The sequence below is a fragment of the Ochotona princeps genome, chromosome 13 (assembly GCF_030435755.1).
Source record: "Ochotona princeps isolate mOchPri1 chromosome 13, mOchPri1.hap1, whole genome shotgun sequence".
Taxonomy (NCBI): Eukaryota; Metazoa; Chordata; class Mammalia; order Lagomorpha; family Ochotonidae; genus Ochotona; species Ochotona princeps.
In genome coordinates, this window is record NC_080844.1 from 13,246,543 (window position 1) to 13,317,728 (window position 71,186).

General features: G+C 51.7%; 1 protein-coding gene across 1 annotated transcript; it reads right to left on the minus strand.

Moving 5' to 3' along the window:
* Positions 1-491: 491 nt before the first annotated feature.
* On the minus strand, positions 492-56,511 carry TSPAN14 (tetraspanin 14). The gene is made up of 9 exons (XM_058672046.1): positions 56,369-56,511; positions 25,860-25,957; positions 9,959-10,009; positions 8,350-8,496; positions 6,805-6,975; positions 4,946-5,071; positions 3,988-4,032; positions 3,284-3,403; positions 492-2,025 (listed from the first exon to the last, which is right to left on the minus strand). The coding sequence occupies exons 2-9, from the start codon at positions 25,938-25,940 to the stop codon at positions 1,954-1,956; spliced, it is 813 nt and encodes a 270-aa protein (XP_058528029.1). The 5' UTR covers positions 25,941-25,957; positions 56,369-56,511; the 3' UTR covers positions 492-1,953.
* Between the last annotated feature and the right edge of the window lie 14,675 nt (positions 56,512-71,186).

Consider the following 71,186-nt stretch of genomic DNA (forward strand, 5'->3'; position numbering starts at 1 on the left):
AACAACTCAGCGTCAAAGGAGGTGGCTGAAAATGGCCATCAAGTTTTGTGAAGTCGCTAAAACACCAATCCAGCTCTGAAAATGTCGTGACCAGCCTTCATCATGGGTTGGGCTGTGTGACCTGGTGGCGTACTCAAAAGGGGACCGGCCCCCAGTCTGGCCTACATGAACAGTTGGGGCAGCAGGAGCTGCCCAGGAGCTCATGATGCCAGCGCATTGGCAGGAAGGGTCAGTGGGCACCAGTTGCTCTGGGGCAACCACGGTCAATGGCACGGGTGGAGGCAGACACTGGCTACTGAACCCGTCACAGTCGGGCCAGCAAGTCTAGAACATCGCTTGGCGAGGCCACAGCGCCCAGACTCCAATCCCTCATCCCTTGGCTATTCTACTTGCATCAGTAGAACTGGCCAGAGCTGGACACAGACAGAAGCTAAAACCATGTCTACTCCAGACAAAAAAAATAGTAATAATACAACAAAAACAACCCAAACGGCAGCATTAATACAAAGATATAATTCCATAAAAGAATTTGGCAGTCAAGGAGAAGCATCACACTTCCTAAAACCACAAGCACTGTTCTTCCCCCCAGTCTACAGAGAAATGTAAAAAACAAAAACAACAAATCAAAAAACCTACACCACTGGCATCCTCTGCAGACACCCCCCAGCACTCCTGGCAAAGAACGTTCACTCCAGCAAGGGCTGAGGGTAGCACACGATCCCTGAACAACGAGGACAGAACCAGCACCTGCCACTCCGGCATGTCGACGAGCAGCCTAGGAGTGGATGCATGCCTAGGGTGCCATTCTCTGCGTAAGACAAACTTCATGTCCAAGGTCAAGCTTCAGAAGGGTCCCGGCAGTGACCACCAACATCCCAGTGGGTGGAGTCATCACCCAAGGGGAGAAAGCAAATATCCACTACCAGGCAGCCACAGCGTGGGCTCTCGGGCTTGGCCTGGGCCTGTTGGCTGGCCCTTGGTGCGTGGCCAGGATAGGAGCCCCAGCCTCAAAGCTTCAGACTGGCTCTGCTCTCAGGCCAGGACTCCCTGGCTGCTCAGTGTCAGAGTCAGGATTCAAGTTCTGGGCAAAGAGTTTCAGTAGCACCAAGACCAGAAGAGAGTGGGGCCACGCGGGTGCAGTGGGGTGCCCTGGACACTGCCCGGGAGATGGGGACAGTGTGTGGGCAGGAAGGACAAAAGGGCCCCAGACTGGCTCTTGGGACACTCAGGGGAACTGAAAGGGACAGTGTGTAAGGCTGTTGAGAGGGGAAGATGAGAGGGAAGAAGGAAACGGTGTGAGAACATCCTTACCCCTATAAATAAACTATTTACACATCTAAGAAAAGGAGAGCCAGCTCTCAGCGCAGGCCAGGCTCCCATCAGGCAGTCTGTGCTGAGGCCAGAGACATGCTCCGCCCCGGAACCTGGCTATGAGGCCCTCAGGGATGGCCGATGAGGCATCCCGGGGCACAGTCCCCAAATGTCCGAGCACACTGTGCTGGGACCTGGCTGAGAACTTGGCAAACGACCCTGACGAGTGTGTGCCTCCACAGCACCCCCCAGGGGCCAGAGTCCACGCTGGTCCCCAGTTGCAGAAAAGCCCCTGAGCTGCTGTTGCCCAAGCCTGGCCAGTGCCAGTGACCCAAAGCCTGCGGCAGAGAGGCAAGGGGTCCGGCGGAAGGACTTGGTTTGGAGGGGGCCTGAGCCCAGTCCCCTTCACGGCCAGCAGAAGCCCCGCCTGTCCCTCAGAGCTGCTACCCCCACATCCAGTCTCTGTCTCTGGGTAATCCCCCAGGGAGGCGGCAGTCCTGGCTGTGAGCAGGTAAGAAGGCACGCCAGTCTGGAGCAGCAGCAAGCAGCGATGAGGGTCACACGGTACTGCTGAAGACGGAGCTGGATGTTGGCTTTCACTCCTCTGCAGTGCAGGTGGCCTCCACGATGTGACTCAGCTCCTCAGAAGTGATGCCCTGCCTTCACCGCCTCAATGTCTGAGATCAGGGTCCTCGCCAGGAAGATGCCAAATATCTGCAAGCAGAGCCAGGGAGTCAGCGGCTGTGAGCAACAGGGCCGAGGGCTCTACTGCACTGGGCTCCCTCTGTGTCCTGCCAGGGCTCCAGACACAGAGATTGCGATGCTGGGCCAAGGCAGGGCATGGGAAACCAACAGATACAAACCTGGATCTGGGAGTCTAGTCTGCTGCATCCTTAGGACCCTGAGGCAGCCAACAGCAGGGACAACAGACACCTGCCAAGCCTCCACCACAACCGGGCCTTCTCCTCCCACAGGTGGGACCCACTCAGACCCTGGGTCATCCTGGCTGGCTCTGATTCCCACAACACATTCTGAATACTTTCTGTAAGCCTGGACTCCATAAGAAAATGGAGGTTGACCCTGAAGCTGGCCAGCCTGAACTCTGAAGTCACAATCTTGGCAAACAGGAAACCCACGAAACAAATGGACACTTTCCTGGCATAAGCAGACACACAAGAGCTTCACAACCCTTGGCCACATGCTCTTTCCCCTCTCAGTTCCTGTGGTGTGCCACGGGCAGGGCAGCCCTGTTCTGACACTGGCCCCCTTGCCCTCTGTCAGTCCCTCTGCTCAGTCTTCCTCTGTCATCACTCAGCACACACCCACTATGTGAGGGAGGGCGATGTGGGCAGATGGATGCAGCTCCAGGCCCCTCGAGTGACCCTCCTCGAGGTCAGGTCAGAGTCACACGCTTCCTGAACAAACAAGTGCTCACCACATAACAGCAGCACCTGCTGGACCCAAGGCTGCTCAGGACCACAGGCCTTGGGTAGTACTGGAAAACCTCCTAGTTCTACAGGATCACTGGGTCCCTGCCTTGCCCACCTGTTCTCCTGGCAGCCGTGCGCCAACCCATTCACCCTGGCTTCACCGTCCACTGGCCTTGATGTCCTCCCCCTGGTGAGAGCCAGCTCCGGGGAATGAGGAAATCCTTGATGGGGAAAGCACCTGGGCAGAGGGCCATGGGGCTGGAGACAGGAGCCTGAGGGGCCCAGTCTGGGTGCTAGGGGCAGGAGGACCCCACAGAGCCAAGTTCCAGGCCTTCTCCCAGCGCTGGCAGGCTATCCAGGGCCAAGGCCCAACATTTAACAATTATGGCCAGACCACATCCAGCTGTAGACATCCTACTGAATGCCCTTCTCCTGCTGGCTTCTTAGCACTGCACCTAGGCAGGCCAAGCCTATGTCAAGGGCCCAACTCCTTCGGAAGGACCATGGCCACCCTCCCAGTCTTCTGCGTTCCCAGAACACACCTGTAACAGGGAAATGGCAATGAAGACGCCAGCCACGATGTAAATATTCCGCGGGAGCCAGCCCTCCAGCGCCTGGATGCAGCCCTTCGTGAAAATGGACTCGTCCCACTTGCTCTTCAGCTGCAGGGAGACAGCAGAGTGGCCTGGGCTGCACCCAGACCGTGTCCCCACCCGGGTTCCCTAGAGAGCTCCAACAGGGACAAGACATCACACAGAGGCCTGGGGGCTGGTGCAGAGGGCCAACACACAGAACCTACAGGCTGCCTGCTTGGACCTGAGACTCATGTCTTTTGGGGCCTCCACAGGGTCAACTCGCTCAATACACACCCAGAGTCCACAGAGGGGAGTGAAGGAGGAGCTGCAAGGCTTGCAGGCTTCTCAGTCTCCCAGGTAAGCCCAGCCCCAGGGGCTTCGGCCAAGAGACCAAGCACTGGAATGGATATGAGGGAGCGGGATCCAGCCTACTCTCCCAGCCAAACCCAGATCCCCAACGCCTGAGTAGGTCGAGCCCAGCCTCAGGCCCATCTCCCTCCAGTCACCAACTGGACCAGGCTTCACCCTCCAGCAGCCTCATTCTAACACACTGGAGCTTTATCCGTCCCCCTTGGAACTTGTGCACAATCTGAGAGTCAGACCATTGGGAATGGAACCTAAAGGGTTCTTAACGTGAGTGCCTTTCCAACTGTCCACACTGGGGCTCTCACCTGAATCCTGACATCATAGCCACACTGCGTGTTCACAACTTTTTGCTGCAAGGAAAGCAGAGGAATTAGTCATGATGATTTTCCTGGCAGGTACCTCTAGAAATGTCACAGCTCAATCCCAGCTCTCGTCCCTCAGCCACGCTACCAGCCACCCTTCCAGGCTGGGCTGGGGCTCGGCAGACTATTTCTGAGAAGAGTTGGGTGACAGATCCCCTGCCCGCAGTCCTAGTGCAAGCACTGAAATCTGACAACATGCCACAGTAAACAGGTACGGCTGCATTTCAGAATGTCACATGGACAGGGCATCTGAATCTCATGGCACTTTCACCATCACAAATCATATTCCTTGTTCGGGTTTTTTCAGCTAAGGGTGCTCTTGGCTCATGGGTCACATTGACATGGCAAACCATATTAGGCCCCTGTGCCATCAGCCCGAGTACCAGGAGAGAAACAGCTATATTTGCTGGAAGCAACTCTTGCAGAACCTGCATACATCTTGGTCCCAGAGGGGCTTCGATACCAGCTGTGCAGCTTTAGCAAGCCTGAGCTCTGGATGGTCTGGGACACTCCCAGGCACAGAGCATGACATAGCCGCACCGAGCGCCTGCCTAGGGCTTGGTTCTGTTCATGGTCCCTTTTCAGGCCCCCCACAAAGAGCTCAGTTTCTGGCACCCAGCAATGAAAGCAGGTGAAGAGCAGACGGTAATCCCCACTCCTGAGATGGTGTCTCCCAGAGAGCAAGGAGCACACACACCGCCCCAGCAGTCGAGTAGCAAGGGCATGGAGCGGGAAAAGCAGGGCTCACTACATCTTCTGATGGCTCTGGTGACAGCGCCTGAGATAGCCAGAACACGAATGCTAGTGTGGGCCACGCAGAACAGGGCTCCCAGGAGGAGGGGGCAGCCCTGCAGCCCGGGGCTGGGGCACACCATCGCTGCACATGGCTCTGGCGACTCACCGCAGGATCTGGCACGCAGCAGGAGAAGGGCACACCGCACTTCTCCCGGCTGTAGCTGGCGCCACTGCAGTTGAAGTAGACGTTGAGGTCCCAGTCTTCAGGGCCATATGCCCCGCAGCACTGATTCTGTAGTCACAAAAGTCAAGAACAGTCAGGGGTGGTGAGCCCGGCTGGGCCACTGGGCTTGGTGACATAAAGGTGAGACCTGCTGATCCACATTAGGAAATCAAAGCCCACTGCCACCTGCAACATGCTCACACACTCTGAGTAAGGCCACCCAGGCAGCCCAGGGCAGCTGCTCTAGGCAACACACAGGGTATCTCTGCCCTGGCCTTGCCTTCCCTCCATCTCCAGGGCCAGCTTATCCTCTCTGAGGGTCCCTTGCCCCTGCCGGGTGGTCCTCTCATCCAGCAAACTTTCTCTTTACAAACCCAGCTGTGCAGTGGCTACTCTGAAGAATGAGGGAAGGCTGGGGGGATGGGTGACCCCCTCACTAAGCTCTGCCCTGCGCCTGGAGCCTCCACCCTCCTCTTTCCCCCTAAGCTGTGTTGTTGCAAAGAAAATCCTCATATATCTGATCTTTGTTGCTGTGAAGTGACTGTCCCCACCCCGAGAGCGGTCAAGGCTGCTGCACTTGCCCTCTGCGCTAGGATGGGCTGGAGCTTCCACCAGTCTAAGGTGAAACCCTGCCCTTCCCACCCGCATCCCGGACCTGCTCCGGTTGCTTCCATAACGACCTAACGTTACAGCCCAAGGAAGCTCTGTGCACATGTTTATTTTGGAAAGGCAATGGAGAAAATGACATCTTTAAGGCAATACAGGGAGGAAGTGTGCTGAGACCAGCAAGCAATGACAAAGAGGAGACACCTGTGACACTGAACGGGAAGGGACACGGAGAGGTGTCAGGAAAGGCTAGGACAAAGCCAGAACCATGGTACAACATGCTAAACCACCACTGGCTTAGGTGGGCACTAGCTCAAATCCTGGCTGTTCCACTTCCAATCCAGCTCCCTGCTTGTGGCCTGGGAGAGCAGTGGAGGATAGCCCAAGTCCTTAGACCCCTGCACCCAGTGGGATACCTGGAAACTTCTGATTTCTGGCTTCAGTCGGTCCAGCCCTGGCTGTTGTGGCCATGTGGGAAATGAGCCAGCAAATGAAAGATACCCTCCCCACCACATCAGGTACTCTGCCTTTCAAACAAATACATGTTTTCAGGGCTTTCTAACATATTTGCTTTTCAGAACCCAAGAGTTCCAGGTAGAAGTTCTCAAGGAGTTGGGTGTTCCGGCCAAGCATGGATCAAACAGGGTCCTTGCACAATGGGAGCCGGCCAGGACACAGGTTCCTCACAGGGCCTCAGCTCCAAGCCCCAGGTGCAGCTGCACAGGAAGGGGCTACGAGGGCCAGAAGCAATAAAGCCAGAGCCTGGCAGTGTCTGGCACCCCCAGGGCCAGATCCCAGGAGGCTGACCCTGCCCACCCACTGAGCCTGCTTCCTCCAGGCAGCTCTGCCCTTCTCAGACAGGAAGGGGAAAAGCTCCCAAGGAGGAAGGGACAGGAATAGCCTCTGGCAGTGTGAGTCACACACCCTGCACGGAAGCACCTCTCAGTACCTACAGCTCTGCGCTGCGGCCACAAAGGGCAGAGCTGGTGACCTGGTGCCCACAAGGGGTGGGAGGGCGGCCACAGTGGCCAAGGGACCACCAGGTAGCCCAACACTAGAAGCTGAGCTGAGCAAAGCAGAGGCAGAGCGGTGAGCTCACTAGCCTGCCTGCTGAGGCCTGAGCCCCACACCCGCCTCAGCCAGGGGGCAGCACAGACGGAACACAAGCAGGGACGCCCACTGGCCACGGTGCTTACGGCTTTCTGGAGGGAGTCAATGAGGTTCTGCAGGTCGATGTCGTCCCGGTAGGACCTGATGTTGCTCTCGAAGAACTCCCGGAAGCGGTCCCTCACCCAGTCCTGGAACAGGAAGGCCAGCACGGCCACGGCCAGCTCCAGGAAGAAGATGAGCACAATGGCACCGCAGAACTGCAGGGGTGCAGACGGCAGCAGAATCACCCACCACTTCACCACCTGGCCACACGCATGCCCTCCACACCCCGAGCTGCTGCCTGCAGTGGAGGGCACAGACCCTGCACCCCGGGGACCCAGGGCAAGCTCTGGGAACCCCCCCAGTCTGCGCCAAGAGACGGCATTCCATAATATGCACCACAGGGCTGCTCACCCCTTCCCTCAGCACTCCCCGCACGACTGGTAACAGAACATGAAAAGTTCCAAGAGGGGCCCAGGTCAACGCGCCAGTCATTTCCCACACAGCAGCCCTTCTCCCTGGACAGGAAGTGAACCTTGTCAAGGCTATCAGCTCCCAGAGGAGGGGCCGGCAGCTCAATACCATCTCACAGCTCCCCACACGCACCCTGCCTTCACTCCACTACAGGCTTTGTCTGCGGCCACGCTGCTAACGCAGGGCACTCAAGTTCCCGGGTGAGGAGGCGTCACGGCGACCGGTGAATGCCCCTTCCATGTGGGCACACGGGACAGTCAGCTGCATGCAGACCTCTGCAACACCATGGCCGCCCCGACCACAAACAGTGGCAGCATTGGCGAGGGTCTGCAGCGGGCACAGGGCCACAGCCCCCGCTGATCCCAAGACTGGCCCAGGCCTCACAGCCTTTATCAATACGAGACCAGTTTGACCAAAACCCCACCAGCAGACAGGGGGAAATCACATGCAGACACACAAACAAGGCAGTCTCGGTCCACACAGAAACAAGATGCCAAACATATCCGAAGACAAAGAGAAATCTGGAAAGAAAGAAAATAATGTGTGTGTGTGTGTGTGCGCGTGCGTGCCTTGATATTCTAATTAAGTCCAGGGAAAGAGAAAGCGGGATCTAACACATCCAATAAATAATACATTGCAAGAAATGAGAATCTGTTTTCTTCATCAGGTGCTATTTAAATTTTTAACTGGATGCATTTAAAAATGAATTTGTATCTAAATATAGAACCGATCCTGGAGCAACATGGCAGTTGTGCTAGGAAGTTAAGGATTCCATGTTGCAAATCCCACAGGTCCGCAGGCCCCGGAGGAACGAGATGATTTCTTAATGCTACCGCACAGGCACTGCTTGATCTCAGCCAGGAAGAGCAAAGGTAAGGAGCGGATGAACAACTCCCGAAGAGCTACTGGGGGAAGGTAAGGGCCTAGGAGGGGAGTGCAGCCACCCTGCAATACCACGGAAACCCAGAGAGGCTTCTCCAAGGCAGCAAGGCAGCGAGGAGCAGCTCAAAGTGTGTGTGTGTGTGCGTGTGTGTGTGTGTGTGTGTCGGGGGGTCTTTCCTCCACAGGGCTCCCCTGATCCCGTACAGTGGATCCCACCCCCACCCCAGGTCACTCACAAACTTCAGCAGGCAGATGTTCTCCCGCAGGGCCCCCACGCAGCCGGCGAAGCCCAGCGTGAACATCACCACGCCCACCATCAGCACCAGCACCACCGGGTCGATTCCATGCAGCCGGGTCACCTTGGTGAGGTCGGACAGCACACCCTGTGAGAGGCGGAGGAGACAAACAAATCAAGGGTGCCCTGGGGTGCGGCCACGTGCCCATGGTTTCCTTCCTCTCTGTAAGCCAGGCCAGAGAGGGGCCCCAGGGACCCACCCATCAAACCCCTGGTGCCCCGCTAGGCAGACCCCAAGAACCTTCTGAGGCCTGCAGAATGCCCATGCCAGGCTACCTCAGGCCCGGGGGCCACAGGGTACCCCACAGCCCACTGACCTCCTAGGTGGCTGACCTGGTTATTTCCAACTTCACACCACACCACTCTGAGGTGAAAATAGCCCAATCTGAACATTCTTGTGAAAAGGAAGACCAAAGACAAGGACACTGCTGTTCTTGGAATTCTGTGATGAGGGAGGTGGCCTGTTCTGCACCGTCCAAACTGGCAGCCACCAGCCAGCCAGCCACGTGTGTTAAGTACCTGGAATGTGCTCGGGACCCTACACTGAATTCCAACCCATGCTTCATTTAAACCACTTAAATTTAAATACAAACAATACGTGTGACCAGCGCAGGAGTCAGAGGAGAAAGCACAAAAGCACAGCTGGACCAGGAGCCCAGCTCAGGCCAGGCAGCCACGCTCTGGGCTCTGCTGGTCAGGCTGCTGCAATCATAGGGATGCCCACACGGTGGCGCTGCAAGTCACAGCTTCCACTGGTTTCCAGGTCACTGGGGCAAAGGGATCTTACGCTCCAGCTCTCCATTTATGAGCTTACACGTCACTGAAGGTGCGCAAACTGGAAGGCAGACCTCAACAACAGTAAGAAGGCCCGCAGACTTAAATGCTCCTGCCTCCTCCTGCTGGAAGCACAGGCAGGCTCCACTGCGGTAACGGTGGGTCCTGGCCCGAGGTTCCAGAGACTTCCCGGAGGGCTCCCGCCTGGCAGCTCCTCCTGTAGCTGGCCCCTTCCTTCCCCCCTCCTGCAGCCCTGGCCCTGCAGTCAGGGAGGCCCTTTCCAGCCCTGAACACCTCCGGGACAACCCCAGCCCATAGTCCTCCAGGGCAGTGTGGTCTCCTCCTGCTCCAGGGTTGTGTAAAGGCCTGTTCCCTCTCCCAGGAGGTATCCCAGCCCTAACCCCAGTCCTGCTCCATGCTGCAAGGGTCCCTTCTGGGCCTGCAGTAGCCCCTAGTCCAGGGGCCTGCTCACCAAGGCACAGCAGGGTTGGCCCAGCCTACCCACACATAAACCCTAGGTGACATATAGTGGCCAGGAACTGTCAGGCCAGCTCTCCACACTGCTCACACTCAGTGGGCTCCCAGGCTGGGGTGTCCGCAGCCGGCCCAGCACAGCCAGCTGCAGAGCTGGTTCTGGGATGACTGATGATCACCCCCTTCACGTTGCACAAGCATCGCTTGTCCTGGGGGCAGTCGGGTACAGGTGACAGTGCTGATTGTGCTGGGGGCCCGTTGCTTACTGCAAGGGTGAGCAAGGGTGGGACGGGGACACTTACCTTTTCGCTCCATGCCCACAGCCCAACTCCGAGGAAGACGACTCCAGCCAGCTAAGCAGGGAGAGAAAGACGGGGGTAGGTCAGAAGCAGGCTCCGCACACGCACTCCTACCACTGAGCCCACACCGCGGGTCAGGGACATTCCAGGCCTAGGTGTGGCTCCTCAACCCTGGGGGGGCGTGTCGGGATGACCCCACTCAACCAGGGACCCAGGTCCCAATGAGCAAAGGTGACTATCTCACAGCAGACCACGTCCTGGAGAGACTGAGCTGGAGCCCCACGAGGCCATGCCCGGCTCATGTCAGTGCCCTGTCGAGTGCATACGAAGACACCACCCTTGTAAGCACTGCTTCAGAGGCCTGCAGCGTGAAGAGTGTGCCGCACAGCGCTGGACACAGGGGTGTTGGGGGGACAGAGATGTGGCAGGAGCAGAGGCCATACCACATCTGCCATTTGCTGGCCAGAGCTGAGTCTCCTCCTGGCGGCATCTAGCCTCCGCCCAGGACACAGGTGTGCTTAGGGAATGCTGGGTCATCAGCCTAGGCTCTCGGTGAGTTCACCTGGAAGAGGAGCTGCCTGTGTCCTGACCTCCTAGCCACAGGAACCCACTCACGGTGGCTCAGCAGCCACGCACAATACACAGGTGTCACCCCAACACATCACACAGCTTCCTACACCCAGGATGGCAGTGGGTCTGGGGTGGGGGCACGGGAAGTGGCTGTGTGGTGTTGCGGTGGCAGCAGACAACAGGTTATGCATTCCCTGAACACTTATACCCCATATCCAAGCGCCTGGGGCCCTGGCTCTCCTGCCATCCATCAGCATTTCAGCAGGAGCAGCGGACGAGGTTTGCCCCACAGCACACTTACACTCCAGGCTACTTAATCAGCTTTGCCCAGGTGGCTCAAGTGGGAAGGAGAGGCCCCTTAGAGCAAACTCTCAGGGTCACAATTTCTTCCTTCAACAGTCAGAGAATGTGCAACGCCCACGACTATGTACAGGACTTGAGAGACCCACGGTGTCCCACGGGTGGGCCCTGTGGTGGTCAGAAGACATGGCTCTTGGCCCCAGCAGGCACTCTGTGGGAGTACCCCTGACTGTGAGGCACTGTCTCGGAGCCAGGCAGCCAGAGTTCCATGGGTTCCCGCGCTCCCGCCCCAGGGTGAGCCCATCCTCGGGTCTTTCTGCCACACCACCCACATTTGCCGCTTTTCCTCCCGTGGAACCGACTGGCTGATAAGGGCTCTCTGATCCTCCTCCAGGGCCAGGGCACCTCCTCCCCTTGCCCAGGTGTCTGGCACAGGTGACAGGTGCCAGCGTCCTCAGCCACATGAGGTCCCCAAGGACTTACTTCCTGCAGCCCAGAGATGAACTCAGGATTCTTGCTCAGCTAGTCTGACCTCATGTGAGGTGAGGTCACACAAGTCCTGCCCTCCTCCTGACACACCCAGTTTCAGGAACACCAGCACGCATGCTCAGGACTGCCTCCCTCCCTCTGCCACACCTCCTCTTTCACACCCTACACTGGGAATCGCCTGGCTCGGCTGGCCACCCTCAGCACTGCACATGATCACATGACCCATGTGGCTCCACCTGTACCTGGCCGACTCACACATCCAAGTCTCTGACAAACAGACCGCACTGTCTGCTTGCCTGGCTCAACTGAGAGGACGGCCAATCTTTCAAAAACTTATTTCCAGATTTATTTCTGTTAATTCAAAGAGTTACAGAAAGAGAGAAAAAAAAAAGAAAGATCGTCTATCCATTAATTCACTCCTCAAATGGCCAGAGGTGGGCCGGTCCGAAGCCAGGAGCTAGGAGCTCCTTCGGGTCTTCCATGCAGGTGCAGGGGCCTTGAATTTGGGCTGTCCTCGACTGCTTTCCCAGGCCACAAGCAGGGAGCTGGATGGGAAGCGGAGCCGCCAGAACTAGAATCAGTGCCCATAGGGAGTGCTGGTGTCTCAGGTGGAAGATTAGCCTACTATGCTACCATGCCATCATACCATTTCCCCTCCCTCTCAATATTTGACTCTTAACACACCCCCACAGGGACAGGAGTTTGTGCAGCAGTCATGCTGCTGGTCAGGACTTCTGTGTTCCATATCTGAGTCCCTGGGTTCAAGCTCCAGTTCTGCACCTGCTAACAACGTCCCTCCTGATGCGGCTAGCATAGTGGCTCAACAGGCTAATCCTCTGCCTGTAAGCACTGGCACCTCATATGGGCACCGGTTCATGTACCAGCTGCTCCACTTCCCATCCAGCTTCCTGTTGTGGTCAGTGAAAGCAGTGGTGGACGGCTCTATTCCTTGGGTTTCTGCTCTCAAGTTAGAGACCCAGAAGAAGCTCCTGGCTGCTGGCTCAGGCCATTGCAGCTATTTGGGGAATGAACCAGTGGACAGATCTTTTTCTCTCTCCATACATCTTATCTATTTTTCCAATCCAAATAAATACATCTTTTTAAAAATAGCTGAATAAATAAACAAATTTTTAAAAACCCTCCAGATGCAGATTTGTTCCCCCAATCCCCTTCCCTTCCCCGGGGCTGGCACCACTGTCCCCTCGTTTGTTTCAGAAAGACCTGAACCACAAGGCTGTCCTCTCTGGGCTGAGATTCAAGCCAGCAGGCTCCTCTGCGGGTTCTCCATCCGCAGTACACAGGAGCGTTGACAGGCACCTTCCCAACACTGCTCCCACCTGTCCAGGCTCCACAGATTCAAGTCTGGGTCCTCCTCCCGGGTCCCAAGGGTGATCCTTTAAAAAGTGCACATCAGGAACACCCCCCTCAGAAAAGCCCAACAACTTCCTTTCACACCAGGAATAAAATGCAAGCTCTGCCAAGGCCTATGGGACTACAGGGCGAGGCTTTCACCTGCATCTCCAACACCATCTTCTGCCAATCCTCTTTACCCACCTGCCCCCTCAACCATTCAGACATTCTCACTTTCTAAAATGTATTTATTTTTATTTTAGCTAAAAAGTAGAGCCAGAGTTAGATCTCCCACCATCCCATTCACTCCCCCTAAAGATCTCAACAGTGAGGGTTAGGCAAGCCCAACGCCAGCAGCCAGGAGTCCCAGCGCAGGTGGAAGCACGAACCCAAGCACCTGATGGTCATCTGCTGCCTCCCAGGATGGATATCAGCGGGAAGCTGGATTGCAAGTAGAGTAGCGAGGACTCGAACCACACACTCCAATGCAGAATGCAGGCGTGCCAAGGGGGCCTTCACTGCTGTGCCAGATGCCCACCCCTTTCTGAACTCACCAAAGTCACCCTGCCTACTCTTCTTCAACGCCCATTCCTGGCTTCCTCCCTCGCTTCACTCAGCTCTCTCCAGAGGTGACCTCCTTGGGGACACCTGCCCCTGTCCATCACTGGGGTGCTCATGCTGCAGGACTTTTCCCCACAGCACTGACCTAGACCCGAGGGGCTGCTGTCTGCCACATCTCCCTGACTGAAGGTCTTGACCAGGGAGAGAGGGGGGTGACATTTACTTTGTTCAGGGCTGAATCCCGGACATGTGGAGGACTTGGCAGGTGAGCAGGTGTACAGCAGGCCTGAGCAAGCGACTCAGCTCTGAGATCAGGACAGGAAAACTGCACTCTTCCCAGGCATGCTTTGGAGTCTCGTGCACTCCACAGGTGAACGCACATGAGAGCCAGGCAGCAGCCCCACTCCAGGCCCAGGGAGAAGCCCTGCGCTGGTATCACCTACCTGCCCCCAGGGCTCCTCTCCTCCCCACTGCACCTCAGGGCTCACCTCCCCTCTCCCCATCTTCCAGGTCAACCTCTTCCTACCCTACACACAGCCTCAGCTCCACCTGTAGTTTGTTTTATTGACTCCACATTGATGGGCTATTGTCATTTTTCCCTCGGTCACTGCACAGATACATTAGGAAGAGATTTCAAAGAAGTTAGCCCTGCCAAGGGCTTCAGAGCACAAGTTGCCCAGAAGGATCCTCGCCTCCTCCCAACAGAAGCAGGGCCAGGACTGGACCAGGACTGGACCAGGGCAGGACCAGGACTGGACCAGGGCAGGACCAGGGCAGGACTTTTGCTCTCTATTCTGCTGAAAAAGAAGAGTTAATGTTAGCTTTAGTTAACATCAGAGACAGGAACTTGGGGTCACATGTCAGGTCATGTGTTCAATGAACACTGACCCAGAGCAGGAACTTGGGGGCCCAAGGACTATTTTAGAGACCAGGAGACTGACGGAGGAGAGGCAGGGAAAGTGAGTAGATGGGGATTTATGAAAAGTACAGGGACAAGCCAGGACATCCACCCACCTCAGCCCAATGGATTCCTTCTCTGGAGCCATAGGACAGGGCACGCTACCCTTTCTGACAGCCACTGGAGACTACTGGCTCAGCTGGGTGGCCTCCAGCCTCACACTGGCCTTCCCTGTCTCTGTTATCTGGCCTGGGCAAGGTGCGGCCCCATACTAGACACCAGATTCCTGCTACTCCAGTTCCTGGGAGGTAGCAGGTGATGGCCTAAGCAGCTAGGTACCTTGCCACCCAAGTGGGAAATCTGAATTGACTTACTGACTCTTGACTTTGAACCCCTGGCCACTGTGAACATTTGGGGAGCCAAGTAGAGGATGGCAGTGTTTATTCTCTCTCTAACAATACATGACCCCAACCCCTCAAGCGGCAGCCATCCACTCTGCAGGTACAGTCCTCCACACAGGGGCCTATGGGAGTTAGTATCAGAGGAACTTCTGAGGCTGGGAAGCCATAGGGCCAATGACTCTCACCATTTGTGGGGAGGCTCCTGGAAGGGCCTAATGGTCATCCTAGCTAAACCAAGGTCGCTGTGATGGAAGCAAGATGTCCTCCAGGTGCTAATTCAGGCCTGCTCTGTCCTGTCCTGGAAGGCACTGGGGCTGAGTCACCTTGTGAGTAATCCAGGGGCACAGCCCCCAAGCAGGACAAAAACAACTTGTCACAAGGGACCAAATCACGCGAACAGCTTGCAAGAGTTCCTTTAAGCACGTGGGAAAGCTGAGACCACCCAAAGTCTTTCCTAAGCAAGTTCAAGATAAACCACCAGAAGCAAAGCACATTTCCAGGGGCTGCCCTGCTGGCCTCTTTTCTTGCATAATCTCCTTGCTGCTGACTCAGGTGCACATTCCTAAAGCCCCCACCCCTGTGCCTCCTCTGGGAGCCTCAGAGATGACTATTAGGTCATCATTGCAAGGTGGTCCCTAGCAAAGGGCACAGGTCAGCCAGCTCCATTCAGAGGCTCTTACCCATGGGCCCTGTGCCCGTCTGGATCCATCTCTGGGGATATGGTCTCCTCTACAAAACAGGTGCCACTGTTACTTGGTTATAAGAGTACTGCCAGGAATTTGAACTGTAATACTGCATCAAGGTGGAGGAATCCACCAGGGGGGAGGGGTGGGGGGAGGGGTGGGGGGATTCCCAGAGCATATGAAACTGTCACATAATGCATAATAATTAATAAAAAAAATTAAAAAAAAAAAAAAGAGTACTGCCAGGGCCCGGCAGCATGGCCTAGCGGCTAAAGTCCTCGCCTTGAATGCCCCGGGATCCCATATGGGCGCTGGTTCTAATCCCGGCAGCTCCACTTCCCATCCAGCTCCCTGCTTGTGGCCTGGGAAAGCAGTCGGGGATGGCCCAATGCATTGGGACACTGCACCCGCGTGGGAGAACTGGAAGAGGTTCCTGGTTCCCGGCATTGGATCGGCACGCACCGACCATTGTGGCTCACTTGGGGAGTGAATCATCGGACGGAAGATCTTCCTCTCTGTCTCTCCTCCTCTCTGTATATCTGACTTTGTAATAAAAATAAATAAATCTTTAAAAAAAAAAAAAGAGTACTGCCAACAACTGCAGAACGCCAGGTGACATACTTACTCCCATGGGCAGCACTGATACAGGCAGCCAGAGCTCCTGTGGGTTGGGTGTTGCAGAGGCTTGGAGGAGCCTTCTAGGAAGGTCACAAGCCCCTGAAGGTGGCAGCAGCCCCTCCTCCTACGCCCAACTTCCAGGAGCTCCCAGCACCAGCCTGTCCTGCTTCTCCTGCTCTCCTTGGGTTCAGGAGACAGGGCCTTTGGCGGGCTTCTCCAGTGAGGCAGAAAAGAAGGCTGAGAGGCAGAAACGGGCAGAGAGCAAAGCCCACTGGAGCTGGGCTTAAGTTCTGCTGACTCATCCCCACGGCCTTGAGCAAACCATCCCTCTCTTGGGGGAGTTTGCCCTTCTGCAAATCTGCCACCAGAAGTCATATAGCACTCTGCAGAACGAAGTGCCAGTTCCAGGTCCGCCTGAGACCAGAGGTCACCAGAGACCTGTGGCTCCCGGAACTGCCAACCACTCAACTTATCTCGAGGACGGAGAGAAAGTCAGATGGCACAGCCCCTAGACACAGCCAAGCTGCAAGCCTTCGGTAAGCTCAGAGCTACAAGACACTCTCGGGTGAAGAGGCCTCTGCCCCTCAAGCCTGGGACTGCTGACTCCTAAATAAAATCAGCAACACTCCTTTCAACTAGCCTCACCAAGCCAGCTCCGGGAGCCAGAGGGGATGCACTTCAGTCGGCTTCCTCATCACAGAAGGAAGCAGGGCATGAGGGACCTCACTTAGGGTCACAGGCTATCACACCCCAGCTTTTCCTCCTGCCGGAAGGGTGGATTAAGAAAGAGAGACATACAAGCCCTTGTCAGAACAACAGCCAACCCAGACAGGGGGCTGTGGGGGGATGGGGCGAGCACTGCATAGGGGGTTCCAGGGGCAGCTTCCACAGCTGTCTGTGTGGCTCCTGATAAGAGCCAGCTAAGCTGCAGCCAGCCCCACCCGGGGAATCTGACTGTGTCAAGGAAGGAAGTCAGAGGGAGGCCACAGCCCCCCACCCCCACAAGCTGAGCTGGGAAGAGGAAACGTGGCGCCCAGCCTCACCCAGCACAACTCGGCCACCACAGGCACGGTCTGAGAAGAGAACCAAAGCAGGGTTGGCATCTCTGGAAAGGGTCAAATGGTCAATGTTTTCAGCCTCATGGGCTGTGTGATCTTAGCGGCAGCTCCTTAACCCTCTTGCTACACGTGGGAAAGCAGCACGGAGTAAATGAATAGGTGTGGCTGGCTTCCAACACACACAATCGTACGTGCACACAGGCAGGAGGCCAGGTTTTTGGGAGCAGGCTGAACTATCACACCAAGACCATCTGGACACAGACGGAAAGAGAACCTCCTTCCTTCAGCTCAGCAGCCCGGACCCTGGGTTAGCTCTGCCACTGGGGTCACCAATATCGGCATGTTTTTACATGGCTTTAATAGGTGATAATAGCCCAAGACAATAGGTCACCCAAATAACACCTCCACAGCAGTTATTACACAACAAAATTATTTTAAAAGGGAAGGGGGATCCCACATATGACATTTAACCAAAGATATCCACACAAAAACATCTCACACTGTTGGGGAAGAATATTTAGGTGGCACCTTGTGTCCAATCCAAAGTTACTAGAAGGAGATGAGCATTCAGCTCAGAAGTTAAGATGCTGCCTACGTACTGGCATCTCATGTCAGGGTGGGTTCAAGTCCCAGGCTCCTGGCTTCAGCCCTGGCATCATAGTTTAGGGAGTTAGCCAGTAGATAGAAGATACAGTCTCTCACTCTTCCAAATTCTAAAGCTACTAGAACAAGGATACAGTGGCCTATGATGTAGAAAAAGTGCAAACAGAAAGCAGAGGAATGATAGAGCAAGGGAATTAGCAGCAAAAACGTTAAAACAGATTGTAGAAATACGCTCAGAAATTAAAAGCAAAATACAAACACAGTGAAGAGAAACACAGAACTTAGAAAATGCCCCAAAGGAACAATCAACGATAGAAAACATGTTAGAAATGAAGGATTCACTAGACACAATCAGAGGTTACAGAAATGAGGTGGGGAGGGACAGCAGCTGGTATACCGAGTATGCATTTATACCGTATTTTAACCACATAAAGTGGAAACACCAAGACATGTCAGATGCAAAAAGAGTATAGCCTGGAATACCTACACCAGGAAGCAAAGATCTGCGAACCAAAGACACAATCTTCCAGTTTAAGATGTTGCTAAAAGGGGTAGGTGTTGTGGCACAGTGGGCTAAGCCGCCATTCAGGATTCCCTCATCCCGTCGGAGTGCCTGGAGTACATGTGGCCTCTGCTTTGCAACCAGCTTGCTGCTAATGCATTCTAGGTAGCAACAGGTAGATGCTCCAGGTACCTGGGTCCCGGGTGACCACATGGAGGACACACATGGAGTTTCTGGCTCCTGGCTCCTAATGCTGTGGCAGGCATCTGGGGAGAGAGCTAGTACACAGAGGTATCTCCTTCTCTCCGACACTGCCTTTCAAGAAGCTGGACTTTCTGTTGATGTGCCTGGCCACAGTGGGTAACGGCTCAAGTACTTGGAGTCTAGCTACTTCTGTGTGAGACACGTGGAGTTCCGCCTCTTGGTGCTGGCCTGGCCCAGCTCTTGGGGAGAGAACCAGTGTCCCGTCTCCTGTCACTCTACTTCTAAAGTAGACAAATAATCTTTTTTAAGTAAAACCAAATAAAAATAAGGTCAATAATCAACAAAATAGTTGGTGACAGCTGTACCACAAGATGAATAAACTTAATGCCAATGAATTACATATATTTTTCTTATGTATATTGTACAATCTATAAAACAAATGTAAAAAAGAATAAAAAAGAAATCAATGGGATTACAAACAAAAACATCACCTAATTAATTAGAAGAAATCAGACTTAAGAGCCGATTCTACCGATGGCAACAGAAGGAGGCAGAGGTTGCTGGGGGCAGGGCGGGGCGACAGGACTGCAGGAGGAACAGGGAATCTGGAGTGAGGTGACCTCCTGACATCCTCATTTGATGTCCATACAGATGCGAGCAGCGATGAAGTGCTGTACACAGCTGTCACCAAATGGTACCCTTAAAATGGAAGAGTGCTGTTCTAAGTTATACCTCAGGAGAGCTGAGTTTTCACAAGCAACAAGACGGGACCAACATCCTCCCAGATAATCTGACAAACCCCTCTCACAGGCTCTGTCAGGCCAAACAAAGGAAATGGTTACACACTCACCCCTTCCTGGACTTGGAAATACCCTACAAGTATTTAATATGCCCGGGTGCCAGGCAATCATCTCGGTGCTCCCTTGAACATCCCTTCTTTGGGAATCCCAGCTGCTGGTCCAGCCATGACCACACCTCATGCCTTAAATTCTAGTGGAGTCTTGGACTAAGCAGCCTTGCTGTTTGCCTTGGCAAGCGTAAATGTGATCTCTGTCCACCCCGCCACACACACACACACAGTCCTGCATTAAAAGTTAAGGCAGTCTGCTTTCCATGAATAGGGCAGCCCTTCTGGAAAAGTCATTGTGATGACGTAAGGATGTCAGGCAGGTCAAAACGATGTACATACCTTCTAACCCATTTGATCACACTTCTGGGAAACCATCCCAACAAATAATCTCTCTCCATTACCCAAAGGGAACAACTTGCATTATGCAACACCAGTGACTATATTCATATATAGGAACATAAAAATTTACAGACCATCTAAATATCCACTACGGGAAATTTCCAAACCCAAAATCGGGAAGAGGAGGAGTGTGGTTTTGATGAGCGAGGAGACGCTGCTGTGAGAAGGTGCACCTCCAGACTGCACTTCGGCCTTCTTGAATTTCCAGCTAATTATAACTGTTTATTTAACACACTGGACCCTTTCCTTTTTTAATACATTAATTATCACAAGAAGAAAGCAGAAAAAAAAACATTCGCATTCTGGATGAGGCCTGATCTCACAAGGCCAGCGTTTCAGCCCAGAAGGGCAGTTCTCAGCCAGCTGGAGTCAGTCCATCTACGACAGCCCAGCCTCGGGTGGAGCGTCCTTTACAGAGAAAAGGCCAAAGAGAGGAAGAGACTATGCGCTAAGGTGCAGGGAGGAGAGCTGATCTTTCCACCTTGGCCTTGCCTTCCTTCTCACAGGTAGAATGCCCATATGTCCAGGTTTGCCCAGAACAAACCCAGGGGTACACCAGTTGGTCTGGCATAATTCTCCATAATCTCTTTCACATTCAAAAGCTTCCCCCTGTAGAGTATTATTTGTTACTACAGGAGCCATGTGCTACTCCAAGGCTGCAAGCCACGCTAGTGGCAGGGCACAGATGCCCACCAGCTCTCATCTCCCTCAGAAGCAAGCTCCGAGAAGGCTCAGACCTACTCAAGTCACTGAGAAGGCCATTGGCAGATGTGGCTTTACAACAGAGACCAGCTAGGCCCATGTTGTGGCCTAGACATTAAGCTTCCACCCGTAGTGCTGGCATCCGATATGGTGCCAGTTTGTGTCCCACCTACTTCACCTCCAATTCAGCTCCCTACTTATGGCCTAGGAAAGCAGCAGAGAATGGGTCAAGTCCTTGGGCCCTGGTTATTCACATGGGAAACCCAGAAAAGATTCCTGGCTCCCAGCTTTGGATCGACCCAGTTCCAGCCATTGTGACCCATTGGGGAGTGAAGCAGTGGATGGAAGATTTTCTTTCTCTCTCTCTCTCTCTCTCTCTCTCTCTCTTTCTTTCTCTCTCTCTCTCTCTCTCGTGTGTGTATCCCTCCTTCTCTCTGTAAATCTGCCTTTCAAATAAAAATAAGTAAATCTTTCACAAAACAAAGGCAAGCAGGGGCCTCTCTTTTCTGGTAACACAGGTTTATGATCTGAACTTTACAAAGTCTCGGTTGTACATTTTTACTCCATCTCTGATACAGGTCCAGGTAAGGGCTTTATCTGAGCCTTTGGATACTAAAGTCAATGAACGCCTGGGGCAGGAAGCAATCCTCAAGCTGCAGACACCTTCTCCAGCCATCCCAGAAGGATTCACGCAGCAAAGTCAAAGCCTGTGGCACATGGTGGGCTGTGAAACAGGACACGGGGCCGTGAGGCACCACTCCTTCCAGGGGGCTGCCCCTCCCAGCTCCCTGCTTCCTAGTCAAAGTGAGATTTTGATTTCTCAGTTGTATTTATTAGAGAAATTGAGAGATCTTGCATTTATGACTCACTCCCCAGATGGCCCCAACAGCCAGATCTGGGCCAAGCCACAGGCAGGACTAGGAACTCCATGCAGGTCTCCCATTGGGCAGTGGAGGGCAAGCACTTGGACCAACACCTGTGGACACCTTCCCAGGCACACTGGCAAGAAGCTGAACTGGAGACTTAACCAGAATTCCAAAATGGGATGCAGGTATCCCAAGAAACAGCTTAACCTACTGATACTGGCCCCATCAACCTATTCTCTGTAGCAGTCTCATCATATGCTTTTTTAAAGTATTTACTCATGTATTTGAAAGGCAGAGTTACCAAAAAAAAAAAAAAAAAGAAAGAGCATCTATCTTCTGGTTCAGTTCTTAAGTGGCCACAATGGTTGGGGTTGGTCCAGGCCAAAGCCAGGCGCCAGAATCTCCATTTGAGTTTCCTGGCATGAGTAGCAGCAGCCTGAGCTCTCAGACCATCTCCACTGTTTTTCCAGGCACATTAGCAGGGAGCTGGATTGGAAGTGGAGCAGCCAGGACTCAAATCAGCACTCCTGGGAGACGCCAGTGCCACAGGTAATGGCTTAACTCCCTCAGTTATCAAACTGGGCCTCCGGTTACCCCAACAATTTCTTGCCAACACTACCCGAGCTTCCAACATCTCCCTATCTTTGCCAATATTTGTCTTCTGGTTTAATAAATTGCATCCTAATGGTTGTAAAGTGCATCTCACTGTGGTTTTGATTTGCATTTCCTAAATCGCAGTGAGGTTCTGCACTACAACCAAAGACTGATTTAAAGAATGTTATACGTGGCAGCATGCCCGAATGCCTTCAGTGGGAATTACTGTCTTTGGTGGCACGCCTGCAATAAGGATCCCAGGAAGACCCAGCCCAGGCTTCATGTGTAAATGGAATTCTCACCCCAAGGCAGGTGTTAACCGACCCTGGGGAATCTCAGTCCCAAAGCCAAGAGGAAGACAGTTTTTTTTTTTAAAATGGTGACAGCACCACAGTTATGTCCCCTTGTGGAATGTACTGTGAAAATAACTCTAAATGGGAACAAATTCTAAATAAAACCTTATGTTTGTCCTGGCACCTACATGATCACAGAAACAACAGGCTGCCTCTCCAAAATCACACTGGCCGGCTGAGCCGTGTCCCCCCAAACGCTCCACACACCCTTCTCCTCCACTGCTCACCGTGAACTTGTCCAAACAAAACCAATACAAACAGCCTTGGTGTGAAATCACCCGTCCAGGCTTTGTTTCAAAATCACCCAAGGGTGATACCAATGACACAAGACCAGGCTAGGAGTGGATCATTTTTGAAACCAGATGGTGGGAATATGGATGTTCAGTACATTATTCTATTTTTGCATTTTTTTAATTATTACAATTTAAAAGCAAAAAAAAAAAAAAAAAAAAACTGCTTTGACCAACTAAGCAACCTTATGAGACAGGTAACAGGTTATTGAAATCAGTATTTCACACTGAAAGCACCCGGCTCACCAGTTCACTGGTCATTCCAAGCAGCCTTGCCATGCACCCCCACTCCAGGACCTCACACTGGCGACAGCAAACTCCAATGGGCACCCAACAAGCACCCAGCAGGAGGATCCAGGCAGCCTGCCACCCCGACCAAGGTGTCTGGCTTCCATTTGCATTTTCTAACCAAACTTTCTCATGCGTCATTTTCCGACTGTTCCTGTTTGTTCCTTCCTGTTCTGCCCCAGCTCCTGTTAACTGAAAAATGATTAACTCGACCACACACTGCCAGTTCTGTAAAGCCCCTGGTAACAGTGCAGCACCTTTTAACTCCGATTCTGGATTCAAAGGCTCCACAATTTGGGTGCTGGTATTCTGACACCACCTACTACGATGCAGGCATGTCATTTGGGTGCCATTTTGAGTCCTGCGAAAAAGCAGCAGAAGATGGCCCAAGTGTTGGGGTCGCATGGGAAACCTGGACAAAGCTCCTGATTCCACCTCAGCCTGGCGAGCCTGCGCTCTTCACTTGTGGAAGGAACCAGCAGCTGGGAAATCTGTCTTGTCATTTCTTTAAATAAATAAATCTTTAAAAATAAATAAATAAAAATGAAAAACCTCAACAATTTGCATGTGGTATTGCAAATGTGATGCAAAGGCGAACTGAGGTCCCAAGAAGAAAATCTGTTGAGAAGCCTCTGAAGATGTAAAGGTCACAGGGCCCTCAGGCACAGCAGCAGCAGTGGGAATATTGTAGCCGCAAAAACAAAATTGAGGGTAGGACCAGTACGATAGCCTAGCAGCTAAAGTTCTTGCCTTACACATATCGGGATCCCATATGGGCACCGGTTCTAATCCCGGCAGCCCCGCTTCCTATCCAGCTCCCTGTTTGTGGCCTGGGAAGTCAGTAGAGGATGGCCCAAAGCCTTGAGACCCTGTACTCATGTGGGAGACCCTGAAGAGGCTCCTGGCTCCTGACTTTGGATCACCTCAGCTCCAACCATTGCAGCCACATAGGGCATGAACCAGCAGATGGACAATCTTTCTCTTGGTCTCTCCTCCTCTCTGTATATTTGAATTTACAATAAAAATTTAATCTTAAAAAAAAAAATGGGGCCCGGCGGCGTGGCCTAGTGGCTAAAGTCCTCGCCTTGAAAGCCCCGGGATCCCATATGGGCGCCGGTTCTAATCCCGGCAGCTCCACTTCCCATCCAGCTCCCTGCTTGTGGCCTGGGAAAGCAGTCGAGGATGGCCCAATGCATTGGGACACTGCACCCATGTGGGAGACCCGGAGGAGGTTCCTGGTTCCCGGCTTCGGATCGGCGCGCACTGGCCCGTTGCGGCTCACTTGGGGAGTGAATCATCGGGTGGAAGATCTTCCTCTCTGTCTCTCCTCCTCTGTGTATATCTGGCTGTAATAAAATGAATAAATCTTTAAAAAAAAAAAAAAAAAAAAAATGAGGGTGAGAGTCAGTGGGTAAGACACACACCCTTGCAAGCAGAGCCAGAGGAGGGTAGCTGGGTGGTCCAAGTCCCAAGCCTTGAGCTGCCCACCTGACCCAGACAGCCTTCAGCATACACCTGTCTAGGGACAGCAGCAGGACTCTGGGTGGGAGCAGGGGAGGGCTCTCCCCTGGTCAAGGAGCTAGGCGGGGTTGAGGAAGTGCACTTGGTGAAGACAGATCTACAGACCCACAGGAACAGCAGACGGCAGACATCCAGCAATGACCTACTTCGGCTGTCCCACCTCCTCCTGACTCTAGACACTCAGAAACCACACCTACTGAGTGGTCTCCATGCCTGTGTGTGTGATCACATCCCCTCACCATCCTGAACAGAATCAAGCTCGGCCTCCTCTTGGGCCCACCTCACCGAGAAGACACACCTGCTGTTATCTTGCTTAGCTCCCAGTAGTCTCCCACTAGTGTCAAATTGCTCTTCCTTCTTGAAAGCAAGAGTCCTTGACAAAACTGTAAAGAGTCACAGATTTTGGCTGGCACCAAGCCTCAATTGTCTAATCCTCCTGTTTCAAGTGCCGGAATCCCATATGGACACCGGCTCAGATCCTGGCTGCTCCGCTTTCCATCCAGCTTCCTGCTTGGCCTGGGAAAGCAGTGGAGGATGGTCCAAAGTTTTGGGACCCTGCACCCATTTGGGAGACCCAGCAGAGGCTCCTCGCTCCTAACTTTGGATCAGCTCAGTTCTGGCTGTTCAGCCATTTGGGAAGTGAACCAGAAGATGGAAAATCTTTCTCTCTCTGCTTTTCTCTGTAAATTTGCATTTCCAATAAAAATAAATGTTTCAAATTCTTAACCAACAAAAAAGAAGGCCACTTTCCCTCTTTTCCATCCTCACTACTGCCCAAGCACAATCAGGCCCTGGCCAGGCCCACCAGCAGCCTCCTCTGTGTCCCAGCCACTGCCAACTTCCTGTCCTATATCCCCCTTAAGAAGCACAGCGGATTTCTCCTGTCAACATGAAGGGCTTTTACAACACACATCCTCCTGGCTTCCTCTGCAACCTCTAGGCACCCACGCGTCTCCTCTCCTTGCCTTGATGCCCCCCTCCCCCTGAGCATGACCAAGACTTCCAGCTCCAGGATGCAGGGGACCAAGGAAACCAACAGGTCGATGACGCTAGTAAAGCTCCCCCTTCTGTCCCCAACTCCCATCTGAGAACATGGTACCACCATCCAGATGCCCCCACTCGGCAGCCAGCCTCCAATGAGTCCAACTCAACAAGTCCAACTGTCCAACTAAGACCCCATGGCACTGCCTCATCCAGCTCCTGCACCCCTGTCCTGAGTCCCCTTACTCAGCTCCAGCAATGTGGTCTTCCTTTTGACCTCTCCATACCCCAAGTTCACTCTTGTCTCAGTGCCTTTCCAATTGTTCATCTTTCTGCCTGGAGCTTCCTAACCCAGCCTACTACTTAGCTGCCCCTCTACTAGTACCCAGATTTCAACCCCCATTTCACCCCTTTTACATGCCCTTCTCTGATCATGCCCACCCAGGGGCCTCTCCTGCCTTGCTCCCTGCAGCTCAGCAGGCTGACATCACTCTTGGTGAAACAGAAGAACAACTTCTCTTGTCCATTATGACCTCCCAGAAGGCACAATGGGGTCTGGCCCAGTCACCTGCACACAAACTGCAGCCAACTCAGTGGGGCAGGTGGAAGAGACAGGATGGGCAGATGAGCCTTCCTGAGTCCCCAGTGCTGAGTCCGGGACCCTAGAGTCAGTTTCAATCCCTCAGTCTTTGTCACTGCTGGTTCTTTTACCACCACTTTCTCCCAGAGCCTTGTGGGCCCTGGCCAAGCACAGTGTGCCACACAGTGTCATCTACACACTGAAGGACTCACAGAAGGGGCTGCGGTTATGCTCATCACTTACCCAGAAAACGATGTTGTAGCTGAAAAGGAGGTACTTGTACCAGCAGCTGACCTCAGCATTAGAGTATCGATAATAGTGCATCTTCTGAGACGCAGGACCTGCAGAGACATAGGACAGGATGAGATGGAAAGCTCAGGTTCAAAATACCGTCCCCAGCACCTGCTTCCCAAGGAAAGGGCAAAAGTAGGGCTCACACACACAGACTTGCAAGTTTCCAAATCAATTCCTCACGTCCCCTACAAGTGTGAGCCCAGGCCCACTACCAAGGCCAAGAACAACATCAGACAGCAATTGGGTTATGTCAGCTTGCCAAAAGCCAGCAAAAGGACCAGGGAGGTTTTCCAAAGAAAGGAGAATGTTATTTTCTCAAGGGTCTTCAAAGGACCAGGAATTCTACTTGGAGCCTTGCGGACATTCATTTCATTACTTCCAGATCGGGACCTGGCTTTCACCAATGTTTCACTGGAGAAAGTGGGGTTCAGAAAGGTTCTGTGACTTGACCAAGGACAAGACAACAATGGCTGAGCCCTGGATGAGCATTACAGCCCACAGCCTTCCCACCCATCATCCCAAGATGCAGGGGTTTGCCCGCCTAACACAGTGCCTGAGAAGAAGGGACGAAAGGGCAGGCAGCTCTGGACATGACCCAGCTGTGTCAGTACAGTCAGCCTGCCCACATCCTCTTCCACCACCACTCCCCAAGCTCAGCATTCACACAGGGGAGGAAGGCCAAGAAACCCGGCCTGGGCAGAGGGACTTGGTGGCAATCCTGGTAGATGTGTAACTCCCCACTGCCCCTGCTCCCCTTCCACTTCCCAGGGTGAGGAGAGGGCCCCAAGGCAGGAGCAAACAAGGCCCACTGGGTATTGGTTGGTGAGCACTGGCTCTTGCTGCTGGGCGGGTTGTTCTAAGAAATTGGTGCCAAGCAGGGACACCAAAGTCAGACTCCTCTAGAACTGGATCATATGACTATGGGCTGACCCGCCCACAGTGCAGAAGTGACAGACACAGCCTAGACACCACTGTGCCCTGGCCCTCTTCTCACCTTCCCACCATGGACAGGAGTGTGGACACCATCCTACTGAGAGAGCCTGGCCTTCAACCTCGAAAATCAGTGAGCGGGTGGGCACCTGAATGCCCCAGTCCACCTCCCCACGTCTCATATCTCAAGGTTCTCCCTACAGAGGGGCACTTCCATGAGATTCCCCCGCCAAGGAGAAAGATGGGCTCAACCAGCCCAAGGGCTAGAGGACCCTGTTAGGACACACACCTGGGAGGCCTGGATACACACAGCACAGGAGCGCCTGGGCGCACACAGGTACCTGCCTTTGGCAGCACTGCCTGATCCTGCACAAGCCCCTGTCAGGGCCTCCGTGTCCTCAATCAAAGTGGGAACCCTGGTGATCCATCCCTGATGTTACCAGCAGGGGGTGGGGGGCAGCTGACCACCTAAGGTGCAGTTTATAAACACAGACACCCCCCTACTGAGGGGCAAGGTTCTGCCGAACAGATCTGGATCGGGCCTCCAGATCTGCATTCTGACATGTTTCCAAGTGGACCTGGGGACCAAACTCCCCTTAGCGATGCTGTGAAGGGGCGTGGACCACGTGAGCTGTACTGCAGCACAAACGTGGGAGGGGGTGGATACCTTACAAAAGGGAAATAAGCTTCACCCGTTTGTTCTTCCCAGGCTACAGGGTCCCAAAACTCCAGCTGGGGGTGTTTTATCAGAAGGGGAAGGACCAGGCTGCTGACAGCTGGATTCAAGCATGAAGGGGGTAAAAACCTATCCCAAAATTCAGGTACCGTGAAGGGGTTAGCAGCGCTAAGCTCTGATTATGGTTCTACAGCTTGACAACTCAACAGAAGCAAGGACCAAAACCTTCAGAGCCACTAATGGAAACATTATTCATGTTTACAAGAAAATCCAAGAAGGCAGCAAAACCAGCGACAAACCAGAACCCAGATCTAACCCCAAAGGACTCCAAAGTGACCATGAATGCCATGGGCTGCTTGGCTTCTCACCTATAAGGGTACTTACTTTAAGAACTTCACAGGAACTGTGATTAAAAGGTAAATTTAGGGGAGGCAATTAAGCATAGCAGCCTAAATCCATGCTTGGGATACCCCTATCCATTATCAAATGCCTGGTTCTAGCACCAATCCAGCCACCTGCTAACGCGAACCCTGAAAACTAGCAGATGGCATTTCAAGTGCTTGGGTCCATGCCACCCTTGCAGGACAGGTGACCTGAATCGCCAGCTCCCGGCTTTGGCCTGGCCTAGTCCTAGTTGTCACAGGCATCTGGGAAATGAACCACCAAGTATAACATCTCAGTCTATCTCTATCCTGTCTTGTCAAATAAAAATAGATAAATGTTTAAGAAATAATAGGAGATAGGGCACAGCACGGTAGCCTAGTGGCTAAAGACCTAGGTTTGTATGCCCAGGATCCATATGGATGCCAGTTCAGATCCTGGCTGCTCTACTTTCCATCCAGCTCCCTGCTTGTGGCCTGGAAAAGCAGTAAAGGGCGGCTCAAAGCCTTGGGACCCTGCACCCGTGTGGGAGACTTAAAAGAGGCTCCTGGCTCCTGGCTTTGAATTGGCTCATCACTGACCATTGCAGCCTTTTGGGGAGTGAACCAGCAGATGGGAATTCTCTCTGTCTCTACTTCTCTCTGTAAAATCTGACTTTCCAATAAAAATAAATAAATATTTAAAAAAAAAAAAACACCAGATACATGAACTTTCTATGAATACTAATTACCAGTGCAGCACAGAAGCAGGAGTTACCTGTGTCCACGGGAAATAACTACCAGAGAAATTTAATGCTGAGACTGTCTCAATCCCAAGAACTTATTTATACAAAATCAAGGTTACATGGCAACAAGACATATTATATGCTTGTCGAAACATCAATTCCTCAGAGGGTAAAGGCAGAATGACTTAGTGTTGAGGTATCTGGCTAGCAATCTGAGGGGAACTAAACAACGTTCTAAAATCAACCTAAGAACCATGCTGTGGCCTTGCAGGGTAACTCCCACCTGGGTCACCCAGTTACTCCAAATTTCTAATACAGCTGCCCACTAAGCTGCCTAGGAAAGCAGCAGAAGATGGCCCAAGTGCTTCCATGTGGGAGACCAGGATGGAGTTTCTGGCGCCCAGCTTCAGCCTGGCCCAACCCAGCCATTGTGGGCATTTGGGTAATGAGCCACCAACAGATGGAAAATCTCTGACATTCTGCTTTTCAAATAAACAAACAATTCTTTGTAAAAACCTCAGTCTAGATCTTTAAAGGGCACATGCATATCCCTGGAGAACAGGGTATTCCAGGAACATGCTAATTTGCTTCACTTGGAAGCAATGGAAAAAGCAATCGAAAGTACAAGATTACCAACACACAACACAAAAAAGTCTAAAACAATCCCTATCTGATTAAAAGTTACTGTGAAACAACAGAGAAAACACAAACAATAAGTTACTGGCACCTGCAGCCGTTGTACAGAGTAAATATTCACGACATGTAACGGTTCAAACTTAGTACAAGACTCCTGTTTTAGGCAAACATAGGATATGGTCGCAATACAGAAATAGAACAACAAAGCTAACAGATGGAGGAACACTCAACACCACTGGAAATGGTACTTACAAGACAATCCGGTCCTAATACACTTTTCAATTTAACAGAATAACCACCACTGTTGCTAACAAGCACATCTCTCCTCCCTCAGTGGCAACAGATTTGCTGTAACCACTTGGAAAACAATACGGCCATAGACATTCACTGTTGGGTTAAAAAAAAAGGTCACCCCTAATCCAATAAGCTGTTGACTCAATGTGCCCCAAGAAAATAAACCAATAGAAGAAGAAAAAGAAGCATTAAGTATGAAACATTGAGCATCACGGTGTACAGTTACAGAGCAATTTGTAAGCATGTGGTTAAAGACCAACGTGGAAAATAAGAGTCTGGAAACAGCTGTGTAGGCTGGAGGACTTCTACGTCGGTTTCCACTGACACACTTAGCAATTATTGCTTTGTATTCTAGAGGTAAACGGAGCCCAGTCCTGGCTGAAGTTGTGTGATGAGCTCTGTAGTCAGGGTGAGCAGGCTCCTCTATTTCACCATCACACTAACCTGCAACTTTCCTGCTCCCATTAGCCTTTTTTAATTAAAAAAGCAAGCACCCACTCAACTGTAAAAGAGCTAAACAAGCCAGAAGTGTGAAAACTGAATGGCAATAAGAAGCCATTTACCAATGGCTTTCCAGTTACCTGACCAGGACCACAGTTTAAGAAACACACTCAACAAAAGAAAATCAATTCAGTGCACACACGCTGGCATGCACATTTGAATTCCATGAAACCACACTTCTGGCTTATCACATGCTATGCATTCTAGATTTCCTTTCCCCCCCAAATATTATACCTGCACATAACCTAAGAACCAAGTGTTATAAAAACCAGCACATTCTGGCCAGGTCTTCACTGACCACCTTCCAGAATACTTTTCATCATCTAGCTAGCTTCTTGATTTACTGTTCTCTTCATTTTACTTGAATGACAGAGCAAGAGATCTTCCATCCCCAAATGCCCGCAACAACCATGGCAGGGCTAGGCTGAAATCAAGAACCTGAAATTGCCTTGGCGTCTCTCACCTGGGGGGCAGGGGCCCAAGAAGGTGAGTCATTATTTACAACTTCCTTGGATGCATTAGCAGGAAGCTGAATCAGCTTGCTGGTTTTGGGGTGCTCACAATTGCCTCAGAAATTTCTGTATGGGCCCTGGGGCAATAGCCCAGTAGCTAAATCCTCACCTTGCACTTGTTGGGTTCTCATATGATTGCCAGTTCATGTCCTGTCTGTTCCACTTCCCATCCAGCTCCCTGCTTGTGGCCTGGGAAAGCAGGAGAGGACGGCCCAAAGCCTTGGGACCCTGCACCCACGTGGGAGACCCAGAAGAAACTCCTGGTTCCTGGCTCCTGGCTTCAGATCAGCTCAGCTCTGGCTTTTGCAGCTCACTTGGGGAGAGCACAGAAGATCATTTTCTCTCTGTAAATCTGCTTTTCCAATAACAGTAAATATTTAGAAAAAAAATAACTTCCTTATGGGTCTGTATTCCTATTTCCAGGTTTTTCCAGGTTTTTTTAGGAATTACCTATCCACTTCCTACCCTGAAAGGCAAGGACTAAACTCTTCCCTCAAATACTTTCCCTCCCCTCAAATTCTCTTGCACAATCCTTTCCCATCCCGCTCCGCTCTACAGCTGATTGTAATATTTACTGGAGTAATATTTTGAGCTGAGTTTTCACGACCACAGGAGCCATCTGAATCGATGGTGTAAATCATGACTTCTGAGTACAATTTCATTTTCTTTGCAGTTAGTACAGTGGGCAAGACACTACTTGGGACCCAGGCCTCTGCTTTGGATCTAGGTTCCTGCTGATGGGCATCCCAAGAGGCAGCAGATAATGGCTCAAGTACTTGGACCATCCTAGTGGGAAACCTGAGTTGAACTCCTGGTTTTTATTTTTGTTTTGGTCTAGGACGGGCCCTGGCTGACACAGGCATTTGGGCAATGAACTAGCAGATGAATAATCTCTAACATTCAAATAAATAAACACTTCCATCCACTGGGCTCAACATCCAGTGTGTCCTTCCAACATGGAAGCCAACAACTTTTTCCAGGAAAATGCTTCCTCCATGATTTTACCATGGGCATTTTTTGTTCTTCCTTTGGTGTTCCTTTTGGCAGACCTCGGAACCCTAGCTGGTTCTTAAACTTCCTTACCTCTTCTACTCTATTGTTCATCTCTTCATCTTTTTTGCTCTAATTTCTATAAGGCTCCCTTTCATTTTTACCTTCCAACAATTCTACTTACACTTTTGCTGTGCCCTTGTCTTTTCTTTTGTAATATATTTTAAGATTTATTTATTTTTATTAGAAAGTCAGATATACAGAGAGGAGGACAGAAAGATCTTTCGTTCAATGATTCACTCCCCAAGTAGCTGCAATGGCTGGAGCTGAGCCAATCCAAAACCAGGAGCCAGGAGTTTCTTCCGGGTCTCCCACGTGGGTGCAGGGTCCCAAGGCTTTAGGCTGTCCTAGACTGCTTTCCCAGGCCACAAGCAGGGAGCTAGATAGGAAGCAGGGCTGCCGGGATTAGAACCAGGGCCCATATGGGATCCCGGTGTGTGCAAGGCGAGGACTTTAGCTGCTAGGTTACCGCACTGGGCCCTCCTTGTCTTTTAAGTAACTCTTTTTATTCTCCAAATGTTCCCTTTTGCACCAGGCATTATAGCATAGCAGGTTAAGAAATTGCTTGGGACACCTGCATCCCACATGGACAGGTTGGTTCAAGTTTCGGCTTCTCTGCTTCCTCCAATCCAGCTTCCTGTTCCTGTTCCTGGGAAGGATGTGGGCCCGACACTCCTGTGGGAGACAGAGCTGGAGGTCCAGGCTCCTACTTTAGCCTGACCCACCCTGACTGTTGCAGCAGTTCAATGAGTGAGCCTGTGGTAATTATTTCTGCCCTTCAAATGAGTAAATCGCTTTAACAAAACTTTTTTGTTGCTGATTTTTTTAAAAGATTTATTTATTTTGAAAGCTAACACAGAGAGAGCAATTTTTGAAACCTCTGGCTCACCTCCCAGACAGGCGCAAATGGCCAGTGCTTAGCCAGGCAGAAGTCAGGAGCCAAGGGTTTCATCCAGTGTCAGGGTCCCAAGCACTTGGTCCATCTGCTGCTGCTTTCCTATGGGTATTAGGAGGGAGCTGGATGGGAAGTGGAGCAGACAGGACACAACCTGTTGTCCGAATGGAAAGCTGGCATTGCAGACAGCATTCTGTGATGAGAATCTTTACCGGCTCTGCCACTGCGCCAGCGCTTTTTTCAAAATGTCCGTTTCTCCACACAGACTAGTTCTTCCAAGTACTTTTAAAAGTTTGCTTTGCTTTATTTCACATTAGCTAGTTCCTTCCCAGGACACATTAATATCCGTCATGATTAACAGCATATGACTCGGGCCCGGCGGCGTGGCCTAGCGGCTAAAGTCCTCGCCTTCAACCGGCCAGGATACCATATGGGCACAGGTTCTAATCCAGGCAGCTCCGCTTCCCATCCAACTCCCTGCTTGTGGCCTGGGAAGGCAGTCGAGAACAGCCCAATGCATTGGGACCCTGCACCCTCGTGGGAGACCCGGAAGAGGTTCCAGGTTCCCGGCTTTGGATCAGCGCAGCGCCGGCCATTGCGGTCACTTGGGGAGTGAATCATCAGACGGAGGATCTTCCTCTCTGTCTCTCCTCCTCTCTGTATACCTGACTTTGTAATAAAATAAATAAATCTTAAAAAAAAAAAAAAAAAGAGCATATGACTCAGGAATCTGAATCCTCGGGCAGGCAAGTTTCTGTCTCAGGTGATCTGTCTGGGCCCCTTGCGGAAAACCCTTGCCGTCAACATCATTTGTTCGTTTCCTCTTATCCTGGCTAGGTTTCCCCATGAGGAAGGGTTTGCCTGTCAGTATTCTGGACACCCAATGCAGGATCAGAAGACTGGAAAATGGAAGTGATCTCGGTATTAATTCCCAGTAACGCCAGAAGTGTCCCAGGCCCTTGGTTTTTCCTTCTGCACAATACACCTGCAGTGTCCAGCTAAAGTGGGACAGGCAGTCACCCAACACCACAGGGAGAGGAAAGCGAATGGAAAATTGGCCCCTACCACTTTTACCTAAAGAAACTCCAGGACAATTTCAAAATTTTATGCCAACCTTGTTATCTAGCAAAGTAAAACGAAATGTTTCTCATCACAGAAAAGAAAGGACAGAAGAGACTTTGCAGGTGAAATCAAGGTTGCTAATCGACTGGTCTTAGCACACGGAGATGATCTCAGCAGGCCTGAAAGACAGTAGCATCTCTTGGTATTCCCCAAAGGCCCCACCATTTGCAGAGGCTCAAGTCCATCATATGAAACAGCTCACTGTCTGCAAGTAACCTATGTACATCCTCCTGTATATTTCAAATCCCTTCTAGACTACTTACAAATCTAATGCTAAGAAAACAGCCGTTGTGGCATATTATATGGGAGATGATTACAAGAATAAAAACATGGCTATGTTCAGTACAGACACAATTTTTTCCCTGATATTTTGAAACTGAGGCTGGTTGAATGTGCAAGTACACAGCACTTGTGGACTGTAATTCCATGAGCTTTCTCACAGCTGAGGGCAGGAGAGAGGCAATCGGGGATCATAGGCAGAAGGATGCTTGCTCTGCTGCAGGATCTAAGATAGAGGAACTCTCGGCAAGGACCAGAGGCAGGCTCCAGAACAGCCCTGGCTGACAGGTCAGCAAGGAGCCAGCAAGCGGGGTCCTCCAGCAGCAAGAAGCTGAATTCTGCCAAACAACCTGCTGACCTTGGCAGTGATCTTTCCCCAGAGCCTGCCGACACCTTGATGTGCTATGCCTTGAGAGCCAGGAGCAGCAGAGCCTGGCTGAGTTGGGCTGTACCGGGACTTCTGACCTGCAGAAACTACAAGATAATCAACACACAGGGCTCTAAGGGTCTAAGTGGTGGTGGGGGATTGGCAAAAGGCAAGACAGTTTCAAGGATATGAACTCAGAACGGATCGGACCTTTAAAATAAGCAGGTTTAGAGAAAAGCCCAGTGCCTCACCCATTTCCAGCATGGCTACCCACAGGCACTTCCTCAAGAAGCAACTGCCTGAAGCTTATGATCTGTCAAGTGAGCTGTGACCAGTGTTGGGCCATCCCCACTCGAGGGAGGGGACCCTGCTCCTTAGCAAGGACCTTCATGGAACAGGAGACAGCCACGTGCACACTCTCCTACCTGATCTCCCATTCAGACTCACTCTCTCTGGACAACGTTTGTTTTAAAATGCGGCACTCACTCCCTGGGTCAGGTAACACATGGCTTGTCCAAGAATGCTGCAAGGAACGGCAACAGAACTTGCTGGAAAAGCACAATCTCAGTCCTCCTCCATCTGCACTTTAGTCCTGAAGTCAGAGCAGAAGTGAGAAGCTCCTGACCCAGATATACAAATGAGGGTGGCGGGCAGACAGGAGAGAAGGGCAGCCACTGAGGGCAGAAGTGAAGGCAGCAAGTAGCTGTCGGAAAAGGGTACTGAGGGTCGGGAGAGGCCAGGCCCCAACCAGGCTGCCTGCCTGTGAGACTCAGCTGGGGCCTCCTCTAGCTTGTAGACTGATCCCCAAGCACCAGGCACGAATACCAGCCTGTGAGCCATGCAGCCCACCTAAAAACCCACAGTCAGTGTGGCCACCAACTGGGCTCCCCAGGGGCCCCTCAAACTCCTTGAAGCCCCTAAGCTGTCCATTGAGGAGCTGCCATTGACCTCCCCTAATCCCTCCTGACAGCCACGGGGGAACTCTTCATCACCTGGCTCCTCACCTCCAATTCCCCCACTCCTTTTGCTGCTGCTTCTTCTTGAACACCCAAGTGACCACAATAACACCATCTACCCACATTCTGAGCTGCCATGACCCCCGTTATTCTTTCCCCCCTCATTCTCCAGAGCCAGCTATTCGGTGTAGGCTACCTTTCCACCTGGTGGTGAAGGCACCTAGAAATGTCCTTGTACAGAAAAGGAAGCCACATTCTCAAGGGAACTACAGCTCCTGCTCCACCTGCAACTGGCAGGGCTGAAGTCCTACACAATCCTACTGTCCAAGAAGGGGGTCCAGGGCTGGCACAATGGCTCAGTGGCTAAATCCTCACCTTGAATGCACCGGGATCGCATACAGATCCCTGCTTATGGCTCAGATGGTCCAAAGCCTTGAGACCCATGTGGGAGGCCTAGAAGAGGCTCCTGGCTTCAGACTGGCTCAGTTCCAGCCATTGCTGCCACTTGGGGAATGAACTAGCAGATGGAAGATCTTTTCTTTCTGTCTCTCCTTCTCTTTGTAAATCTGCCTTTCCATTGAAAATAAATAAATATTTAGAAAAAAAAAAGAGGGGGTTCTCAGAGCCTCTGGGTGCTGAGCAATACTTGCAGGTTAAAGGAAGAGGTCCAAAGGGAGGAGATGAATATACTAAAAGAATGGACTCCAGTAGGAAGGAGGGTTGCTAGGCAGGCCAGGGCAGGCTGCCTTGCTGCCCACAGGAATGTCAGAGGGAAGATGAGAGCTAAAGGAGGACCTTGGCACTCTCACTCATCTCTCTGAGTTGGAAGAGTCTAACTTCTCCCCTACCCATTCCCCAGGTATTCAGCACCCCATACCTAGGGTCCACACGACATGGAGAACTGCACCATGCTGCACAAGGTGTAGACGGGCACCTCCCAAACACAGGCCCAAACACACTGACTGCCCTAGGACACAGGGTGCCAAGACATCAGCCCAGGACAGCCTCCACGTGAAGTTCAGTGGAAGGCAGGCCACCAGCTCCTAGCCCTAAGGCACTCTCCCGCAAGCCTGGAGTTCCAGGAGGTTGGCTTCCTGTAAAAACTTGGCGAGCCAATTTCCACCACCAAATATTCACAATCCCAAACCTGCCTTGTTTCAGCCGCACAGAGGGGCCTCATTGCTGACTTGATGAGAGGTGGCTTTGGTCTAACCTCAGGGCTGTCACCAGGAAAGAAGCAGGGAGAGGGATGTGGGTCACAGGAGGGAAGCAGGTGGGCAGGTTCAGCAGAACACACATTGAGCCTAGAATGGAGGTCACCTCTTCCACTGACTGCTAAGCTTACTATTTTTACTATTTTTCATGCTTACGGGAGCTTTTGTTCAAAGAAACCCTGCTCCAGAAACACAGTGTGGAGGTGGGCAGAGAGGTTACTTCCTTCTCCGGGAGGCTAAGCAAATGACAGGGATGTTCCACAGTGCACAGCCTGACCCCCATGTAGAAGAACTACGACAGACCTGGAGAGACACAGAACTGGGAAGGACCCTGCATGCAAATCAGTCTGAAAGAGCCAAAGTAGAACAGCCTGAGTATCAAAAGAAACAATAATAGTAATGGATTCTAAGGCTCTGAATAAATTAAGAAACCATGAGCCCACAGTCCATAGCCCATTCTCTCTCTCATAGACACACAGAGAAAGAAACGAAGGGGACATAAGACTAGTTCTTTATGGCAGAATGCTAAAGAATACAGGTAGGACTTAAGAAACTAAAACAGCCCCACTCAGCAATCAGGACAGAAACTACTATGTCAAGAGGCACTACAGGATCCCAAAATTAGCTGATGACAAGTTAAATGCGAAAACAACCTATTTACATAGTCTCTCCCCACAGGACACTTACTAACTCAGTGGTGAGAACAGCAGGAGACACTACCTTATACAAGTGATTGTTGCTAACAGTATCACCTCACTGACCCCACACAGCTCCTCTGCACCAAAATCTGGATCTATCACACGGAGGCACTGAACACCCTCAAAGTAAGGCAGATTCTAGAAAACAAGTGGCGAAGTCCACAGATTGTCATACTTTTCCTTTAAAACAGAGGGGGCCCAGCGTGAAAGTCTAGCAGCTAAACTCCTCACATGGGCACTGGTTCATGTCCTGGATACTCCACTTCCCATCCAGCTCCTGCTTGTGGCCTGTGAATGCAGTTGAGAACGGCCCAAAGCCTTGGGACCCTGCACCCATGTGGGAGACCCAGAGGAAGCTCCTGGCTTCGGATCAGCTCAGCTCCAGCCATTGCAGCTAGTTGGGGAGTGAATCATTGAATGAAAGATCTCTCTGTCTCTCCTTCTCTTGGTAAATCTGACTTTCCAATATAAATAACTCCTTAAAATACATAAAAAATAATAACAGGGGTTGGCACTCTGGTATAGCATGTTAAGCCACTATCTACAATAGCTGGCATCCCACACAGGCAGCCAGTTTGAGTCCTGGATGCTCCATTTCCTATCCAGCTTCCAGCTAATGTGCCTGGAAGAGCAGCGAAGAATGGCCCAAATATGTTAGTCCCTGAACCCATCTGGGAGATCCAGATTAAGCTCTATCTTTGGCCTGGTCCAGCCCCAGCCACTGCGGCCATCTAGGAAGCAACCCAGTGGATAAAAGACCTCTGTCTGTAACTCTTGCCTCTCAAGTAAATAAATCTTTAAAAATACATAATAATAAGCAAAAAAACATTTGGGCAACAAAACAACTGGGGTGGCCCCAACAGATTTTCAGGATGAGTCATCAGGCAGCTTGAGAAGAGACAACACCTACCTACCCGCCCATGTGTGACAGGGGCCTGGGTTCACGGCAGCCGGGACACCCCCACCAGCTCATTCTCAAGTGGTTAAGCCCAGGTGGAGGCCTAGCAGAGAAGCTGCCCACTCTCATGGTGGGGGGCAAGGCCTCCCGGTCCGGCTGCCACGGACACTGACCCTGACCACAACCACAGCAGCGTTTCTTAAAACCCAAGTCGAGGTGAAAGGCCCATGCAAGCATGCCCCTGTGGGAAACAACCAGGAGAGCCTTTTCAGGCGACTGCACACCACTGTGGATGGGAACAGAGGCCACCGTGCTGTGCGGGCAGTCCTCAGGAAGATGGGACAAGTGACGGCCTAAAGGCCAACAGCTCCCCAGGCTGGCAAGGCCAGTGATCCACCCTTGCATGGGGCTGGCACAGTGGGTCCCCTGGGGCCAGGAGGCTTTTTGCTGTGGGAGAAACACCACAGGGCTTGCTTCTGCATGCATAGTACCATGCAGATAGCTCTAGCTCAGAGTGGCACCTGGGTCTGACTCAGGGGACTAGGCACAGACACGCTCTCTTCAGCAGAGTCAACAGGTGCTGGACAGCAGCCAGGAGGCGACTTTGGGGGGCTGGTCATGAGAAGTTCTTGCAAAGTGGATGAAGGCAACATGTGTGCAACCTCACTAGTTGGGGACCAACAGCTATGTCCATACAGATTGTCAACAAAGATCCCATGTGCTCCCCACTGTGAGTGGGGCTGGGACCCTACATGGGAGACAAAACCCGTGTGGCTAGTCCTATAGGGCTGACAGTGGAGATGGGAACCACCCTGCACACTGGAGTGCTCCGAGGGAAGCATGGGCTGGCTCTTGGGGGAGAAATAAACTTTGCTCCAGTAACCAAGCCTGTGCTGGGTGTAGTGGGAGCTGCCAGGCATGCTGCAGGGACTCAATTTGCATGCAGAAGGCGAATTTGAAATGTCCTTTTTGTTGCTGTTCTACCAGCTCCTCCCTCCTGCAAACAACACAGGAGACTTGGGAATTACACAGGTTTATTCCTTTCCTCCATTTTTTGGTGCCTGAAAGGCTTGAAGATTATGACTCTAGGGTGTTAAAAGATTTCTGTATTCAAAGGCACAGTGTCTGTTCCCATACACTGTCTTTTTGGCAAATGACCCCATTTACTCCAGAGTTCCCAAATCTCCACCACCCCACCCCCTTGGATGGGGCACTTTCCAGCCCAGGGTGGAGCCAGGCTGCAAACACTGCCACCCCTCCCCTGCCACACCCCCTACCTCCCACCCCCCCACCCTAGTTACTCAAACAGCCCGGAGGAAAAAAGATTGAGAGCTATAAACAAAAACACCTTTGCAAAGAAGTTGTGAGGGTAAGGCCTACTGGAAAGAAAAAAAAAAAACAAAGTGTACACTGAGAATGTCAACAGAAAAAGAACAAGGGTTCTGGAGAAGGGCTCTGCAGAAAGCTGAGCAATGTGAAAGGAGAGCACCCAGCCAGGTGGCAGATCAGCCTCCCTCCCCCAGCCCAGTACCAGCGAGGCCACTGAACAGGGTAGTTGGGGTCCCCCCACCACCACCCCTGAGCAGAAGCTCTTCCCCAAAACACTCCTTATCTTTTCCCACTGAAAAACTACTACAAAGTGAAATTTATAGTCTCCTCACTTCTGGTCTATTTATTTGAACTTCAACATACATCAAACGATCTTCCTACACTATTCTTTAAGCTTCTAACAACCCTTACAATCTGATTCTGATCCTGTACCTCCAGCTGGAGTGGCTGGGGCGGGCGAGTGGCACCAGATGGCCGGGGGAGGCTCCAACTACCGGCTGGGCTCCGTGCCCCACAGACGACCTCGCTGGTTAGGCTTCAGGCCAAAGGGGACTTTCTCAGCCACAGCCCCACCTCTGAGGGATACCTGCTGTGCACTTCCCGCCCAAGAGGGAAGGGGCCTTGAAGGAACTAGAGCTGCCAGACCCACTTCTAGTGCATGGCTTTAAGGAAGACAAGAGGGTAAGTCTGTAAAACCACAAAGCAGACTGACGAAGGTGTGAGAATAACAGGGCAGGCGTCTGAGCCGGTGAGTCTCAGACTTCAAAGGGCATGTGAATCAGCAGGGGAATCGTGCTAAATGGCAGGCTCTGATCCAGGCCCCCTAACATTCTGCACCTTCACCAGCTCCGGGCTCTGCTGAAGCTGCCCACGGACACGCCTGTGGGTGGCACTCCCAACAGCGAGGACAGAAGATGCGTGAGAGAACAAGCCACAGCCCCAGTGCACACAGGCAAAACCACCATTCAGGAAGGCGCCACACACTCGGCCTTTTGGAAGGAACACTTTAATTCAGGAGTCTGATATTTTGGTGCATCCCACTGGATCTGCACTGGTTATTTTTATTCCCATTTAACAGCTGTGAAATCTACTCTAACCAGAGCAGGAGTGAGGCCTGCCTCCCAGAAGCCTGGACTCCGTCCAAGAGCGCAGGCCTCCCGGGACTGGCCCGCCAGGCAGACATACAGCAGGCACAGGGGCTGGAGGACAATGGGAGGAAAGCCACTGGGGCAGCACTGGGTAGCATGGCACAGGCAGGAGTGGGGGAGGCAACTAACGGACCAGAAGCTGACCCTGAGCAGGGACCCTGACCTTGCCCCCCAGAAAAAGGAAACAGGTTATTTAGGTACCAAGAGTCAATTTTTTAGTTCTTATGTTTACAGCTTGGCCTTACTTGGCAGGAGGTCAAATTAAAACAAACTAAAAGCTTTGTTTCCCTTTCCCCAGATTCAAATTTCACAAGGTAGGAGCTACAGCAGTATGAACAATGTTCCAAGGGAGGAGGAGTCAAGTCCAGGTCAAAGGAGAGACATACTTATCTTTAAGAGAATTCCTGGCACATACCCAACCCTGGGAGCTGGAAGCAGGTGCCTGGGCATCGCTGAGGGGACCACCACCCTACCCCCAGAGGCTTGAGAAGACACACTCAAACAGAGAGGGCACTTGTCAATAGACGCTGCGAACGACAAAATCCTGAATCCCCAAAACCCCCGATTCCCCAAAATCCCATCCCGAAACAGCAAGCCAGACAGCAGGCCCATCACAGGGAATGCCCATCCTGCAGCTGAATTTTCAGAACGGTAAGGGGTACAGCCAAAGCATTTCCAAAGTTCACCTGAGCAGCCCCTCCTTCCCAGCCAGGGAAATGAAGTACCAAGGTCACTCACTTATGAGCTGGCGGCACAGCTGAGACTCAAACCCCAGCCTTGACCTCTGACCTCTCCCAGTCTCTGGGAGATCCAATCTTCTGGGATCCAACCACCCCAAAAGCCACAGCTGTTGTCTCCATGCCCTTGAGAGTCTAAACCCCCAGCTCCTTCTGCTTTAGGTTTTGCAGATGATACAGCTCTTACAGAAATGAGGCCACCCCAAGGTACAACCTTATCTGGGGCTGAGACTTGCTTCTTAATTTGTACAGCCTTGCTGATGGAGTCCGCCGAGCCAGCCAGGCTGATCTGAAGCCGGTTTTGAAAGCGTAAAATGTTTTATCTGTGACTACCCTGGATGTCACAGGCAGGTGTCTGTCACAGATTCTGGCTGTGGTTTAGAAAGCAGGAGATGGCCCGGGCCGGGGCGGTCACACTTTCAGGAAGAGAACTCAGACAGCACCCCACCTGCCACCCCACACACAGCTGAAATCAACCCCAGACAGATGAGAGACACTCAACCATAAAGGGGCAGGGGAGAAATCCAACCAGAGACCAAATAAAAATAAAAAGAAACCATATGCTCACCCAAGCCTGCCACTGAAGGCTAATAGCACTTCCCACACACATTTCAAGGGGACCAGGACGCCAAGGACGTCACACTGGGTGACCAGAAATGGCTTTTTTTGCTCAGAGCAAGCCTAGCTCACTCTCACACGCACAGCCTCAATGCCACCTCTCCCTGTCCCCATGGGAGGAGCCACCCACCATTCTGATCCACTCTCTCACAAAGCAGGGGGCTACTCAGAAGCAGGTCTGGTCAGAAGAACCGGGGGAACCACGAGGGTGGGCAGGGAGGCTGCATTTGTGACACAAGGGCTTCTAACAGTGCCAAGCGCCTGCTGCCTGCCTGAGATTCAAGAGCCCAGAAATGGCAGAACAAAGGAAAATGGCTGTGGCGTGAGCAGCGGGGGCGGCCTCAGGCCACGCAGCCAGCAAGCAGGCTTTTTCTGCAGATGAGCAGATGAGTGAGGAATGGGCACACTGGGCAGAGCACCGAGGCATAAAGCCGGGGTGGGGGGACCCTGTAGCTGAGCCACGCGCCTGGCCCCCACCCAAGGGCGCAGCTGGATGGCAGGACTGGGGGCTCAGGCAGAACACACTCCCAAGGCGGCCGGCAGGTAGCTGACAACCCGGGACCAGGGCTCTCCCACGCCATCCTAGCTGCTCAGAGCTCTTGCCCAGAGGCTTCCAGTCACAGCATGGGAACTTCAGGGGGATCTCAACAAAGGTGTCTACAAAGGGTAAAGGGTAAGGAACCTCCATATTTGGCGGGGTTGGCAAAGAGGTAAGCTCAGGATCCTGGGAGGGCCCAGAATCTGAGAACTCCAGAGGAGCATTTCAGAGGGGTGCAGGGCTGCCTAACAAAGGGGCCTGGATTAAGCATAATGGGCTCCTGCTGCCAGCAACAATAGCAGCCCGGCCACTCCCTCTCCTCCTCCTCTTCCCCCACCCTGACAAATCCACAATGGGAGGCAGCAGGAAAACCACGCAGAGCTCTTGAATAGCTTCACTGTCTGGCCCCAGGCCCCACCCCCTGATCCCCACAGGTCAGCCCTCACTACCACCCTGGCCACAATAGAAACCTCTGTGCTGGTCAGGGCCTGGGGGCCCCAGAAAACAGAACTGCAGCCATGGGCAGCTGGGAACTCCATGTGACTGCAGTGCTGAGAAGTTCCGCCTGCCAAGGTCAGGGGCCAGGGCAGGGCACAGGCCGCAAGCCCAGCTCACCAACCTAGGGCCTGCTTGGGGGAGGGGGTGCAGTCTCTGTGCCAGGAAGCCCTACATTCTCCCTACTTCTTATCCAGGGACATGCAGGAGAGGGCTGTGGTCATCTCACAGAGGTGGTGCAGTGCCCACAGGGCTAGGGGCACAGCAGAGGACAGAAGAGACAACACTGTTCTCTCTCACAGTCCTCCAGCCCAACTCTACTGCTCCTGCTTAATACAGAAGACCTAAGCATTATTTACACCAGATGCCTTTTCCACATTGCAGGGTAGCAGGCAGGCCTACAGCACCCACAGAGTGGGCTGCAGAGCAGGCAGCATGGGGGAAGGGTGGGATCCCAGAGCAGCACACAGACAGGCCAATGTGCCCAGGACATGGGTCCAACACACACACACATACTTGTCCCAGAAACTGGGGGGAGAACCTGCTCTCCCAAAAGCTTTTAGCCAGCTCCAGTGTGTCTTTCAATCACTGATCCCCCTTCTCACCCCACACAAATCCACAAGCAAAAAGCTGCCTCTCACCCCTGCTGTGCTCTGGCTGCCTCTTCATACTCTGGGGCATGGTGCTCACAGAGCTGAACCTGCACATGTCTGCCCAGGTCCCAGGCCTTCCTGCCCTATCTCGCCAACTGTGAAACGTCAGAATCTCACCTTCTCCCTCCTGGTATTGGTCAGCTGCTCCCTTCCTTCCCTGGGAAGCCACCAACACCTCAACTCCATGTCTAGCCACCTCAAGCCCAGGCACCCGGATGAGGTACTCCCACAAAGCGGCTCCAACAAGAAACCCTGAAGCAACCCTCACGTCCATGAATCCATCCTAGGCTGGTGAAAAGTGGCATGCAGTTCCCCACACAGATGATGTCACGCCACTGCTGGAAAGAATGGACTGAACTGTGGATGCTGAAAAGCAGCAGACGTGGGGCGACAGGCTTGGGGAGAAGATCAGGATACCCAGCAGAATGTGGTGAGCAGGCCGCTGTGGGAATTAGCAAGTGAGGAGGACAGCCCCATTTGATGAGGCCCCCCAACCATCTGATGAGCGAGGCCTTGCTAGGGGCGGGGGACAGAACTGAAGGGCTGAGGGAGGCAGTCCAAATTCTCCCTGTATCTTTGCTTTTTCACACCCGTATTTTATTAAAATGAAAAGGCTAAACCTAAATCAGTATTTTAAATGCTTGGCATTTATGGCTGGAGGCAGGGAAAAAAAATGGGGGCAGGTGGCTGGAGACCACCTGTGGAGAGTGGAGGTGGGAAGAAAGCAAGGAGGCAGGGCCTAGTGTGATAGCATAGAGGTTAAAGTCCTCCCCTTGAACACACCGGGGTCCCATATGGGCGCCGGTTCTCATCCGGGCGACCCCGCTTCCCATCCAGCTCCTTGCCTGGGGCCCAAACCCTTGGGACCCTGCACCTATGTAAGACACGTGGAAGAAGCTCCTGACTCCTGGCTTTGGTTCAGCTAAACTTCAGCTGAGTGAATCATCGGAGGGAAGATCTTCCTCTTTGTCTCTCCTCCTCTCTGTATATCGGCCTTTATATATATCTGTATATCTTTTATATATATATATGTGTGTGTGTATATATATCTATATATATATATATATATATATGTATCTTTTTTTTAAAAAAGGAAAGAAAGCAAGGAGGCAGCCTCCAGAACCCCAGGACATGCCAACTCAGGGGGCTCCCTGCTTATATCTGCATCCCCAGTTCCAAAAAATAGTCCTCCTTGAGGAGCAAGCGCAACTGGAGGTCAAGACAGAAGGAAACCTAATGCTGCTCCACACCACAGCCCACCTATGTGGAATACCCCCAGGTCCAGGCCACACGTGTGTCTGGCCAACTTCTCGGACCCTTCCCCAGTCAGCAGCTAGGCTCGAGGTCCCTATGTTATGAGCTCATTTCAAACTTAGCTTCTAAAGAAAGCTATTGCAACAGATTTCTAGGCCTGGCCCAGCTCCAGGAACAGGCTAAAAACAGTTTCTCCAAATTCCCAGCTCAAAACTCCAATCCCTTAGCCACTCAACGTTATATACCTTGCAGGAAACGAGAGCTGCGAAATGAGTTTCTGAGATGCACTTGAATATTTATTCCTTGCTAGAGTGATACATATGTGTTGCTTAAAAGCCTCCTTTCACTGACGTGTCAATAAACACTGAGCACTCAGAAAGCCTTGGTGTATTTCTTGCACGTGACACTCCCCCGAGTCCTTCCTGCTGCTAAGGGGTAGGACACATGCCCTGCCCTGTCTTCCCACACACAGCAGCTTGGGGCCAGCCTAAGCCAGGGGGAGAATCTGTTCCCTGCACACCCGTACTGCAAGCCCCCGGTTTTCCCCATTTTCGTCACCCTGTTAACTACCCCCAGCTCTTTTTCTGGCATACCCCTCAAAACTTGTCCATGTTGACACAGTGACTTGAATTTCACAGGAAGCAGATCAAGTGACAAGTGACAACACTCACCTCAGACAGCAGGATGACTGCCAAGGGCAGGGTTCTGTCACCACCACTCCCCCCGGCCCCTCCGCAAGGGTGGAAGCAGGATGTGGAGCCACTGGGAAGCGAAGAACTCCCACTCCAGCCACAGACACCAGGTTTTTCTCACAACAGCAGGTGACCTGGTTCCTGAAAAGCTGGCTGTTTTGAAACAAGAGCAGCCCCAGGAGGAGACAGACCAAACCGGGTTATATGCCCAGGGAGGCCGGTGGGAACCCACATGCAAAAGGGACAGGCTCAGAGCCAGGAGAGCAGAAAAGGTTAGCTGGATCTGAGGGCCTGGGAGAGGGGAAGGAGCAGGTGCTCTGGCCTGAAGATCCTGAGAGGGGGCCATCCAGGCAGGGGCAGATGGCCCACAGCACCTTGGACGTGGGGTGTGGGGAGGGCTGAGAAAGAGTAAGGGAAATAGAAAAGGGGGAGTGGGGGGGCGGAGGGAGAACCACAAAGCTGTCTGACTGGTTTGCCCAGGAACAGGAGAGCAGGAAACTCAAGAAAAAAGAGGCTTCTTCAGGATGGGTGCCCAGAGGGGAGTGGCAGTGGGTGGCATGCTCTACTAAAGGGCAGAGATGGTAGGCTAAGTCCTGGGTCCAGAGGGATGTCCAGTGGGCTGAGGGAGAGAGCCAAGGGACTAGGAGCTGGCACTGCTGCCAAAGAAATGCCCAAGGTTTCTGCAGAAGTAAGGGTGACACCAGGAGCATACCCACAAGGAGCAAGTATGCTGCTGCTGATGGCACCATGGCCACGAGCTCAGCTCAGTGCATGACACAGGCTTAACTGGACCCGGGACACTGCATGCAGTGGGATGATTCCGCCCTTGAACAAACTAGTCAAGTCCTCTGAGCCCTCTGCTCCACAAGGCCTGACCTTGGGCTTCTGGCTCTTACCCTGAGTGTCCAGTTTAAGCCAGAATCTCCCACCTTCTTTAACCTCTGCCAGTGCCCAGGAAAGGCCAGATCATCCAGGCCTGCCTTCAGCCAGACTCTTGTTAAGTCAGGTCAGCAAAGAAGTCCCCATACTCCCAGAAAGGTTCCAGGAACACTACATACACCCTCACCCTACATTTTGCCTCTAAGTTCCCAACTTCCTTTGCTGCATTTGGAGTTGAACCTAACCTCCCTCTCCTACCTCAAAACCACACTGCAGAGGCTTCTGCCTGCAATGCAGGCATCCCATCTGAGGGCCAGTTCCTGTCCCAGCTGCTCCACTTCCCATCCAACTCCCCGCAAAAGACCTGAGAAAAGCCACAGGAGATGGCCCAAGGGTTTGGGCCCCTGTCACTCATGTGGGAGATCCGGATGAAGTTCCTGGCTCCAAACTTTGGCCTGGCCCGGCACTAACTGCTGCTGCCATCTGGGGAGTGAACCAAGATGGAAAATTCTCTCTCCCCACCTCTGCCTCTCTCTGTAACTTTCAAACAAATAAAGGAAATGAAAACCCACAGCAACAATCCTCAACAAAGTTGGTCTCAACATGTTAACAAGTATCCGGAGTCATTTTTTCTTCAAAGGCACAGAGCTCCCCAGGCCTTCCTGGACTCACCACTGTCACTTCTCAAAGGCAACATGTGACTGGCTGGGTCTGAGCTGGCTCCCACCAAGCCCCAGATTCAATCCTGATCCCAACTGCCCGGCCCAGAGGTTATGGCTGGAACAAGGCAGCTCATTCCCCAGGCTGGTCAGTGGTCAGGAATTCATCTGAGGAAGAGGCAATGGTCACTCCGTGGGTACCTATAGCCTGTCTGCGGAGCAGCTACTGAGAGGAACCCCACAGGAACAAGGCTTGGGCAGAGACGAATGTCCCCCTCCAGCTATGGACCGAGCCCTGGCAGCCAGTTCCCAAAGGTCCAGTCACCCGACGGAGAATCAAGATGGCGGAATAGGGTAAGGACACGTTTATACAGACGGAAAAACATTCAATCAGGATGAAGCAGAGAGGACATATTTCAGGTTGTAGGAAAGGACAGAACAACAGCAGAGGGGTACCTGGAGACTGACCAACACAGGAAAGCAGTGGACACAACGGTGTGGTGTTGCAGAGACTGATACTCCAGCACGGCGATCTGAACTCCACAGCAGCCGAAACTCCACCAGCAACCAGGTGGGAAGGGACTTTCACTGGGAGCTCGGGTGGTGAACCCAGACAAAGAACTGTCCGTTTTGCTGGTCCATTTGATTTGACCAGGAGCAGAGACAGAGCAGCAGATCTCAGATGGGCAGTATGAAAACAGAGTGGATTTCACAGCCCAGTCAGCCCCCTAGAGCTGAATTGGGCGCCATTTTGTGTAAAGAGGAAAGGGTAAGGGAGAGGACGGAGCATGTGCTGAGCTGGAAGTGAGCTCATTTCTGTCTCAGTGAACTGCAACGACGTGGCATTCTACGGGTTCCACCCAGGGCAGGTCTGGGATAGCCCTCGGATCTGAAGGCCAGCAAATCAAGAACTTTAGTGGTTGTACATCAGGCGCCATTTTGGGCACTGTGGCAATAGCTTTGGGACTGCAGGGGACAATAGTGAACTGCACATGTGCTGATCTCGCGAGACCTTGCTGAGGTTCGTGATTGCACTGGTCCCGCAGGAAAATAATACCGACTGCAGCATCGTACCGGCCAAAATAGGTCCGTGTGGCACCCAGACCTAACGTCCAACAGGTTCCGACAAGATCAGCACCACCAACAACCTAATTATATAGGACACCTGGTGTCTCTCTAATCCTGGGACCTGCTCCAACTGAAAGTGGGAGAAAGGTTGTAGAGACAATGGTGAAGCCTCAGCACCGTATCACAGGAGGTGGAGAGTGGTGAGCCAAGAGCTGGGGCTGTGGAGACCACGGTGGAAATCTGACATAAGAACCCAAACCTGGAACTCGCTGGAGGTTGTAGCACAAGTGGCTGCAAGCAAAAAGGTGTGTACCAACTGCAATAAGTAAAATCGCATTGTAGACCTGTGGGTGACACAGCTTAGAAAACTGCCCCAAGGAGAAGACTCTGCTAACCAGAAGTACAATGATCAAGAGTAAAAGAAGAGACAAAGGCACAATGAATATTCCCGAAAACTCCCCTGCAAGGGAGAAAACCCTATGCCAACCTCAGAGTTAACTGAGGAAGACATCGAGAAAATGGGGCACACAGAATCCATAAGACTCATTTTAAAGATTCTGATTAACAATGAGAAGCTCATGCAAGAGTTCAAAGAATTTAAGGAAGCAATAAAGCAAATCAAGGCTGGTATATCAGAAATCAAGAACACAGTAGAGCAAATTAAGAGTACAGTGGAGAGTCTCCAAAACAGAATGAAGCAAGCAGAAGAAAGAATCTCAGAATTGGAAGGTATTTCCTGTCATCAGGGGGAAGCAAACAAAAAGCTGGAAGCAGAGCTGGATCAGGCCAAAAAAAGTATTCAAGAATTGAAAGACACTATTAAGAGGACAAATATAAGAGTTATGGGAGTCCCAGAAGGGGCAGAAAGAGAACCTGAGTTTGCAAATGTATTTAATGAAATAATAAAGGAAAATTTCCCTAATCTAGAGGAAGAATTGGGAAACAAGTTCCAGCAGGGGCACAGAACTCCCAACAGGCTTGATCAAAAACGATTTTCACCACGACATATGATCTTCAAGCTCTCTTAAATTGAACATAAGGAAAAAATCCTTAAATGTGCACGTGAAAAAAATCAATTGACATATAAAGGAAAGCCAATTAAGCTCACAGGCGATCTCTCCCAGGAAACTCTACAGGCAAGAAGAGAATGGAGTGACATAGTCCAGATTCTAAAAGAAAAAAAATTTCGGCCCAGGATAACATAATCCAGCAAAGCTTTCTTTTATCTTTGAAAATGAAATAAAATTCTTCCACAGTAAAGAAAAGCTAAAAGAATTTGCCTCTTCCAAACCTGCCCTACAAGGGATACTTAAAGATGTTCTCTTCACAGAGAAGAGGAATAGCACCTACCCAAATCAAAGGCAAACAGGAAGAACATACCAGTAAAATGACAACAGAAGACTAAACCAATGAACAACCCATTCCTAAAAGGACAGGACCAAAGTACCACCCATGTATATTAAACTCTGAATGTAAATGGCTTAAGCTCAATCAAACGTCATAGATTAGTACAATGGATTAAAAATCAAAACCCATCTTTTTATTGTCTGGAGGAGACTCACTTCAACAAAGAGCAGAAACTATATCACATGGGTTTTGTTGTTTTCTGTCAGTTTCATCTCTTCAAAACACTTCCTTCTGATTAAATCATTCAATGACTCGTAGATCATGCAGTGGCATCATTTTCTTCAAGAAGGTTCTTGATTTTCATTTCTTCAGCTACACATTAGTCATTTAATAACATGTTATTTAACTTCTTGATGTTGTTAATTTCTTTTTTCTCCCAGATGTTGATTTTGTTTTGTGGCTCTTCATTTAACGGGATGTACAGTAGCTGTGTAATGGAGACTGTCATATCTAGTAACATGTCATTTAACTTCATGGCATTGTAAATTTCTATTTTTCTTTCTATTGTTGGTTTTGAATCATGACTTTTCATTTAAGGGGATGTATGGTAGCTGTGAAATGGAGACTAACATTCAGATGTGAGGATGTAGTGTGGCATGCATTTCTACTTTCAGACAAAGATGGACTTACAATGAAACTGTTTACTATATCTTGACAATAGGATTCTGGACTCTCTGCCATTGTCCATGCCCGCAATGATGGACATATGACTGAGTAAGAAGAACTTTATGTTAGTAATGATATAGCGGAACTGGGAGGGAGGGAACTGGGGAGGGGATAAGGGAATATGAAACTGTATTATAAAATAATAACAATAATAAAAAATGTATTAAAAAAATAAAGTTGACTCACATTCAAAAAAAAAAAAAAAAGGTCCAGTCACCCCTCCCAGAGGGCCCAGTCACAAGCTGGGGAGGCTGTTTTCCTCATCTCTGCCTACCACTTGCCAGTGCACTGGGCTTGCTGCAGCTCCCAGGAGGCTTCTGAGGCTGTAGGCACTAGATTGTCTCAGGCTGCCCGCCACCTCCCAGGATCGCTGCTCAGACCTGCAGCTAAGAGGGGGCCTCTGTGCTGGTGTTAGGGCTCCGAACATCTCAGGGCTGCTGGACGTTTTTCATAATGCTGCCTGGGCCTGGCAGTGTCCATGACCTGGCACACCGAGCCAGGGAAAACCCAGAGAGGAGGTTCATTGGACGCTTGTCCACACAGGAGGGCCTGACCTCAGCTCTGCCAGCCACCAGGGGACACAGCACCAGGGGCTCACAGAAGCTACTTTAAGTATCACCTACCAATTTTGCTCTCAATCACCAGGGCAGGCCATCCATCGCCCAAGGAGGGGCCAGACCCTTCAGCCACCTAGCTGAAAGATGGAGTATGCTGCACTTTCTGGCTGCTCACAAGGGTGGCAGAACAGACTTTTTTTTTTTTTTTTAAAGTGGCATTTCAACCCAATTTGCACTGCTGCCTTAAGGTTCTGGTTACCAGAATGCAACCCCTCCTCAGAGAAAACCCCAGCCCTGCCCAGCCTCTCCAGCCCCACCAAGCCTCAGTGGGGGAAGTGGGGTTCCCAGAATCAGCTGCTGGGGAGCGCTCTGCTGACAGTCACAGTGGGGTACAGCAAGCATCAGGCCTAATTCAGGAGCTCCAGATCCTGCTTTTCAATAGTGCAGCGTGTATTAAGACGTCACAAAAACCCCACAGGGACAAGAAGGGCTGACTGGATTCTCTCACTTTACAGATGAGAAAAATGAGGAAGCATTTTTTTCAGAAAGGGGAAAAAAAAAAAATCAGACTTGTCTAGGTCATTCAGCTAACAAGTAGACACAAGCCCAGAGCTGGCCTCCTGCAGTCAGCTCCGCGAGATGGACAATGTCATTCACCTTCATGACAAATCAGCCGAGGCACTGGACACTGCCTGCTGGCAGAGTCCCATGCCAGAGCAGCATGGCCCCCTGCTTTACCTGAACCCCAAAATGCACCCCGTGGAGCGGGGAAACAAAGACGGAGACATGATCAGCCCACTGCATGAGTTCCCCGTCAGAATGGACACCACTACCATGGAAGACCAAAGGGGATGCTAGTTTCCACTGAGGCCAAAGGCTTTCGGGACAGCAGCCTCCCCTGGGGCCTCTCATGACCAGCCAAGACTGGGGCCCACTGTTGGAGAGCAGCGTCTCCTCTCTTCTGTTTCACACGTCACAAGGCAGGGGCCCTGAGAAAGGAGAGAGCATGCTGAGGGACAGGGTGAGCCATGATGCAGGTCCCTGCGGCTGTTCACACCACCACCCCCGCTCTGCCCTGCCCCCTCCTCTTCCTTGCTGGAAGTCACCAGAGACCACGAGCCCAACTTACAAACACAAAACAAGACCCACAGTGTGGCTGTTTCAGTAACATCCTGCCACAGCGGTTTGAGGGGGAAGAAACAATCAACAGCAGGATTCCACTCCTCTCTACCAGCCAGAGCACCGCTCCAGCCCCAACAGACCCTGGTATCTTGTGGGAGTCCATCCTCTCATCTCCCATTGCCATTCACTTCCACACCAGGGGGCCCCAGAGTCTCACAAGGCAACAGGCAAGGGCACAGCCTGCTAAGGGTGCTCTGCACAGCTTGTCTTCTAGGGAAAGGCAGCTGCCCCTACCACCTACCCATATCCAGGCAGGAAATGAGAGGTGCAAGATGTACAAGGGACCAAAGGAAACAAAACCCTAACCACTGGGCTGCGTCCCAATTACGTGCTGAATAAGAAATCTCTGACCCAAAACTTAACACTATAGTCCTCAGATCCCATGAGAATGAGTAGACAAAAACCCATGGAACTCCAGTATGGCCGAGAGTCAGAGGACAAAGACCAGAACCTGGGAAGCCACAGAAAAATGCCTGAGCGTAGGCAGGCTGTAGGTATTAGCACGGTTCAGTGAAAGTTTCCAACCCGCCTCCAGTCCTATTTTATAGGTAAGTATCACCATGTGACTTGATTTGGCCCATGAAATTTCACTTCCCGGTAGAAGTTTTAAGAGTTGGGTAAGGAGCCCGGCATGGTAGCCTAGTGGCTAAAGTCCTTACCTTGCATTCATCAGGATCCAATATTCATCAGGACTTATTTGGGTCCTGGATGTCTACTTCCCATCCAGCTCCCACAAGTGTCACAGCTTGTGGCCTGGGAAAGCAGTGCAGGACAGCCCAAAGCCTTGGGACGCTGCACCCATGTGGGAGACCCAGAAGAAGCTCCTGGCTCCTGGCTTTGACTGCTGCGGCAACCTGGAGAGTGAACCAGTGGATGGAAGATATTTCTCTTTCTCTCCTCTCTGCAAATCGCCTTTCCAATAAAAATAAATAAATAGCTGGTGTAAGATTTATCAACACTCTTCTTCTATCCCAAGTGGCCAGAAATGTTCCAATCAATTCATGTGGGTCCCACAGCGAGGCCAACATAAAGCAGAAGTGTCACAGCCACCCGTGTAACCACGAACCCTATCATGTTACACCTCTGCGCCTTGCACACTGTTGATTTATCAGGATAGCAGCAGTGACTCCTCAGCCGTCCATTTTCAGCAGGGCTGGCCTTTCCCTTCCCTGGCCTTGGAGAGACAGAAGCTAAGGTTACCAGTCAAGCAATCGGCAGGGGCGTGGGAGTACCTGCTATGTGTCCAGACTGTGCTAGTAAAAAAAAAAAAAAATGAGATGCTGGGGCCAGCTTGTTTCACAAGAAGCCACTACATGCAACACTGGCACCCCAAACTGCAATAACATCTTAAGCCCTGCCTACTAGACTTCTGGTCATGGGAAAGCAGCAGAAGATGGCTCAAGTGCTGGGGCCCCTGCCACCCAAGCAGCAGACCCAGAGGAAGCTCTGGACCCACGCCCGTGGCCTCACCCTGCTCTGGCTGTGTCAAGCACTTGCAGAGTGAAAAAGATGATCTCAATCTCTCTTTCTCTCCCTCCCACTCTCTCTGTTCCTTTGCCTTTCAAATAATAAATCTTTTTTTTAAAAAATTACCTCTGGAAGGGCCCAGCGCCATGGCCTGGCGGCTAGGGTCCTCGCCTTGAATGCACCAGGATCCCATATGGGTGCCAGTTCTAGTCCCAGCAGCCCTGCTTTCCATCCAGCTCCCTGCCTGTGGCCTGGGAAAGCAGTCGAGGACGGCCCAAAGCCTTGGGACCCTGCACCCACGTGGGAGACCCAGAAGAGCTCCAAGTTCCTGGCTTTGAATCAGCACAGTTCAGGCCATTGCGCTCACTTGGGGAGTGAATCATCAGATGGAGATCTTCCTCTCTGTCTCTCCTCCTCTATATATATATATATATATATATATATATATATATATATATATATATACACATATACATCTGACTTACAATAAAAATAAATAAATCCTTAAAAAAAATCACCTCTGAAAGGACAGCATTGCTTAAATTAGAAATGAGGAAATCTGGCTTGTTATGAGACCTCAAGCAAGTCTGTAACCTCTATGGACTGCAATATCTTCCTGAAAAAAATGGAATAGGTAACCCAGTTAAGGCAAGTAATGTTTCTACCACAGTGCTTGTTGTTTCATTTCAATAAGATCATTATCGCCATCATTATTAAACCTTTCAGATAACTGCCATGAACTTGTCTATAACCCTGTCTACCTTTTTTTGAAGGTGCATTTACTTCTTTGAAACACAAGGAACAGAGAGGTCATGACAGATATCTCACATCTGCTGGTTCATGTCCCCCATGGCTGCATCAGCCAGGGCTGGGCCCGACTGAGGCCAGGACCCAGGAAGGCCTTCCAGGTCTCCCGTATGGGTAGCAGGGCCCAAGCCAACAGCACCCACTTCCTTCCTAGGCCGCTAGCCAAAAGCTACATGGGAAGTAGATGAGTTAAGACTTGAACTGACACTCTGATATGGAATGCCACACGTCGCAAACAGCAGCTTAACCTACTGCACCTCAATGCCAGACCCTTTACTACATTTTTCCCTAGCACTGGCACAATGGCATTGCATGGACACTACCAAAACAAGGCCAAACCCCTCGGTAGAACAAAGTGACACCTTGGGAAATGGCTCCAGAACCCTGGGCTCCCCTGCTCCCTGGCCTACTGCGAAGGTCACCTCATGTACCACAACCTTCAGGGCAGCCCCTCCCTTCCCAAACCAGGGAAGCAAGGAGCCCTCCTGGAGACTAGCACAGATGCCTGCTGGTAAAGGGGTTGGGCAGCCAACCCTTTCCGTAGTCCCCTGCCCTCCAAGCTCTTGCTTCTTGGAAACAGCCACGGAAGCCCCAGAAGCTGGCACTCGAGCACGTCTACAGGATACTGCTGGAGCAAGCGCAGATCTATCAACACGGGTATGCACCTACTACATGTCTAGACTGCGCTCTAAGACCACACAAGTTTACAGTCAGGCAGACAGTCCTGAGCTCTAGAACAGGGCTTGCTAGAATGCCAGGCAACACCCCTCTCCCCACCCAGGCTCTCAGCCCCACGTTGTTTGTTAGATGAACTGAAAATCACATTAGGTGACCCAAGCAGGGCTGTGGGGACTCATCTATGCACAGAGTTTTCCACTCTGCAACAAGGGATGACAAAATGAGAGGGAAGGAGAAAAACCTACCACCCCCCCGGCCTGGTCAGCGAGACTTGAGAAATCCTCCAGTGGTCAAAACCTGGCGAGGGTTCAGAGAAGGCAGCTGGGGCCTCAGTGGCTGAGTGGTGGGTCATTTTGAGCGTGCTGGAAAGGGGCTCCCACCAACCACCGAGCTGGCTGAATGGCCAGGGATGCCGCAGGTTTCCCTAAACAAATAGAGAAGGAACAGGCACTTATTTCTATCCAGCAGGCCAAGGAGGAAAAGGACTGGCAGGGAGCTGACCCACTCCCGCCAGCCTCAGAAGGAAAGGCCGGCCCTACAAGAGAACAGAACCCTGCAGAGCGCAGCACGCACCTGCGGAGACCCCAGTATCAGGCCGGCACTCAGCGCGCCCAGGATCCGACTCAGCCACGCTCAGGCGGGCATCGCCTGTCCAGCCCGGGGACGGACGCGCTCCCCGCCCCTACTGCAGAAGTACCCACCACTTTTTTGCGAAAAGCCAACCTCAAGTCCTGGAAACATGTGTCCAGGAGTCGAAGTCCCCTCATCTAACTACTCCATATTCCTTCACTCCCCCCGGCACACACTCCTCTGGGGTCCAGCGGCAGTTCCACTGGACGCGCCACAACCTCTCAGACGTACGACCCCTCCCACCCCCAAGACGACCAGGTCCGGGGGTCTGGTTTGGCTCCCAAACCCCAAGACTCACATTCCGCACCCAGAAAGGTGCGGTCGCCACGCACTCACACCCGTGCGGGGCAGGGCCAGAGTCGGGGTCGGGGTGAGGGGTAAGACCCTCCCAGGTTCGCGCTCGCCGCCGCCCCTCAGCGAGCTCCACGGGGGCCACGGGGGCCACGGGGCCCGGGACCCAGCCGGAAGGAGCGCCAGCCCCGGGCTCGCCGCTGGGGACCACGGAGTGGCCAGGGCCCAGCCGCTCCCGCCCCACCCGGCGCCCGGCTTGGGTTCCACGGGGTCCCGGCCGCGGCCTCCCGCTCGTCGTCGCGGGCGATCCGAGCAGACAAAGCCGCGCGCGACGCCCCGCAGGCCGCCCACTTCACACACGCACACACACTCACACACCACCACCACACACACACACCACACACACCACACACAGAGACCCCGAGCCGGCACGGGAGGGGCGGCTGAGGGACAGCACAGGGAGCCCGAGCGGAATCCTCGTGCCCGGGGGACGCTCGAAGGGGCGGCCTCAGACAATGGGGGAAAGGGCACAGGCCCGCCGCTCCCGCGGGGATCCCGCGCCCGACTCACCCGGCGGCGGCGGCTCGGCACGACGCGGCCCGGCTCGGCCGAGGAAGTTAGAGCAAGTTCGGCAGCGCGGGCGGGAGGGCGCGACTCGGGCCGGCCGAGCGGCGGGGCGGGGGGAGGGGCGGGGCCGGGGGCGCGCGGCTGGCGGCCGAGGGCGGCGCTCGAGGGCGGTGCTCGGCTTCGCTGCACCGCCCGCCCCGGCCCCGCCCCAGACCCGCCCCCGTCTGCAGGCTCCGCCCACTCGCCCCGCCCTGGGCCCGCCCCAGACCCGTCCCCTCCTGCTGGCTCCTCCCACGTCCTGACCCGACCCCGCCCCCCCCCCGCCGGCGGGCTCCGCCCCACTCGCCCCTCCCTAGGCCCTTCCCCTCCAGCTGACTCCTCCCACGTCCCGTCCCGACCCCGCCCCTTACGCTAGCCCCTCCCCTGCCTCTCTGGCTCCGCCTCCTCTCTGGCCCCGCCTCCCGGCCAGTACTGCCCCCTGGGTGGAAGTTGGGGGTCGCACGTTCTGACCGTTTGCTTGACTTTGAGGGGAGACCCAGGCCCTGTTCCTCCTCCGCGTTGGTCCTCGGAGTCCAGGCCAGGATGGAGACGGCGCGGCGTGGACGCTGCTCGGGCTCGCCTCTGACCGGACCAAAGCCTGAGAGAAGCGCGGACGGCGGGAGGAGGCCACGTGTGGCGGGTCCACCACGGAGTGACCGGGTGTCAATGGGCAAAGGGCGAGGAAGATGGCTGTGAGGAAGGCAGAAGGCACTGCTGTCCGCCTCGGAGGCTGAGGCTGTGGAGAAGAGGGCGGTGCGACAAGACTGTTCGTCTCTTTGCAGAGCGAGTGGTGAGAGCAGCCTCGGTGCTGCTAAAAATACCAGGCTTTCTTTGGATTGCCTGCTGAGATTTGTTCCTCGTCTTCGCGCGCGGAGGACATGGCTGGGCGGATGCTTGGACTAGTGGGCAGGGTGAAGGGACGCGCTTGGGTGGGAGACCCTCTCTACCCTGCTCCCCCGGTTCCGAGTTAGTCTCAGCCTGTCCCGACTGTAAAACTAAGTGTGGTGTTTCTGAACTGTATTGAAGTATTGAAATACAGGCGGGTGAAGCTATTCCCAGTTTTAAGGATTTTTTTTTTTAATTATTTTGAAAGGCGGAGTTACAAAGTTGGGATTGGGGCAAACAGAGCTGCCTGCCTGCTGGTTCTTTCCCCAGCTGGCTGCAGTGAGCGGTGCTGGGCCAATCCGAAGCGGGGAACCGGCAGCAGCTTCTCCCAGGTGCATGAGCAGGGAACAGGATGGGGAGTGCAGCCGCTGGGATTCGAACTGGCGCCTGTATGGAGTGCCAGCACTGTAGACCCGCTATGCTGCAGCACTGCTCCCCACCCCCATTTCCAGCTTTTCCTGCTTGTTTTACTGAAAGACGCTGCCCACCCCGGTTTCCATGCTGGGGTTGGAGCAGAGGGGGTAAGGCTGGAAATAACGCAGCTGAAGCCTCTTCCTCCCTACAGCTTGCTAGAAGCAGAAAAGATGGTAATTGCCAAGTTGAATGAGATAATAAGAGGGAAACTACAGGCTGGGAGGCAGAACAAGGGCTACTTTGGGTGATGTTGACATGGAAGGCACAGGAAGCCAGAGTCGGCCTGAGAGGTGGTGGGGAGTTGGCAGGCACATGCCACTTGAGAACACCAGGTCCCAAAGGCCGCAGAAGGGTGAGCTCTGCAGCCTAAAAGTCAGTGCACCTGTTTACAGCATCAGGCATCTCACCTGGGAGGCTGGGGGCCGGGGCACCTTGTATATTGCCGCTCTCCCTTTGGACCTGTTAAAACAAGCCATGTACCCCACCTCCCCCCGGGCACGATGGCCTAGTGGCTAAAGTCCTCGCCTTGAATGTGCTGGGATCCCATATGGCTTCTGATTCTAATCCCAGCAGCACCGCACTCCCTGCTTATGGCCTGGGAAAGCAGTCGAGGACAGCCCAAAGCCTTGGGACCTTGCACCTGCGTGGGAGACTTGGAGGAAGCTCCTGGCTCCTGGCTTCAGATCAGCTCAGCTCCGGCTGTTGCTGCCGCTTGAGGAGTGAACCATCAGATGAGAGATCTTTTTCTCTGTCTCTCCTCCTCTCTGTGTATCTGCCTTTCCAATAAAAATAAATAAGTTTTAAAAAAGGAGAAGAAGAAGAATTTCTTTAGGAACCATGGCATAGCCTCTTAAGCCTCCACCCAGAGTGCCAACCTCCAATATGGTCTGTGGTTCGAATCCAAGCTGCTCCACTTCTAATCCAGTTCCCAGCTTATGGCCTGGGAAAGCAGTGAAGGGTGGCCTGGGTGCTTGGGCTCCTGCATGCATGTGGGAGATCCGGAAGAAGCTGCTGGGGCTCCCAGCTTTGGACCAGTCCAGCTCCGGCTGTTGCCACCATTTGGGGAGTGAACCAGCAGAGAAAGAATCTCTTCTGTCTCTATAACTCTGCCTTTCAAAATAAAAATAAATCTTAAACTAAAAATCTTAAAAATTGTTTCTGCGTGGAATAAAAATTGAGTCCCACTTGAGGGATATCCCTGCTTCAGAGTATCCATGCTAGGAACAGGGCCCCAGATGGGATGTGGGGGAGGGAAGGGCCTCTTGGCTGAATCAAAGAATGGGGAAATTTTTGTTAAGCCGTTGAAGGGGTTAGGCAGAAGGTTGTCATGTTCTGATTTCTTGTTCTATGAAGGAAAAATTTGCTGACAGGTAAACTGTAACAGCAGGGAACTAATTAGTCTGTTGACAGAGTCCAGGCCAAAGACGATGGTGGTTTGAACCCAAGTGGTGGCCTTGCCGAGTAATTTGAGGGGAGCTATTTTAGACTTGACATGGAATTTGATAGGGCACATTGGTAGGATGTCCCCGAGGGGAGGAAGTGGAGGAGAAACCTACAACTGCTTTCAAGCATCTAGCTGAGCTAAGTGGGTGTGCTTTCAAGTGCTTCTCTTGTTGGGTGGGATAGCCCGGAGAAATAGGGACCGCTTCTTCAGGAAAGGATAACAATTGTTTTGCAGGCACATTGAGAGTTTTTGTTTTGGGGGTGTTTTTTTTTGGTTTTTTGTTTGTTTGTTTGTTTGTTTGAGATTTATTTATCTATTCAAAATGGAGAGAGAAGGAGACAGAGGTTTTATATTCATTGGCTCACTCCACAAATGGCTGTCATAGCCGTGGTAGGGCAGGCTGAGGACTGGAGCTTCTTCCAGTGCCGGAGTCCAGCTCCAGCCGAGAGTTCGGAGCTCGGGAAGGGTGCGTGGAGTCGGCGATAAAGAAAGACACAGACACTGACACTTGGTGCGTTCTCACAACAGCCCAAGAAAAAGCTGTCCTTTTTATTTACTCAGACACCTCACAAGCTTCTGTACAAGCAACTAATTGTTCTATTTTTTTACTTCAAGACTAAGGGGGCATGTACAGACATTCGGTCATTCCGTCTGCACTTCAGGGCTAAGCAGGTGTCCCCAGAGATAATTCTTTAAAACACTGTATTCATATTCTTCAAAGCAAGCCATTATTTATTCTTCAACAGTAGCCATGGAGCGGCAGCCAGGACTCCAAGGCCAAGGCACATGCGATTACCTGCTAATCAGTAGTACATTCCTACCACATTTCTATTTCTACAACTTGCCCATTATTCAATGAGAAAATAGTTTACAAGGGAAAAAATATAAATCTAAAAACAAAAATTACAAATATTAAATCCCTCTACAACTATAGACCCTGCAACCCCATAAATAAAACAATAATCAAAAACATTTTCTTTAATAAAAGCATCCTTAATTCCTCTAGCTAAAAATTATAAAAGCGGCTAAAACAGCTACATTTTCTGTGCTCCAAAAAATTGCAAAAACAGGCTAGCCTATAAAATAATAATAACTATACTTATTGCCATAGCAATTTCAGCTCTCACTCCCATCACTTGCATTCCCGTGGGTCCACTGGGTGCTACCTGACTGGCCAGGCCCTGGAAAGGAGGCAGATCCGCCTCACCTGTGACCTCCTGTCTTCCTGCTGCCTCCTGGCCTTGAACCAGTCATTATTTTAGGGCAGGGCACTCGTGCAGTGCTCCCAACATTCCAGGTCTCCTACATGAATGCAGGGGCCCAACACAGGCACAATAACTGGGAGCTGGCTCTAAAGTGAAGCAGCCAGGATTCAAATCAGCATTCATATAGGATGCTGGCATTGTGGGTAGCAGCTTAACCTGTTGTGCCACAACAGCAATTTCTTTCCCCTACCCCCAGGCTGAAGTTTGGAATAGCTGTGAGAGATTTAGCCACTAGGAGGATTATGGTTTGAACTGGATTTGGGGGCCTAGTGGGATAGCCTAGTAGCTAATCCTCACCTTGAACATCTGGGATCCCATATGGGTGCAGGATCGGGTCCCAGATGCTCCACTTTCCATCCCACTCCCTGCTTGTGGCCTGGAAGGTGGTGGAGGATGGCCCAAAGGCTTGGGACACCTGGAAGAGGCTCCTGGCTTCTGATTGGCTCAGCTCCAGCCATTGCAGCCACTTGGGGAGTGAACCAGGTAATGGAAGATCTTTCTCTCTGTCTCTCCTCTCTGTAAATCTGCCCTTTCAGTAAAAATAAATAAATCGTTAAAGAAAATGATTGGATAGTCATCCTTGCTGCAGGTATGATGTTCATATGTAACTGCTGTGAGGAGGGATGAAAGCAAAGCACTCGGGAAATGGCCCACATCTTCCTCTGCTTCTCTTGTTTCTTGCCGTGCCTGGGCCCCTGGTATAACTTGGCTTGTCAGTCTTCTAACTTGAAGAGTCCGGCAGTAAAATTGTAAAAGGGGGCCTACTCCGTGGGTCTGAGGTAGATCCTGGCCCAGGAGGTTCGGTGTATGCGAGGTACCATCTCCCCTGAACACCCGTGGGAGATCATGCCTGAGCGTTACTTCTGCTGCAATCCTGAGGACTCTGAAAAGGCAGAGCAGGCTGTGCCCAGGGAGGAGTTCCAGGGTGATGGACTGCCCCCCCCCCCCCCCGCTGCCCTTGAGTTAATGGTTACCCAGCCCTAGGGTTGCAGGCTGATCTGAGGGCATTCAGGTGCCCTCTGTGCCCATCCAGCAGTTCCCTACTGAAGACTGGTCAGCAGCGCCATGGCTCAAGCCACCGAATGGGAAAGAACAACCATTGAGTGCTTTTTTTTTTAAAAGATTTATTTATTTTATAGGAAAGGCAGACGTACAGAGAGGAAGATCTTCCGTCCAATGATTCACTACCCAAGCGGCTGCAGTGTCCAGAGCTGAGCCGATCCGGAGCCAGGAGCCAGGAGCTCCTCTGGGTCTCCCATGCGGGTGCAGGGTCCCAAGGCTTTGGGCTGTCTTCAACTGCTTTCCCAGGCCACAAGCAGGGAGCTGGATGGGAAGTGGAGCTGCCGGGATCAGAACCGGCGCCCACATGGGATCCTGGCACATTCAAAGCAAAGACTTTAGCCACTAGGCCGCAGAGCCGGGCCCCATTGATTGGTCTTAAACTGATCTGCAGTCTCTGAAGCAGACCTGGAGTGAGGTTGATGGAAAACAAACACCAGTTTCTAAAGAGGAAAAAATTGCACCCAGCGCAATAACCTAGTTGCTAAAGTCCTTGCCTTACATGCACCAGGGTCCCATACGGGAACTGGTTCATGTCCCAGCTGCTCCACTTCCCATCCAGCTCCCTACTTGTGGCCTGGGAAAGCAATAAAGGACGGCCCAAAACCTTGGGTCCCTGAGCTTACATGGGAGACCCAGAAGAAGCTCCTGACTCCTGGCTTTGATTCAGCTCAGCTCTGGCCATTGCAGCTACTTGGGGAGTAAATTAGCAGATGGAAGATCTTTCTGTCACTCCTTCTCTCTATAAATCTGACTTTCCAATAAAAATAAATTTAAAATAAATATGTCTGGGTCCTGGCATGATAGTCTAGTGGCTAAATCCTCACCATACATCCACCGGGATCCAGTATGGGCACTGATTCATGTCCTAGCTGCTCTAATTCCATTCCAGCTCCCTGCTTGTGGGCTGGGAAACAAGAGAGGATGGCTCAAAGTCTTGGAACCATGATCCCACATGGGAGACCTATAAGTAGCTCCTGACTCCTGGCTTTAGGCAGCCCAGCTCTGGCCATTATGGCCACTTGGGTAGTGAACCAGCAAACAAAAAAAATCTTTCTCTGTGTCTTTCCTCTCTGTGTATCTGCCTTTCCAATAAAATAAAATAAAAATATGAACTAGATTTGGTTCCCCAGTCTCATGCAAATGCTTAGCCCCCAAAGTCTCCTGTTGATAATTAATGGGTTAATGTTAGTGGATTAATGGTGGTTAATTAATCTCATTATGGCCTACTGGGATGCTTTTGGGTCACAGGCAACTTTCACTTGTCCGTGGATACCACCCCGCAAGGACTACCCGAGGTTGCACAGTAAATCTCCAAACCATGAGACAAGTTAAATTTTCTTACCCCCTAAGTTGTTTCCTTTTTTTTTTTTTTAAGATTTATTGTTATTGGAAAGCTGGATATACAGAGAGGAGGAGAGACAGAGAGGAAGATCTTCCATCCGATGATTCACTCCCCAAGTGAGCCGCAACGGGCCGGTGCGCGCCAATCCGAAGCCGGGAACCAGGAACCTCTTCCAGGTCTCCCACGCGGGTGCAGGGTCCCAATGCATTGGGCCGTCCTCAACTGCTTTCCCAGGCCACAAGCAGGGAGCTGGATGGGAAGTGGAGCTGCTGGGATTAGAACCGGCGCCCATATGGGATCCCAGGGCTTTCAAGGCGAGGACTTTAGCCACTAGGCCACGCCGCTGAGCCCCTAAGTTGTTTTCTTGGGCGTTTTAGTTAAAGCAGCCAAAAGTTTATTTATTTATTTATTTATTAGTTTTGGTTTTGATGATGTTTACACAGTTGATTAGGGTGGGAAGGGTCAAGAACTAGGGGAAAGCAGATGGGACCACTGTTTCCACACCTTCCCTATCTTCTTCCTGTATCTGGGGAGACAAGGGGAAAAGCCACACCCAGCCTCCCAACCTCCTCAGTACCCAGGGATGGGGAACGGCCACCCGATGTCATCCCAGGTTCTCCGATGTGGAGATGCTCCAAGGGTTCTGTTCAAGTGCTTTCAATAGTTCTGAAATGCTGTCGATCTCACTGACCCAAAGATGAGGAATTCCTTCCAGTGTCTCCATTTTCCCAGAAATTTGCCGTCAAGCTTCACTGGGGCTGACCAATTTGTTCTGCCCTCCTTCCTCTGTCTCCACAGACTCCAATGGACTGCCAAATCCTCCGTGTGCATCAGTGCTGTCCACTGGGTCATCTGCAGTAACTGAGGCAGCCCCGTCCAGACACACGCACTCCACAGTCAGATCCCAGGTCCTGCCACTCTCCCCTTGGTTGGAGTTCTGGGTCTGGTGGTTCAGCTGGGGGGACCCTCAAAGAAATGTCGTCTGAGGTGATCCCAGACCTGACTTGTGTGTGCACCTGCCAGTACTGGGTCCAGCTCTTTCTTTCACCCACATCAGCCTACATCCATACTGATAGTTACAATTGCTAGGTCAGCTCTATCTGCAGCCCTGTCTTTTACACAAACCAATAAGTGCTACAGCCCAGCCCACCACACACTTGGCCCCCACTTACACCAAGGGGAGCTGCAGCCTGGTCAGAGTGACCCCTAATAATCCCCTGTGAGCCGGCCCCCAGCCCTGGTTCCTGTGCCTGACAGCATGTGCGGTGAACTGGTCTGGTCTGTCCCACATCCCATTGAACCAATTTATATAATGATTTCTATAAGGAGCCCCAGAAGAGAGCTCTGAGGGGTCAGCATTGTAATATAGTGGGTTAAGCCACCGATTGCGATGCCGTCATCCAATATCACAGTACTGGTTTGAGTCCCGGCAGAATGGCCCCAACTCATAAGAGGGTTGTGTTTCAATCCGTAATTTACTGTACAGGCCAGCCCCTAGGACTTTAATTGCCGAGAACATGGATGAATTATAGTGTAGGCTACAAATCTGGAGTATAGATGCCGGGAAAAAAGCACTGTATAGAAGGGAGGAAAAAAAAAAGAGCTGTGGGATTCCTTTCTTCCTATGCCTGGAACTGCTCAAAATAAAGTTTCAAAAGGCAGAGTTGGGCCTCTGTTTTGTGCTGCTTCGTCCTGGTCCTAGGGCTGTGCTCCACATCACCTATGTGTGGACAGGCAGGACCTGCAATGAAAGAAGTTTGAAAGAGTTTGAATTCTGCCAGCTTACAAATGTGTCATCTCCAGCAAATCACTTTATTTGTCTGAGCCCTGCTGTTCTTACCTACGAGGTCCCGGTACTAACAAACCCCACTTCACCTCAAAAAGGGCAAGTATTAGGTTTTAAACGCATTTGAAGTTCTTATGGTTCTTACGCTGTTGTGCACAGCTAATTCCCGCAGCCAAGTCCTCTTTTCACGATTAGTTTACTGCAAGCCAAAATCCCAGGCACGGTGAGGTATCAGGAGGTCCTTTATTCCAATGGGGTAGGAGTGGGGGGGGGGGGGAACAGGAAGAGCTGCGTCTCCTGCCATGGTGGCAGGATGGGGACTGCCAGGCCAAGGGAAAGGGGCAGGATGGATGGGACAGGGGAGAGCCAGGAGAAGCGAAGGGAAGAGAGAGGCGGAAGGAGAAGGGAGGGGCTGTGTGCCGGCCCTAGGGACTGGTGACTGATATTATCTGAGCCACAGGTAGGTGGGTGGGGACTAGGGGAGGATCTGAGAGAGCCTGGGGAGTGGGATTCTAAGGCGAGGCACCAGGTTACATGTGGTTAGTGGATAACTGAAACCCTCGAATTTCAAAAGCTGTGGGAATGGGGTGCAGGGTCCAAGATGGGATGTTCGAATCACTTCTCACAGTAGGTGCTTGGGGGAGGTGGGTGGCTCAAAGGGCTAATCCTCTGCCTGTTAGCACCATTATTTCATAAGAGCACTAATTCATGTCCCAATTCATGTCCAGGCTGCTCTGCTTCCCACTCAGCTCCCTGGGAGAACAGCAGAGGACGGTTCAAGTCCTTGGACTCCTGCCACGTTGGAGACCTAGAGGACGCTCCTGTCTGCAGATCAGATTAGCTCCAGCCCTTAGGAGTGAACCAACAGATGCAAGGTCTCTCCTTCTGCCTTCCCAGGCCCATCAGCAGGGAGCTGGATCAGAAATGAAGCAGTCAGGGCTGAAACAACAGTCCTACAGAATGCTAGCAACCACAGGCAACAGCATGAACGCCTGTGCCACTACACTGACCTCAAATAAATACATGTTCTAAAGCCTGTCTTGTAATCTTATAGCATGGTTCAAATGAAATAGACTTGTAAGATTCTGAAAACCACTGGGTAAGTTGTAGAGACCTCACTGAGGAACAAAGTCGCACTAGAATGAAAAGCCCAGCTTTGTTGGTGAGAGAACACCACTCGAACTTACTTAGGCCCATGGAGAGGAGATTACTGGAAGGACACTCAAGTCACAGAATTGAAAGAAGAACTTGAAACCAGAGTGATTCTGGAAGCAGGGTTGATCCTGGGGGCTTCCCAGCCTGGAGCCCCTCCCTCTGTCTCTTGGCTTTCGGAGTTCGCCAACTCAGGGATGCGACTGTGAATAACTACACTCTAGGTCTGTGTAAACAGATTCCCAAGTCAAGACTCTAGTTCCTCTGGCCCTGGTCACACTCCTGGATTGATCATTCTACTGAGGGAGATGGGCTACCAGTATTGGGTGAGTCACATACCCACCTCTTGTCGGAATGGAGCTATCTGAATTGAGTGGTGCAAGATTCTAATCACTGGACCTCTGAGGTCTTTTGTCTCCAATAGATAACATCTTAATGACCTGGAAGGTTTTCCTTTTCGCCCAGGAACTCAAGGTTTGGAGCAGAAAGTAGCTACCCTCACCTGCATGTAGCCAGCCAACTGATCTAAGCAAGGTCATGAGCACTATAAACCAGCCAGGAACCTAGACATGCTCAGAAAGCATACTTCCCAGCTCCGGGTTGAATCCGTAAGAGCCTTTACCCATCTCCCCCTCGGGGAGCCCAGGAAATAAGCAAAAGCGGCCCGGTTCCTTGCTCCGTCCTTTGCAATAAGCACCTCCTTTTTTCCACCACCCCAGTAACAGCGATTGGCTTTCTGTGCCTTGGACGGGAGGACCCAGTTTGGGTTGGGGTTGATCTATCCTAAAAGGGTGGTCTGTATGGAAGCTCCAACAAAGACCGGTGATACAAGGTTTAAGAATGTCACATCTTGGCTATAAGGAGTCAGATGAGTTAATAGATAATTAGGGTCCCCAGACCCTGGTGAAATTTTCCTTTGAAATGACAAAAGCTTGCTTTCCCCCTCATTTTTCCCCTGGTGGAAAGGCTCCTGGTTTTATCATAAGACTAGTAACTGGGCAGTTAGGTGGAGCCCCTATTGGAATGTGAATTTCACCTCCCTGAGTTCGGGAAGTCCCTGGGAAGGAATGACAAGATCAAAGTGTCAACCCCCAGCTCTTTGAATTTTTATCTTGAGGAGGCCTGGAGACAATGCCTGAGATTTCAGCATATCACGCAAGCTGATGGCTTTTCATTCTGAGTAAGCTCCACAGGCTCTGGAATATGGCCTGTGGCTGTTAGCTCATGTTCTAATTTCTTTTCTCCCTCTCAAAATTGTACTTAAAATACCCCACTTCCACTTGTTTCTGGGATCTTTCTCTTTTGAAAATCCCCAACCTGGTGCCATGGCAAGAGATTTTCTATCTTTATTAAATCGTGCTTTGCTCACTGAAATTGTCCACACAAAAATTCTTCCTTCGTGTGGGACAAGAACAGAGGTTGCTTTTGACTTCGGTGTGGAAATTCCCCTACAACACTGTGAGCAGCTTCGAAGAGCCATGCCTATGGAGAAGTTGGGTTGAAAGCAGTTGGCAAAGAGCTGATGAATGGCTGCAAGATGAGAGAGATTGTGAGCTGTGTTGAGAAACAGGGTCCCCAAAGGCAGGCCTGGAAGCAAAATTGGACTTGGGGCAAAGTCTGGGAAAGTCTACCCCTCCAGAAAAACACAAAACTTAAGAAAACACAATTTAAACAGATGGAAAAGGTGGGGAAAGGGGCAGGATGGCACCCAAAATGAGAGTATGGAAAATATTAACCAGCTAAGGATTATGCTGTGTTCCTGGACAGCTGATATGAGGGGGTGGGGGAGGGGGCAGGAGAGGCAATGCAAATAGGACCCTACTGCAATAAGTGAAGGATTAGGATGTGGAAGATAATGAGAAGGGGGCAGGGAGAAGATGACATATGAAGAGACCACCCCACTGAGGCAGCAGGCTCCTCCAGGTGGAGACCTGTGTCTCTTATTGATAAGCTTGCTTTCCCTTTTGCTGTCCTTTTGAACTTCTCTGTTGTTTTTTTTTTTTTTTTGAGATTTATTTATTTTATTACAAAGTCAGATATACAGAGAGGAGGAGAGACAGAGATAAAGATCTTCCGTCCGATAATTCACTCCCCAAGTGAGCCGCAACGGCCGGTGCGCGCCAATCCGAAGCCGGGAACCTGGAACCTCTTCCGGGTCTCCCACACGGGTGCAGGGTCCCAATGCATTGGGTCGTCCTCGACTGCTTTCCCAGGCCACAAGCAGGGAGCTGGATGGGAAGTGGAGCTGCCGGGATTAGAACCGGCGCCCATATGGGATCCCGGAACACCCAAGGCGCGGACTTTAGCCACTAGGTTTTTATTTTTTATTTTTTAAGACATTTGTTTGAAGGCAAAGTTACAGAGAGAGAGAGAGAAACAGAGAGAGAGGGGGACAGACATCTTCCTGATGGCTACCATGGTAACTGGAGAAGGGTGGAGTTTGCCTCCAACCAGACCGGGAACGGATGGCAGGATTCTTGCGGGGCCCTTCAGGCTGTGAGACCACCATTGCACCAATGAGGGGCACAGACCCATATCCCCCCACCAATAAGGGCCAAGGTGACCCCCATCCTGGCTTCCGTGTCAAGGAGAGTTTCAAAGGGCCCCTTGCCCATCTCTTCTGTGCCCTTCTTCCTCTGCAGCCCATTCTTTAACATCTGTCCTTTCTGCTGCACGGGGAAGCGAAGCCCGTGACCGTGGTTCCCTGAAATAAAGGCCATCTAAATTCTTTTCATAAATTCGGCTGAGTTATTCTTTCCCTGGTGGTCTGCAAATCTAGCATTTGGTCAGCAGCGAATCTGACACTTCCATCTGCTGGTTTTCTCCCCACATTGCTACTATGGTCCCGGCAAGGCCAGTCCAAAGCCATGCAGGTCTCCCACTTGGATGCAGGAGCCCAAGAACTTGGCCATCCTCCACTCTTCTCCCAGGTCCAGTAGCAGAGAGCTGGATTGGAAGTGAAGCAGCCAGGACTAGAACCAGTGCCCACAGGGGATGCTGGCACTGCAGATGCTGACTTAACATGCTATGCTACAGCTCTAGCCCCTGATTTTTATTTCTGTCCTAAGCAAACGATGCTCAAACCAGGAGAAGCAGCTCCCACACCCAGGATCCAACAACTGGAAGATGAGGAGGACCCAGGAAAAGTCATGTTGAAGACGATGAATGTTGTAAAAGAACAGTGAAACTTGAATGTGTGTCTCATGTGATGGGCCAGAGCAAGAAGAAAAGAAGGAGCGCAGATGGTTGCTGGAGAAGGTGGAAGGACTTCGGCTCAGAGGGGGAGAGCACCACTGGATTTTCCTTTAGGAAAAGCTGGGTGAGCTTGCTGATATCTGGGAGTGTGGCTGAGGTCAGTGGGAATTGTGGGAGCCTACGATTTCAGAGAAGTTTAGCAGAAAATGCAAGAAACCTCTAGGAGGGAAAAGCAGTTGAGCAGGGAGGAGCTGTGAGCCCAGTTGAAAATGGACACCCAAAAGTGACCTCCACCTTGAATTGCATGGCCTTCTCCAGTGGTACTCAGCAGCAGCTCCAGTACATGCAGGTGCAGACAGCACCAATAACAAGATTGATTCAAGTTTGGGGCTTTGCTAGGAGAGTGTGACAGAAAAGCAGTGATACGGAGAGAGGATATTGGAGGGAAAGGAATGGAGGTATTGTTACATCATGAGCCTCGATGGATAGGAAGAGACTGACAGCAGGAGGGGCATGTAGACTCGCAGAAGGAGGATGCTGGTGGAGCCAAAGGACCCTGTCATGAATGAAGAAGGCAGGTGTGACAACACCAGGCTGTGGTCAGGTGGAGAGGTGTGTCCATGCGAGTGGGTTGTCACACCAACTGAAGCTAGCATAAACAAAGTGAGATTTATTGAGTACACCGCAAGGAAATCATGGGTAAGTGAGCCAGACATGCAGAAGTTGACTATGACCAATACGCTGGCTGTCATCTAAGGAGCAGACCTGTAGAGGCAGTACCTTTTTAGTAAACATGCTTGTAAGCGACAGTGGGCAGGACAGCCAGATCTTCCCCAGGACAATACAGATGACAACCCAAAAGCATACTTGTAACTGCAGGATCTCTTCAGTGAGATGAGGATCAACTTTCTATGGTCCAAGATGATTTCCCAGTTGAGTGGCTTGCATCTCAGGGCAGAGGTGGAGAGCCTGTATCCCCCCTTATCTTAAGGGACTCCACCGTGTGCCCTGGGGGCCACTGTTTACATGGGTGGTAGAAATGGAATAAAGAGGCCAGTGATGGATGGGGTAAGGAGACCAGAGAAGAGAGGCCAGTTTGAGGACAGGTCCGCTCCTCAGTGTCTGCAGGACACACAGTGCAGGCAGCGACAGCGATTTTAATGCCATCATCTTTGGTTGACCTTTCACTCCAAGCTCAGTTTTGAAGTGATGTGGCATTTCTTGAAAAAGAGGCCAAGGAACGCTGGGGAAAGCAGAACAGAAAGGAAATTCACTTTTTGCCACGTCATCTAATGCCTACTTTATTTGTTGCAGAACAAACCTATGTGATTTAAGGATTCTTCTAACTTCCAAAGGCCTCTTCTATTGGCATGAGCAGTCCTGCCCATGAGATCCCTCTGCCCTCATGTGCTGTCCTTGGTAGAACAGTCAGGACTAAAGTTTGGGACAGAGGAGCAGGTGGCAGGTTGAGCCCCTGCCTTTGCCACTGGCATCCCATATTAGAATGCTGGTTTAAGTCCTAGCTACTCCACTTCTGATTCAATATGCTTGGGAAAGCAGCGAAAGATGGCTCAAGTACTTGACTCCCTAGCAACATGCGGGCTACCAAATGTGGCTCCTGGCTCTTAGGTTTAACTTGACCCCAAAATATTTTTGATAGGCGTCCCTGTGTGAGCACATTGTACACTTGAATGAAGGAGCCTGAGATGGTGGTGCCAAGCAGTCTCATATCTCCGGCCTTAGTTGTTCCATCCATAAACTGGGAGCAAGGGAGAATTAAAAGCTGACGAGGAGGTAGCCTTCCAGGACCCCCTCCAGACATGAGTATCTGTAATTACTCCAACTGGGAGAAGATGGTCTTATCCAAGATGTGGCCAGACAAGACTCAAAAGTTAAGGACAAGGCCCTGTCAATCCCACTGCCTGGAGGTAAACCCCAAATCTGCCTCTGGCATCTGTGTCCACTCAGGGTGGAGACATGTTCCCGTCTATTCGGGACACCAGGGCATCTGAAGATGGGAAAGCCACATGGCAGTGTAGAATGTTAGGCTGGAATTAACTCATGTGATGTGACTTTTACAAAGTTCTGACTTAGTAAACCAAGTGTGGGAAGGAGACTCAGAGGGAGGCATGAGGCCTGTGGGATAACCATCTTTTACACACACATACATACGTACACACACGGGTCTGCTAAGATCCTGGGACCTCACGGTTTGGACTCAGAAAAAGCCGCATAAG

Bases quoted from the DNA above. Each gene is read 5' to 3' on its own strand.
- TSPAN14 (XM_058672046.1), bottom strand. From the start codon at position 25,940: ATGCACTATTATCGATACTCTAATGCTGAGGTCAGCTGCTGGTACAAG. The intron at 3,404-3,987 runs GTGAGAGCCCCA...GTCTCCCTGCAG, and splicing joins GCTATGATGTCAGGATTCAG to CTGAAGAGCAAGTGGGACGA. The intron at 2,026-3,283 runs GTGTGTTCTGGG...CTCTGCTTGCAG, and splicing joins TTGCCATTTCCCTGTTACAG to ATATTTGGCATCTTCCTGGC.